We start from the raw sequence: 60,948 nt of genomic DNA on the forward strand, positions 1-60,948 counted from the left end.
ACACCTGGGAAAAACTGAATCCATTCTCTTTGGCTCTATTAGTAATCTCAGCAAGGCAAATGGCTTCTTGGTTAGAGTGGGTGACAATGTTATCACACGTAAAGATGAAATTACCTACCTAGGTTCCATCCTGGAGGCTAATCTTTCCGGTGATAAAATGGCCACCAACGTAATCAAAAAAGTCAACCATAGAACAAGATTCCTCTACAGGATCTCCTCACTGGTCAACAAAAACACCTTGAAGACCTTAACAGGAGCCCTTGTACAGGGTTTCTTTGACTATGCATGCACCTCCTGGTACCACAGCACCTCAAAGGCCCTTAAAACCAGGCTCCAGACTTCCCAAAACAAACTGGTCAGGCTCCTACTTGATCTAGCCCCCCGAACCCACCTCACCCCTGCCCACTTCGACAGGCTGGAATGGCTTAGGGTCGACGACAGAGTACAGCATCTTGCAATGGGTCTGGTCCACAAGATTCGATACACCACCAAGATACCCATGTACCTGTCTAGATACTTCCTTAATGTTAACGAAGTCCACACCCACAACACCAGAGGGAGTGCAACGAACCATGTACAACCCAGATTCGGCACAAACAAGGGACTAAATTCTTTTCGCTCCTATGCCACCAAAATGTGGAACGCCCTACCAACTGTCATAAAGACATGCGAATCCCTTGACTCCTTCAAAACCGCTCTCAAAGGGCACCTACGGATGGCTGCAATTCGAAACTGGCCCCCGTAAAATCTGAATCCCCCCCCCCGCCCCCCCTTTTTTCCCCTCACTGTATATATTTATTTTCCCTTTTTACCTCCTTTTTGATGAATTCCTGTTCTGTCTATAGAAGTGTCTATTTGTACGTCTCTAAATGTTTTGATGATTTGAACATGGTGGACCCTGTTGGAAACAAGTGTAATGCTTAATTGGGTCGTCCACTCACAGTTAACAGCCTTTGTATTGAGTTTGTGCTTGAAATGTACTGTAATTCTGCAAACTGTTAATAAATTCTTCAATAAATCAATCAATCAATCAAACAGAGCTACAGAGTCCATGTTAATGGACCGGGCCTCCACTTTGTCTCCAGACCGCACTAAAGCTACAGAGTCCATGTTAATGGACCGGGCCTCCACTTTGTCTCCAGACCGCACAGAGCTACAGAGTCCATGTTAATGGACCGGGCCTCCACTTTGTCTCCAGACCGCACTAAAGCTACAGAGTCCATGTTAATGGACCGGGCCTCCACTTTGTCTCCAGACTGCACAGAGCTACAGAGTCCATGTTAATGGACCGGGCCTCCACTTTGTCTCCAGACTGCACAGAGCTACAGAGTCCATGTTAATGGACCGGGCCTCCACTTTGTCTCCAGACTGCACAGAGCTACAGAGTCCATGTTAATGGACCGGGCCTCCACTTTGTCTCCAGACCGCAGAGAGCTACAGAGTCCATGTTAATGGACCGGGCCTCCAGACTGCACAGAGCTACAGAGTCCATGTTAATGGACCGGGCCTCCACTTTGTCTCCAGACTGCACAGAGCTACAGAGTCCATGTTAATGGACCGGGCCTCCACTTTGTCTCCAGACAGCACAGAGCTACAGAGTCCATGTTAATGGACCGGGCCTCCACTTTGTCTCCAGACCGCAGAGAGCTACAGAGTCCATGTTAATGGACCGGGCCTCCACTTTGTCTCCAGACCGCAGAGAGCTACAGAGTCCATGTTAATGGACCGGGCCTCCACTTTGTCTCCAGACCGCAGAGAGCTACAGAGTCCATGTTAATGGACCGGGCCTCCACTTTGTCTCCAGACCGCACAGAGCTACAGAGTCCATGTTAATGGACCGGGCCTCCACTTTGTCTCCAGACTGCACAGAAAGGCTGGAATGTCAACGGCTGAGTGGTCCCTGGGGGTCCGATTAGCCCATTTAGATCCCAGACCAGATTCTACAAAATGTCTTCTAACTAAAGTCACGAGACTCACGACAGTTTTCCTAAAAAAAAAAACCTGTGTTTCTAAGATGTCATCATGTCAGTGGTTCAGATGTCAGTGGTTCAGATGTCAGTGGTTCTCAAACCATTTCATGTCAAGGACAAAGTTTATGTATTTGTCCCGACGACCCAGCTACAAATATGTTGTTCCAGGACCAGGAGACCCTGTATGTTGTTCCAGGACCAGGACCAGGGGACCCTGTGTGTTGTTCCAGGACCAGGGGACCCTGTGTGTTGTTCCAGGACCAGGGGACCCTGTGTGTTGTTCTAGGACCAGGAGACCCTGTGTGTTGTTCCAGGACCAGGGGACCCTGTGTGTTGTTCCAGGACCAGGGGACCCTGTGTGTTGTTCCAGGACCAGGGGACCCTGTGTGTTGTTCCAGGACCAGGGGACCCTGTATGTTGTTCCAGGACCAGGGGAAACTGTGTGTTGTTCCAGGACCAGGAGACCCTGTGTGTTGTTCCAGGACCAGGGGACCCTGTGTGTTGTTCTAGGACCAGGAGACCCTGTGTGTTGTTCTAGGACCAGGAGACCCTGTGTGTTGTTCCAGGACCAGGAGACCCTGTGTGTTGTTCCAGGACCAGGACCAGGAGACCCTGTGTGTTGTTCCAGGACCAGGAGACCCTGTGTGTTGTTCCAGGACCAGGAGACCCTGTGTGTTGTTCCAGGACCAGGACCAGGAGACCCTGTGTGTTGTTCCAGGACCAGGACCAGGGGACCCTGTGTGTTGTTCCAGGACCAGGAGACCCTGTGTGTTGTTCTAGGACCAGGAGACCCTGTGTGTTGTTCCAGGACCAGGGGACCCTGTGTGTTGTTCCAGGACCAGGACCAGGGGACCCTGTGTGTTGTTCCAGGACCAGGAGACCCTGTGTGTTGTTCCAGGACCAGGACCAGGGGACCCTGTGTGTTGTTCCAGGACCAGGACCAGGGGACCCTGTGTGTTGTTCCAGGACCAGGAGACCCTGTGTGTTGTTCCAGGACCAGGAGACCCTGTGTGTTGTTCCAGGACCAGGACCAGGAGACCCTGTGTGTTGTTCCAGGACCAGGGGACCCTGTGTGTTGTTCCAGGACCAGGAGACCCTGTGTGTTGTTCCAGGACCAGGAGACCCTGTGTGTTGTTCCAGGACCAGGAGACCCTGTGTGTTGTTCCAGGACCAGGACCAGGAGACCCTGTGTGTTGTTCCAGGACCAGGGGACCCTGTGTGTTGTTCCAGGACCAGGAGACCCTGTGTGTTGTTCCAGGACCAGGAGACCCTGTGTGTTGTTCCAGGACCAGGAGACCCTGTGTGTTGTTCCAGGACCAGGAGACCCTGTGTGTTGTTCCAGGACCAGGAGACCCTGTGTGTTGTTCCAGGACCAGGAGACCCTGTGTGTTGTTCCAGGACCAGGAGACCCTGTGTGTTGTTCTAGGACCAGGAGACCATGTGTGTTGTTCCAGGACCAGGAGACCCTGTGTGTTGTTCTAGGACCAGGAGACCCTGTGTGTTGTTCCAGGACCAGGAGACCCTGTGTGTTGTTCCAGGACCAGGGGACCCTGTGTGTTGTTCTAGGACCAGGAGACCCTGTGTGTTGTTCCAGGACCAGGAGACCCTGTGTGTTGTTCCAGGACCAGGACCAGGGGACCCTGTGTGTTGTTCTAGGACCAGGGGACCCTGTGTGTTGTTCCAGGACCAGGAGACCCTGTGTGTTGTTCCAGGACCAGGAGACCCTGTGTGTTGTTCCAGGACCAGGACCAGGGGACCCTGTGTGTTGTTCTAGGACCAGGGGACCCTGTGTGTTGTTCCAGGACCAGGGGACCCTGTGTGTTGTTCTAGGACCAGGACCAGGAGACCCTGTGTGTTGTTCCAGGACCAGGAGACCCTGTGTGTTGTTCCAGGACCAGGAGACCCTGTGTGTTGTTCCAGGACCAGGGGACCCTGTGTGTTGTTCTAGGACCAGGGGACCCTGTGTGTTGTTCTAGGACCAGGAGACCCTGTGTGTTGTTCCAGGACCAGGACCAGGGGACCCTGTGTGTTGTTCCAGGACCAGGGGACCCTGTGTGTTGTTCCAGGACCAGGAGACCCTGTGTGTTGTTCTAGGACCAGGAGACCCTGTGTGTTGTTCCAGGACCAGGGGACCCTGTGTGTTGTTCCAGGACCAGGAGACCCTGTGTGTTGTTCCAGGACCAGGAGACCCTGTGTGTTGTTCCAGGACCAGGGGACCCTGTGTGTTGTTCCAGGACCAGGGGACCCTGTGTGTTGTTCTAGGACCAGGGGACCCTGTGTGTTGTTCCAGGACCAGGAGACCCTGTGTGTTGTTCCAGGACCAGGAGACCCTGTGTGTTGTTCTAGGACCAGGGGACCCTGTGTGTTGTTCTAGGACCAGGACCAGGGGACCCTGTGTGTTGTTCCAGGACCAGGAGACCCTGTGTGTTGTTCCAGGACCAGGAGACCCTGTGTGTTGTTCTAGGACCAGGAGACCCTGTGTGTTGTTCTAGGACCAGGGGACCAGGAGACCCTGTGTGTTGTTCCAGGACCAGGAGACCCTGTGTGTTGTTCCAGGACCAGGAGACCCTGTGTGTTGTTCTAGGACCAGGGGACCCTGTGTGTTGTTCTAGGACCAGGACCAGGAGACCCTGTGTGTTGTTCTAGGACCAGGACCAGGAGACCCTGTGTGTTGTTCCAGGACCAGGAGACCCTGTGTGTTGTTCCAGGACCAGGAGACCCTGTGTGTTGTTCTAGGACCAGGACCAGGAGACCCTGTGTGTTGTTCTAGGACCAGGAGACCCTGTGTGTTGTTCCAGGACCAGGGGACCCTGTGTGTTGTTCCAGGACCAGGACCAGGAGACCCTGTGTGTTGTTCTAGGACCAGGAGACCCTGTGTGTTGTTCTAGGACCAGGAGACCCTGTGTGTTGTTCCAGGACCAGGAGACCCTGTGTGTTGTTCCAGGACCAGGGGACCCTGTGTGTTGTTCCAGGACCAGGGGACCCTGTGTGTTGTTCCAGGACCAGGGGACCCTGTGTGTTGTTCCAGGACCAGGAGACCCTGTGTGTTGTTCTAGGACCAGGACCAGGGGACCCTGTGTGTTGTTCCAGGACCAGGAGACCCTGTGTGTTGTTCCAGGACCAGGAGACCCTGTGTGTTGTTCTAGGACCAGGAGACCCTGTGTGTTGTTCCAGGACCAGGGGACCCTGTGTGTTGTTCTAGGACCAGGACCAGGAGACCCTGTGTGTTGTTCCAGGACCAGGAGACCCTGTGTGTTGTTCCAGGACCAGGAGACCCTGTGTGTTGTTCCAGGACCAGGGGACCCTGTGTGTTGTTCCAGGACCAGGAGACCCTGTGTGTTGTTCTAGGACCAGGAGACCCTGTGTGTTGTTCTAGGACCAGGAGACCCTGTGTGTTGTTCCAGGACCAGGAGACCCTGTGTGTTGTTCTAGGACCAGGAGACCCTGTGTGTTGTTCCAGGACCAGGAGACCCTGTGTGTTGTTCTAGGACCAGGAGACCCTGTGTGTTGTTCTAGGACCAGGAGACCCTGTGTGTTGTTCCAGGACCAGGGGACCCTGTGTGTTGTTCCAGGACCAGGAGACCCTGTGTGTTGTTCCAGGACCAGGAGACCCTGTGTGTTATTCTAGGACCAGGAGACCCTGTGTGTTGTTCCAGGACCAGGAGACCCTGTGTGTTGTTCCAGGACCAGGACCAGGAGACCCTGTGTGTTGTTCCAGGAGGACCAGGGGACCCTGTGTGTTGTTCCAGGACCAGGAGACCCTGTGTGTTGTTCCAGGACCAGGAGACCCTGTGTGTTGTTCCAGGACCAGGAGACCCTGTGTGTTGTTCCAGGACCAGGGGACCCTGTGTGTTGTTCCAGGAGGACCAGGGGACCCTGTGTGTTGTTCCAGGACCAGGAGACCCTGTGTGTTGTTCCAGGACCAGGAGACCCTGTGTGTTGTTCCAGGACCAGGAGACCCTGTGTGTTGTTCCAGGACCAGGGGACCCTGTGTGTTGTTCCAGGACCAGGAGACCCTGTGTGTTGTTCCAGGACCAGGAGACCCTGTGTGTTGTTCCAGGACCAGGAGACCCTGTGTGTTGTTCCAGGACCAGGAGACCAGGAGACCCTGTGTGTTGTTCCAGGAGGACCAGGAGACCCTGTGTGTTGTTCCAGGACCAGGAGACCCTGTGTGTTGTTCCAGGACCAGGAGACCCTGTGTGTTGTTCCAGGACCAGGACCAGGGGACCCTGTGTGTTGTTCCAGGACCAGGAGACCCTGTGTGTTGTTCTAGGACCAGGAGACCCTGTGTGTTGTTCCAGGACCAGGACCAGGAGACCCTGTGTGTTGTTCCAGGACCAGGAGACCCTGTGTGTTGTTCCAGGACCAGGAGACCCTGTGTGTTGTTCCAGGACCAGGAGACCCTGTGTGTTGTTCCAGGACCAGGAGACCCTGTGTGTTGTTCTAGGACCAGGAGACCCTGTGTGTTGTTCCAGGACCAGGAGACCCTGTGTGTTGTTCTAGGACCAGGAGACCCTGTGTGTTGTTCCAGGACCAGGAGACCCTGTGTGTTGTTCTAGGACCAGGGGACCCTGTGTGTTGTTCCAGGACCAGGAGACCCTGTGTGTTGTTCCAGGACCAGGAGACCCTGTGTGTTGTTCTAGGACCAGGAGACCCTGTGTGTTGTTCCAGGACCAGGGGACCCTGTGTGTTGTTCTAGGACCAGGACCAGGAGACCCTGTGTGTTGTTCCAGGACCAGGAGACCCTGTGTGTTGTTCCAGGACCAGGAGACCCTGTGTGTTGTTCCAGGACCAGGGGACCCTGTGTGTTGTTCTAGGACCAGGACCAGGAGACCCTGTGTGTTGTTCCAGGACCAGGAGACCCTGTGTGTTGTTCCAGGACCAGGAGACCCTGTGTGTTGTTCCAGGACCAGGGGACCCTGTGTGTTGTTCCAGGACCAGGGGACCCTGTGTGTTGTTCCAGGACCAGGAGACCCTGTGTGTTGTTCCAGGACCAGGAGACCCTGTGTGTTGTTCTAGGACCAGGAGACCCTGTGTGTTGTTCTAGGACCAGGAGACCCTGTGTGTTGTTCCAGGACCAGGAGACCCTGTGTGTTGTTCTAGGACCAGGAGACCCTGTGTGTTGTTCCAGGACCAGGAGACCCTGTGTGTTGTTCCAGGACCAGGAGACCCTGTGTGTTGTTCTAGGACCAGGAGACCCTGTGTGTTATTCTAGGACCAGGAGACCCTGTGTGTTGTTCCAGGACCAGGAGACCCTGTGTGTTGTTCCAGGACCAGGACCAGGAGACCCTGTGTGTTGTTCCAGGAGGACCAGGGGACCCTGTGTGTTGTTCCAGGACCAGGAGACCCTGTGTGTTGTTCCAGGACCAGGAGACCCTGTGTGTTGTTCCAGGACCAGGAGACCCTGTGTGTTGTTCCAGGACCAGGGGACCCTGTGTGTTGTTCCAGGAGGACCAGGGGACCCTGTGTGTTGTTCCAGGACCAGGAGACCCTGTGTGTTGTTCCAGGACCAGGAGACCCTGTGTGTTGTTCCAGGACCAGGAGACCCTGTGTGTTGTTCCAGGACCAGGGGACCCTGTGTGTTGTTCCAGGACCAGGAGACCCTGTGTGTTGTTCCAGGACCAGGAGACCCTGTGTGTTGTTCCAGGACCAGGAGACCCTGTGTGTTGTTCCAGGACCAGGAGACCAGGAGACCCTGTGTGTTGTTCCAGGAGGACCAGGAGACCCTGTGTGTTGTTCCAGGACCAGGAGACCCTGTGTGTTGTTCCAGGACCAGGAGACCCTGTGTGTTGTTCCAGGACCAGGACCAGGGGACCCTGTGTGTTGTTCCAGGACCAGGAGACCCTGTGTGTTGTTCTAGGACCAGGAGACCCTGTGTGTTGTTCCAGGACCAGGACCAGGAGACCCTGTGTGTTGTTCCAGGACCAGGAGACCCTGTGTGTTGTTCCAGGACCAGGAGACCCTGTGTGTTGTTCCAGGACCAGGAGACCCTGTGTGTTGTTCCAGGACCAGGAGACCCTGTGTGTTGTTACAGGACCAGGACCAGGAGACCCTGTGTGTTGTTCCAGGACCAGGACCAGGGGACCCTGTGTGTTGTTCCAGGACCAGGGGACCCTGTGTGTTGTTCCAGGACCAGGAGACCCTGTGTGTTGTTCCAGGACCAGGAGACCCTGTGTGTTGTTCCAGGACCAGGGGACCCTGTGTGTTGTTCTAGGACCAGGAGACCCTGTGTGTTGTTCTAGGACCAGGAGACCCTGTGTGTTGTTCCAGGACCAGGACCAGGGGACCCTGTGTGTTGTTCCAGGACCAGGAGACCCTGTATGTTGTTCCAGGACCAGGACCAGGGGACCCTGTGTGTTGTTCCAGGACCAGGGGACCCTGTGTGTTGTTCCAGGACCAGGAGACCCTGTATGTTGTTCCAGGACCAGGACCAGGGGACCCTGTGTGTTGTTCCAGGACCAGGGGACCCTGTGTGTTGTTCCAGGACCAGGAGACCCTGTATGTTGTTCCAGGACCAGGACCAGGGGACCCTGTGTGTTGTTCCAGGACCAGGGGACCCTGTGTGTTGTTCCAGGACCAGGAGACCCTGTGTGTTGTTCCAGGACCAGGAGACCCTGTGTGTTGTTCCAGGACCAGGGGACCAGGGGACCCTGTGTGTTGTTCCAGGACCAGGAGACCCTGTGTGTTGTTCCAGGACCAGGGGACCAGGGGACCAGGGGACCCTGTGTGTTGTTCCAGGACCAGGGGACCAGGGGACCCTGTGTGTTGTTCCAGGACCAGGAGACCCTGTGTGTTGTTCCAGGACCAGGGGACCAGGGGACCAGGGGACCCTGTGTGTTGTTCTAGGACCAGGGGACCCTGTGCACCGGCAGCAAAGATTTGAATTAAAAGTAGGGATCTCGTGTTGTGTTTATAGCTATCTAGCTATATATCTGAGTCTGCACGCTGCACATCTGCACATCTGCATCTGCACGCTGCGCTGCGCTGCACATCTGCATCTTCACGCTGCGCTGCACATCTGCATCTGCACGCTGCGCTGCGCTGTGCTGCGCTGCACTGCACGCTGCACATCTGCATCTGCACGCTGCACATCTGCATCTGCACGCTGCACATCTGCATCTGCACGCTGCGCTGCGCTGCGCTGCGCTGCACGCTGAGTCTGACACAAGAGTTGTGACGACCACTGTGTGGCAGCGCTGCTGCTTAATTCACTCAGGACGGGAACCCTGTTGGTGTTTTAAAGCATTATTTTATACTTTAACTATTGAAAACTAGCAGACCTACAAGCTCGTAAGCGCGGCACCGAGTGCCGCGCTTACGAGCTTGTAGGTCTGCTAGTTTTGAAAGATCGTGAAAATGTGGTCGATATATTTGAATATTATATTCTTTCAGAGCGAACGTTTTTTAACTCAAATCTTTGCTTCTGGGAGGGGGGGGGGGGTCCCTGGAACTACATATTTTCAGATGGGGCTCGGCAACCAATTACACATATTTTTGGGGGTCCTTGACATGAAACAGTTTGAGAACCACTGACAGAAACATGTGTATTTCAGAAAACCGTCTGATTTAGAAGACATTTGTTTAAATGTCGACGTCAGGCCTCAACAGGTTAATTCACTCATCCTCTACAGTTTCACACAATGATAAACATCTCTTTCTGTGAAGGGATTACAGGTCCATTTACCCCCCCCCATTTCCCCCCCCCCCCCCCCCCCCCCTCAGGGTATTAGTAAAGGCCAAGTTTCAATGGAGCCCCTAGCCAGCCCCTTCGTCGACTAAAACTAAGACGAAAAATGTTCGTCGACTATACATTTTTGTCTCCACCAGGCCGAAGGCATGGGGAGAGAGTATGTTTTGCACTCCGTCCGTGTGTGTGTCCGTCCGTCCTTCCTTCCTTCCGTCCGTCTGTTACCAGCTAATCTCCTGCACCGTTGGCCCGATCCATGCCAAACTTTGCACACACACTCTCTGGATGCCAACGACGAACCTCTGCCCCAAATATTCCTCAACGGCCTGTTATAGCGCCACCATGAGGCCGATTTAGCCAAAACACATTTCTGTAGATTACTCGTACACATTTTATCCATACATCACACAATTCGGTATACACTATCTCCATAGTCATGTGATCAACACGGATCTGCACCATTTCCCATCTTCCTTCCTGATTGGCTAAGATTCGCTTCCAAAGCTCACATGATTGGTCCGTTTCGAACAAAATGCCACAAATCACAAACACAGTGTGCAATTTACGTGAAATTATACACGCACTTTTCCACTAGGCTGAGGACGACATGACACAATTTATTTTCCAAACCAGCCTCATGGTAGCGCTATAACAGGGCAATTCCTGTTTTTACCTATAACTGCATCGATCTGTGTACAACTTTGTATGCGCACTCCCTAGAGGCCATGGAAAAACATTTTCCCTGCATCCCTCCACATCTGCCGGTTATAGCGCCACCATGAGGCCGATTTCTGCAAAACACATTGTTTATATTAGTCGCACAGATTTCATCCAAATCGGTATACATGATCTCTGTAGTCATGTGATCAAGACGAGTCTGTTTGATTTCTCAGATTCTACACTGATTGGCTAAGATTGCCTTCCAAAGTCTTCAGGAGTGGCCCGTTTTGTACAAAATGCTGCACATGTCCTGCTCATCCAGAATTCTATCCTCAGAGATGCTATGAGTGATCTGGCTCTGCATTTCCTCAACAAAATGAAGAAAATTGTTGCAAAAAACAAACAAACATGTTTATATCACTCCTAAACATTTTGCCAAACATCACACACACTCCTATCCTCCTGGTGGAGACCTGTGCCCAGAAGGGCACTTTTTCTAGTTTCATGTGTTTTTTTCAAATGGAAATGAAAACTAAGCTACGATGACTGAAACTATAAGACTAAGTGTATTAAACTAAGATACGATGACTGAAACTATAAGACTAAGTGTATTAAACTAAGATACGATGACTGAAACTATAAGACTAAGTGTATTAAACTAAGCTACGATGACTGAAACTATAAGACTAAGTGTATTAAACTAAGATACGATGACTGAAACTATAAGACTAAGTGTATTAAACTAAGCTACGATGACTGAAACTATAAGACTAAGTGTATTAAACTAAGCTACGATGACTGAAACTATAAGACTAAGTGTATTAAACTAAGATACGATGACTGAAACTATAAGACTAAGTGTATTAAACTAAGATACGATGACTGAAACTATAAGACTAAGTGTATTAAACTAAGATACGATGACTGAAACTATAAGACTAAGTGTATTAAACTAAGCTACGATGACTGAAACTATAAGACTAAGTGTATTAAACTAAGCTACGATGACTGAAACTATAAGACTAAGTGTATTAAACTAAGATACGATGACTGAAACTATAAGACTAAGTGTATTAAACTAAGATACGATGACTGAAACTATAAGACTAAGTGTATTAAACTAAGCCACGATGACTGAAACTATAAGACTAAGTGTATTAAACTAAGCCACGATGACTGAAACTATAAGACTAAGTGTATTAAACTAAGCCACGATGACTGAAACTATAAGACTAAGTGTATTAAACTAAGCTACGATGACTGAAACTATAAGACTAAGTGTATTAAACTAAGCTACGATGACTGAAACTATAAGACTAAGTGTATTAAACTAAGATACGATGACTGAAACTATAAGACTAAGTGTATTAAACTAAGATACGATGACTGGAACTATAAGACTAAGTGTATTAAACTAAGATACGATGACTGAAACTAGACTAAGTGTATTAAACTAAGATACGATGACTGAAACTATAAGACTAAGTGTATTAAACTAAGATACGATGACTGAAACTATAAGACTAAGTGTATTAAACTAAGATACGATGACTGAAACTATAAGACTAAGTGTATTAAACTAAGCTACGATGACTGAAACTATAAGACTAAGTGTATTAAACTAAGATACGATGACTGAAACTATAAGACTAAGTGTATTAAACTAAGCCACGATGACTGAAACTATAAGACTAAGTGTATTAAACTAAGCTACGATGACTGAAACTATAAGACTAAGTGTATTAAACTAAGATACGATGACTGAAACTATAAGACTAAGTGTATTAAACTAAGCCACGATGACTGAAACTATAAGACTAAGTGTATTAAACTAAGCTACGATGACTGAAACTATAAGACTAAGTGTATTAAACTAAGCTACGATGACTGAAACTATAAGACTAAGTGTATTAAACTAAGCTACGATGACTGAAACTATAAGACTAAGTGTATTAAACTAAGATACGATGACTGAAACTAGACTAAGTGTATTAAACTAAGCTACGATGACTGAAACTATAAGACTAAGTGTATTAAACTAAGATACGGTGACTGAAACTATAAGACTAAGTGTATTAAACTAAGCTACGATGACTGAAACTATAAGACTAAGTGTATTAAACTAAGATACGGTGACTGAAACTATAAGACTAAGTGTATTAAACTAAGCCACGATGACTGAAACTATAAGACTAAGTGTATTAAACTAAGATACGATGACTGGAACTATAAGACTAAGTGTATTAAACTAAGCTACTATGACTGAAACTATAAGACTAAGTGTATTAAACTAAGCCACGATGACTGAAACTATAAGACTAAGTGTATTAAACTAAGATACGATGACTGAAACTATAAGACTAAGTGTATTAAACTAAGCTACGATGACTGAAACTATAAGACTAAGTGTATTAAACTAAGATACGATGACTGAAACTATAAGACTAAGTGTATTAAACTAAGCTACGATGACTGAAACTATAAGACTAAGTGTATTAAACTAAGCTACGATGACTGAAACTATAAGACTAAGTGTATTAAACTAAGATACGATGACTGAAACTATAAGACTAAGTGTATTAAACTAAGATACGATGACTGAAACTATAAGACTAAGTGTATTAAACTAAGCTACGATGACTGAAACTATAAGACTAAGTGTATTAAACTAAGATACGATGACTGAAACTATAAGACTAAGTGTATTAAACTAAGATACGATGACTGAAACTATAAGACTAAGTGTATTAAACTAAGCCACGATGACTGAAACTATAAGACTAAGTGTATTAAACTAAGCTACGATGACTGAAACTATAAGACTAAGTGTATTAAACTAAGCTACGATGACTGAAACTATAAGACTAAGTGTATTAAACTAAGCCACGATGACTGAAACTATAAGACTAAGTGTATTAAACTAAGATACGATGACTGAAACTATAAGACTAAGTGTATTAAACTAAGCTACGATGACTGAAACTATAAGACTAAGTGTATTAAACTAAGCTACGATGACTGAAACTATAAGACTAAGTGTATTAAACTAAGATACGATGACTGAAACTATAAGACTAAGTGTATTAAACTAAGCTACGATGACTGAAACTATAAGACTAAGTGTATTAAACTAAGCCACGATGACTGAAACTATAAGACTAAGTGTATTAAACTAAGCTACGATGACTGAAACTATAAGACTAAGTGTATTAAACTAAGCTACGATGACTGAAACTAGACTAAGTGTATTAAACTAAGCTACGATGACTGAAACTATAAGACTAAGTGTATTAAACTAAGCTACGATGACTGAAACTATAAGACTAAGTGTATTAAACTAAGCCACGATGACTGAAACTATAAGACTAAGTGTATTAAACTAAGCTACGATGACTGAAACTATAAGACTAAGTGTATTAAACTAAGATACGATGACTGAAACTATAAGACTAAGTGTATTAAACTAAGCCACGATGACTGAAACTATAAGACTAAGTGTATTAAACTAAGCTACGATGACTGAAACTATAAGACTAAGTGTATTAAACTAAGCTACGATGACTGAAACTATAAGACTAAGTGTATTAAACTAAGCTACGATGACTGAAACTATAAGACTAAGTGTATTAAACTAAGATACGATGACTGAAACTATAAGACTAAGTGTATTAAACTAAGCTACGATGACTGAAACTATAAGACTAAGTGTATTAAACTAAGCTACGATGACTGAAACTATAAGACTAAGTGTATTAAACTAAGATACGATGACTGAAACTATACGACTAAGTGTATTAAACTAAGATACGATGACTGAAACTATAAGACTAAGTGTATTAAACTAAGCCACGATGACTGAAACTATAAGACTAAGTGTATTAAACTAAGCTACGATGACTGAAACTATAAGACTAAGTGTATTAAACTAAGCTACGATGACTGAAACTATAAGACTAAGTGTATTAAACTAAGATACGATGACTGAAACTATAAGACTAAGTGTATTAAACTAAGCTACGATGACTGAAACTATAAGACTAAGTGTATTAAACTAAGCCACGATGACTGAAACTATAAGACTAAGTGTATTAAACTAAGATACGATGACTGAAACTATAAGACTAAGTGTATTAAACTAAGCCACGATGACTGAAACTATAAGACTAAGTGTATTAAACTAAGATACGATGACTGAAACTATAAGACTAAGTGTATTAAACTAAGCTACGATGACTGAAACTATAAGACTAAGTGTATTAAACTAAGCTACGATGACTGAAACTATAAGACTAAGTGTATTAAACTAAGCTACGATGACTGAAACTATAAGACTAAGTGTATTAAACTAAGATACGATGACTGAAACTATAAGACTAAGTGTATTAAACTAAGCTACGATGACTGAAACTATAAGACTAAGTGTATTAAACTAAGCTACGATGACTGAAACTATAAGACTAAGTGTATTAAACTAAGCCACGATGACTGAAACTATAAGACTAAGTGTATTAAACTAAGCTACGATGACTGAAACTATAAGACTAAGTGTATTAAACTAAGCCACGATGACTGAAACTATAAGACTAAGTGTATTAAACTAAGCTACGATGACTGAAACTATAAGACTAAGTGTATTAAACTAAGCCACGATGACTGAAACTATAAGACTAAGTGTATTAAACTAAGATACGATGACTGAAACTATAAGACTAAGTGTATTAAACTAAGATACGATGACTGAAACTATAAGACTAAGTGTATTAAACTAAGCTACGATGACTGAAACTATAAGACTAAGTGTATTAAACTAAGATACGATGACTGAAACTATAAGACTAAGTGTATTAAACTAAGATACGATGACTGAAACTATAAGACTAAGTGTATTAAACTAAGCTACGATGACTGAAACTATAAGACTAAGTGTATTAAACTAAGCTACGATGACTGAAACTATAAGACTAAGTGTATTAAACTAAGATACGATGACTGAAACTATAAGACTAAGTGTATTAAACTAAGCTACGATGACTGAAACTATAAGACTAAGTGTATTAAACTAAGCTACGATGACTGAAACTATAAGACTAAGTGTATTAAACTAAGCTACGATGACTGAAACTATAAGACTAAGTGTATTAAACTAAGATACGATGACTGAAACTATAAGACTAAGTGTATTAAACTAAGCCACGATGACTGAAACTATAAGACTAAGTGTATTAAACTAAGCTACGATGACTGAAACTATAAGACTAAGTGTATTAAACTAAGCTACGATGACTGAAACTATAAGACTAAGTGTATTAAACTAAGCTACGATGACTGAAACTAGACTAAGTGTATTAAACTAAGCTACGATGACTGAAACTATAAGACTAAGTGTATTAAACTAAGCTACGATGACTGAAACTATAAGACTAAGTGTATTAAACTAAGATACGATGACTGAAACTATAAGACTAAGTGTATTAAACTAAGCTACGATGACTGAAACTATAAGACTAAGTGTATTAAACTAAGATACGATGACTGAAACTATAAGACTAAGTGTATTAAACTAAGCTACGATGACTGAAACTATAAGACTAAGTGTATTAAACTAAGCCACGATGACTGAAACTATAAGACTAAGTGTATTAAACTAAGCTACGATGACTGGAACTATAAGACTAAGTGTATTAAACTAAGCTACGACGACTGAAACTATACGACTAAGTGTATTAAACTAAGCTACGATGACTGAAACTATAAGACTAAGTGTATTAAACTAAGCTACGATGACTGAAACTATAAGACTAAGTGTATTAAACTAAGATACGATGACTGAAACTATAAGACTAAGTGTATTAAACTAAGCCACGATGACTGAAACTATAAGACTAAGTGTATTAAACTAAGATACGATGACTGAAACTATAAGACTAAGTGTATTAAACTAAGATACGATGACTGAAACTATAAGACTAAGTGTATTAAACTAAGCTACGATGACTGAAACTATAAGACTAAGTGTATTAAACTAAGATACGATGACTGAAACTATAAGACTAAGTGTATTAAACTAAGCTACGATGACTGAAACTATAAGACTAAGTGTATTAAACTAAGCTACGATGACTGAAACTATAAGACTAAGTGTATTAAACTAAGCTACGATGACTGAAACTATAAGACTAAGTGTATTAAACTAAGCTACGATGACTGAAACTATAAGACTAAGTGTATTAAACTAAGCTACGATGACTGAAACTATAAGACTAAGTGTATTAAACTAAGCTACGATGACTGAAACTATAAGACTAAGTGTATTAAACTAAGCTACGATGACTGAAACTATAAGACTAAGTGTATTAAACTAAGCCACGATGACTGAAACTATAAGACTAAGTGTATTAAACTAAGATACGATGACTGAAACTATAAGACTAAGTGTATTAAACTAAGCTACGATGACTGAAACTATAAGACTAAGTGTATTAAACTAAGATACGATGACTGAAACTATAAGACTAAGTGTATTAAACTAAGCCACGATGACTGAAACTATAAGACTAAGTGTATTAAACTAAGCTACGATGACTGAAACTATAAGACTAAGTGTATTAAACTAAGCTACGATGACTGAAACTATAAGACTAAGTGTATTAAACTAAGCTACGATGACTGAAACTATAAGACTAAGTGTATTAAACTAAGATACGATGACTGAAACTATAAGACTAAGTGTATTAAACTAAGCTACGATGACTGAAACTATAAGACTAAGTGTATTAAACTAAGATACGATGACTGAAACTATAAGACTAAGTGTATTAAACTAAGCCACGATGACTGAAACTATAAGACTAAGTGTATTAAACTAAGCTACGATGACTGAAACTATAAGACTAAGTGTATTAAACTAAGATACGATGACTGAAACTATAAGACTAAGTGTATTAAACTAAGCTACGATGACTGGAACTATAAGACTAAGTGTATTAAACTAAGCTACGATGACTGAAACTATAAGACTAAGTGTATTAAACTAAGCTACGATGACTGAAACTATAAGACTAAGTGTATTAAACTAAGCTACGATGACTGAAACTATAAGACTAAGTGTATTAAACTAAGCTACGATGACTGAAACTATAAGACTAAGTGTATTAAACTAAGCTACGATGACTGAAACTATAAGACTAAGTGTATTAAACTAAGCCACGATGACTGAAACTATAAGACTAAGTGTATTAAACTAAGCCACGATGACTGAAACTATAAGACTAAGTGTATTAAACTAAGATACGATGACTGAAACTATAAGACTAAGTGTATTAAACTAAGCTACGATGACTGAAACTATAAGACTAAGTGTATTAAACTAAGATACGATGACTGAAACTATAAGACTAAGTGTATTAAACTAAGCTACGATGACTGAAACTATAAGACTAAGTGTATTAAACTAAGCTACGATGACTGAAACTATAAGACTAAGTGTATTAAACTAAGATACGATGACTGAAACTATAAGACTAAGTGTATTAAACTAAGCTACGATGACTGAAACTATAAGACTAAGTGTATTAAACTAAGCTACGATGACTGAAACTATAAGACTAAGTGTATTAAACTAAGCTACGATGACTGAAACTATAAGACTAAGTGTATTAAACTAAGCCACGATGACTGAAACTATAAGACTAAGTGTATTAAACTAAGCTACGATGACTGGAACTATAAGACTAAGTGTATTAAACTAAGATACGATGACTGAAACTATAAGACTAAGTGTATTAAACTAAGCCACGATGACTGAAACTATAAGACTAAGTGTATTAAACTAAGCTACGATGACTGAAACTATAAGACTAAGTGTATTAAACTAAGCTACGATGACTGAAACTATAAGACTAAGTGTATTAAACTAAGCCACGATGACTGAAACTATAAGACTAAGTGTATTAAACTAAGCTACGATGACTGAAACTAGACTAAGTGTATTAAACTAAGCTACGATGACTGAAACTATAAGACTAAGTGTATTAAACTAAGCTACGATGACTGAAACTATAAGACTAAGTGTATTAAACTAAGCCACGATGACTGAAACTATAAGACTAAGTGTATTAAACTAAGCTACGATGACTGAAACTAGACTAAGTGTATTAAACTAAGCTACGATGACTGAAACTATAAGACTAAGTGTATTAAACTAAGCTACGATGACTGAAACTATAAGACTAAGTGTATTAAACTAAGCCACGATGACTGAAACTATAAGACTAAGTGTATTAAACTAAGCTACGATGACTGAAACTAGACTAAGTGTATTAAACTAAGCTACGATGACTGAAACTATAAGACTAAGTGTATTAAACTAAGCTACGATGACTGAAACTATAAGACTAAGTGTATTAAACTAAGCCACGATGACTGAAACTATAAGACTAAGTGTATTAAACTAAGCTACGATGACTGAAACTATAAGACTAAGTGTATTAAACTAAGCTACGATGACTGAAACTATAAGACTAAGTGTATTAAACTAAGATACGATGACTGAAACTATAAGACTAAGTGTATTAAACTAAGATACGATGACTGAAACTATAAGACTAAGTGTATTAAACTAAGCTACGATGACTGAAACTATAAGACTAAGTGTATTAAACTAAGCTACGATGACTGAAACTATAAGACTAAGTGTATTAAACTAAGCTACGATGACTGGAACTATAAGACTAAGTGTATTAAACTAAGATACGATGACTGAAACTATAAGACTAAGTGTATTAAACTAAGCCACGATGACTGAAACTATAAGACTAAGTGTATTAAACTAAGCTACGATGACTGAAACTATAAGACTAAGTGTATTAAACTAAGCTACGATGACTGAAACTATAAGACTAAGTGTATTAAACTAAGCTACGATGACTGAAACTATAAGACTAAGTGTATTAAACTAAGCTACGATGACTGAAACTATAAGACTAAGTGTATTAAACTAAGCTACGATGACTGAAACTAGACTAAGTGTATTAAACTAAGCTACGATGACTGAAACTATAAGACTAAGTGTATTAAACTAAGCTACGATGACTGAAACTAGACTAAGTGTATTAAACTAAGCTACGATGACTGAAACTATAAGACTAAGTGTATTAAACTAAGCTACGATGACTGAAACTATAAGACTAAGTGTATTAAACTAAGCTACGATGACTGAAACTATAAGACTAAGTGTATTAAACTAAGCTACGATGACTGAAACTATAAGACTAAGTGTATTAAACTAAGATACGATGACTGAAACTATAAGACTAAGTGTATTAAACTAAGCTACGATGACTGAAACTATAAGACTAAGTGTATTAAACTAAGCTACGATGACTGAAACTATAAGACTAAGTGTATTAAACTAAGCTACGATGACTGAAACTATAAGACTAAGTGTATTAAACTAAGCTACGATGACTGAAACTATAAGACTAAGTGTATTAAACTAAGCTACGATGACTGAAACTATAAGACTAAGTGTATTAAACTAAGCTACGATGACTGGAACTATAAGACTAAGTGTATTAAACTAAGATACGATGACTGAAACTATAAGACTAAGTGTATTAAACTAAGCCACGATGACTGAAACTATAAGACTAAGTGTATTAAACTAAGCTACGATGACTGAAACTATAAGACTAAGTGTATTAAACTAAGCTACGATGACTGAAACTATAAGACTAAGTGTATTAAACTAAGCTACGATGACTGAAACTATAAGACTAAGTGTATTAAACTAAGCTACGATGACTGAAACTATAAGACTAAGTGTATTAAACTAAGCTACGATGACTGAAACTAGACTAAGTGTATTAAACTAAGCTACGATGACTGAAACTATAAGACTAAGTGTATTAAACTAAGCTACGATGACTGAAACTAGACTAAGTGTATTAAACTAAGCTACGATGACTGAAACTATAAGACTAAGTGTATTAAACTAAGCTACGATGACTGAAACTAGACTAAGTGTATTAAACTAAGCTACGATGACTGAAACTATAAGACTAAGTGTATTAAACTAAGCTACGATGACTGAAACTATAAGACTAAGTGTATTAAACTAAGATACGATGACTGGAACTATAAGACTAAGTGTATTAAACTAAGCTACGATGACTGAAACTATAAGACTAAGTGTATTAAACTAAGCCACGATGACTGAAACTATAAGACTAAGTGTATTAAACTAAGCTACGATGACTGAAACTATAAGACTAAGTGTATTAAACTAAGATACGATGACTGAAACTATAAGACTAAGTGTATTAAACTAAGCTACGATGACTGAAACTATAAGACTAAGTGTATTAAACTAAGCCACGATGACTGAAACTATAAGACTAAGTGTATTAAACTAAGATACGATGACTGAAACTATAAGACTAAGTGTATTAAACTAAGCTACGATGACTGAAACTATAAGACTAAGTGTATTAAACTAAGCTACGATGACTGAAACTATAAGACTAAGTGTATTAAACTAAGCCACGATGACTGAAACTATAAGACTAAGTGTATTAAACTAAGATACGATGACTGAAACTATAAGACTAAGTGTATTAAACTAAGCTATGATGACTGAAACTATAAGACTAAGTGTATTAAACTAAGCCACGATGACTGAAACTATAAGACTAAGTGTATTAAACTAAGCTACGATGACTGAAACTATAAGACTAAGTGTATTAAACTAAGCTACGATGACTGAAACTATAAGACTAAGTGTATTAAACTAAGATACGATGACTGAAACTATAAGACTAAGTGTATTAAACTAAGCCACGATGACTGAAACTATAAGACTAAGTGTATTAAACTAAGATACGATGACTGGAACTATAAGACTAAGTGTATTAAACTAAGCTACGATGACTGAAACTATAAGACTAAGTGTATTAAACTAAGATACGATGACTGAAACTATAAGACTAAGTGTATTAAACTAAGCTACGATGACTGAAACTATAAGACTAAGTGTATTAAACTAAGATACGATGACTGAAACTATAAGACTAAGTGTATTAAACTAAGATACGATGACTGAAACTATAAGACTAAGTGTATTAAACTAAGATACGATGACTGAAACTATAAGACTAAGTGTATTAAACTAAGCTACGATGACTGGAACTATAAGACTAAGTGTATTAAACTAAGCTACGATGACTGAAACTAGACTAAGTGTATTAAACTAAGCTACGATGACTGAAACTATAAGACTAAGTGTATTAAACTAAGATACGATGACTGAAACTATAAGACTAAGTGTATTAAACTAAGATACGATGACTGAAACTATAAGACTAAGTGTATTAAACTAAGATACGATGACTGAAACTATAAGACTAAGTGTATTAAACTAAGCCACGATGACTGGAACTATAAGACTAAGTGTATTAAACTAAGCTACGATGACTGAAACTATAAGACTAAGTGTATTAAACTAAGATACGATGACTGAAACTATAAGACTAAGTGTATTGACAATTTCGTCAACAGATTCAAAACTAGACTAAAATGTTAGGAAGGGACTAGTGGACAAGAGATCCAGTAGAAGTCATTTTACACTTGGTTGCATGCTGAAAATAGCAGATCTACAAGCTCACAACGCGACGCAGCGCGACGTGTTGTGAGCTTGTACATCAGCTATTTTCAGCAAGTGTAAAATCAGCCATTACGACGGCATCAAGGCCCGACAAAAAACATTTTAGTCTGCAGATTTAGCAGATTTAGTCGACTAAAATCTCATGACATTTAGTCGACTAAAACTAGACTATAACACTAAAACATTCCAGGTGACTAAAATGTGACTAAAACGGAAAGGAAAACTAAAATCTAAAATTTGCTGTCACAACACTGGTCACAGATGGACTAGATGATGACGTGAACTTTCATGATGAATTGAACAAGGTGGACCCTCTTGTAAACAAGTGTAATGCTTAATTGGGTCGTCCACTCACAGTTAACAGTCTTTGTATTGAGTTGAGCTTGAAATGTACTGTAATTCTGCAAATTGTTAAAACCCATTCTGGGCGGGAACCCCTTTTGGTGTTTTAAGCATTATGTTATACTTTAGCTATTGAAAAATAGCAGATCTACAAGCTCATAGATTGAGCTTGTAGATCTGCTATTTTTGAAAAATCTTGAAAATGTGGCACAAATGTTTGAATATATTCTTTCAGAGCGAACGTTTTTAACTCAAATCTTTGCTGGGAGGGGTCCCTGGAACTACATATGTTCAGATGGGGGTCGGCGGCCGATTACATATAATTGTGGGGGTCCTTGACATGGAAATGTTTGAGAACGACTGACATAGAAACATGAGGTTTTTCAGAAAACTGTCAGGATTTAGAAGACATGTGTAGAATCCAGTGGCGTGCAGACATTTAGAGGGGCAGGTGCTCAAGTGAAAAAAGGGCACCTTGTGCAGCGCGTGGAACCGGCCGGTTGCCTTAATAGTGTGAGATTTATAGATTTTGGGGCATAAATAATATATTAGAAGCTTTTTTTTTTATCAAGAATGTATACATACTGTACACTGTTTCAAAAGGGCACATTGCTGTCCAGAGGGCAAGGGCAGGTGGTGCTCTAGCACCCCCTAGTGTCTATCTGTGCACGCCACTGGTAGAATCGTTCCCAGGTCAAAATGGGTCAATACATTCATCAATCAATCGACTCACATAGTTGCTGTGGAGCTCTGGCATCATCATCATGGTCTCCTCAGTGTTCTCGTGGCTCTCCTCCTCCCCCGGACCACTGCAGCCTCCGGGGAAGCACTCGGACGGGGAGCGCTTCTGTCTGGCCGCCTGCCGCGGCCCAAGGAACTCCGCCGCCGTGGACCTTTCCAGCAGAGCTGTGAAAAGTGAACACCAGGTGTCAATGCATCAATTTGAACTTTTTGTCATGAGGCTGAGGCGGCTGTGGCTCAGGAGGTAGAGCAGGTCGTCCAATGATCCATGGGTCGGTGGTTCGAATCCCGGCTCCTCCTGGCTACATGTCGAAGTGTCCTTGGGCAAGACACTGAACCCCAAATTGCTCCCGATGTGCTGGTTGGTACCTTGCATGGCTTCCGCCGCCATCGGTGTATGAATGTGTGTGTGAATGGGTGAATGTAATGCACAATCTATGTAAAGCGCCTTGGATAAAGGCACTATATAAATGCACCATTTACCATTTAAATGCATCAATTTGACCTTTTTGTCGTGTAGCTGTAAAAAAGCCAGTTCACTAAAGTAAAAAATTAAAGTTGTCCCCCCGAGAGTCTCTTCATGGATGGATGGATGCAGTGTTGATTTCCTCGACTAAAACTATGACAAAAAATGTTTGTCGACTACCTTTTTTCACCGACGAAAACAAAATGGAAAATATAAGCTATGATGACTAAAACTAAGACTAAATATATTGATCATTTAGTCAACAAATAAAAACTAGACTAAAATGTTAGAATGACACAATGTTAGGAAGACAAGTAATTGTACACTTGCTTGCATGCTGAAAATAGCCGATCTACAAGCTCTACACGCGTTGTGTTGTGAGCTTGTAGATCGGCTATTTTCAGCATAGAGTAAAATCAATCATTACCACGGCATTGAGGCTCCGCCAAAATACATAAAGCTATAGAACTAGAATTCAAACTAGACTAACACTAAAACATTCCAGGTGATTAAAATAATGACTACAACTAAAACGTGCTGTCAAAATCACCTCCGTGGCAGATGTAGGTCATGATGAGCATCAGGGTGATGATCTGGGGAACGGCCATATCCTCCACTTCCAATCCTCACACACTGGCTAGCGTCTCTCAACAGCAGCAACAGTCAACAGTGTACTCTCACAGCAGCAACAGTCAACAGTGTACTGCAGACTAGACTTCTCTCCCCTAGCCTGGCTGGGCTGGGCTGGGCTGGGCTGGCATGGGACATACCTGAGAAATCTCCACGCCCACAGAGAGGAGACAGTGGGGGGGTGGGAGGATAATTCAAACATGACCAGAATTGACTGAAGGGCTGCCATCGTGCACTGTGTGGGTGTGTGGGTGGGTGGGTGTGTGTGTTGGGTGGGTGGGTGGGTGGCTGGGTGGGTGGGTGTGTGTGTTGGGTGGGTGGGTGGCTGGGTGGGTGGGTGGGTGTGTTGGGTGGGTGGGTGGGTGGCTGGGTGGGTGGGTGTGTGTGTTGGGTGGGTCATGGCTGGGGGCACTGACTGCAGCCTCCAGCTTTTCACCAACAGTGTTTTGAGTGGTGCAACCACTCCCTTATGGAGCTATGTGTGGTTATTATACTATTATACTACAATTATACTATTATATTATAATATTATAATTATACTACTAATACTATACTATTATACTACAATTATACAATTCAGTATAATTGACTGAAGGGCTGCCATCGTGCACTATGTGTGTGGGTGGGTGGGTGGCTCATGGCTGGGTGCGTCTGAGCACGAAAACAGCATGGTTGTTTTTCACCACCTGTGCGCAACCTAACACACACACACACAAACACACACGCACATGTTAACTGTATATATGGTGATTGTGGGTGTGCCAGTACAGTGATAGTACAGTAGGCTACAGTACAGTAGAGGGACCCCCGGACGCGGGGGGGCAGTTCGGACACCCGTCCACCAGTGACATCATCATTAGGCAGATTTGTTTTAAAATATATTTAGATTTGTATTATCGTGAGAACGATGGCTTCAACTTTTGCATTGCAACTTTTCAGGAAAAGAAAGCCTGCCGTTTCTATTAGCTTGGATTCACCATTGATGATGTCACTGGTGGACGGGTTTCTGAACTGCCCAATTTACAATTTACAATTTAGGCATTTAGCAGACGCTCTTAATCCAGAGCGACTTACATTAGGCAAGAACAAAAGCATGGGAATACATCACATATATAAAATGCATTTATCAAGAAACATGCGTAAGCTAAGAACGTAACTAGAACATATCTATATAATGACACTATACATATTAACTATACATATATACTATACTATGCTATACATATGTAGGCTACTATGATGTGCTATGACTACATACAATGCAATTATTGTGCTGTCTACATGACATGCTATAAGTCTGTTTCAAATGCTATCTAAGTCTAAAAAGTGCTGTCTAAGGGGGTAGGATAAGTGCTATGGGCCATGATGGAGTCTGAAAAGGTGGGTCTTCAGACTACGGCGGAAGATTGGGAGTGATGCCGCAGTTCTGACTGCAACGGGGAGTGCATTCCACAGTTTTGGGGCCAGAGCCCACAGCCTTCCTATGAGTAGAAAAAAAATGTGGTATTTTATCATGAACATTAGTTAGGACCAATTATAGGAAGAGAAGTTGAAAAGTGGTGAAGTGGTCCTTTAAGGCTGTCTGCTGTCGTGTACTTGCTCCTCACACACCAACGCTTTGACTCCGCCTCCAGAGTCTTTGACTCCGCCTCCAGAGTCTACCGCGCACCGACTCTGGAAAACACGGAATCAGTCACGGTGAATTGTGGGTACTAGACCTATACCCGTCGTAGGTGGTGGAAAAAGTACTCAATTGTTCTCTCTCTAGTCCTCTCCCACCCTAGTCCTCTCCCACCCTAGTCCAGCTGCTGTCCAGCCTCTCCCACCCTAGTCCTCTCCCACCCTAGTCCAGCTGCCGTCCAGCCTCTCCCACCCTAGTCCTCTCCCACCCTAGTCCTCTCCCACCCTAGTCCTCTCCCACCCTAGTCCAGCTGCTGTCCAGCCTCTCCCACCCTAGTCCTCTCCACCCTAGTCCTCTCCCACCCTAGTCCTCTCCCACCCTAGTCCTCTCCCACCCTAGTCCAGCTGCCGTCCAGCCTCTCCCACCCTAGGCCTCTCCCACCCTAGTCCTCTCCCACCCTAGTCCTCTCCCACCCTAGTCCAGCGGCTGTCCAGCCTCTCCCACCCTAGTCCTCTCCCACCCTAGTCCTCTCCACCCTAGTCCTCTCCACCCTAGTCCTCTCCCACCCTAGTCCTCTCCACCCTAGTCCTCTCCCACCCTAGTCCTCTCCACCCTAGTCCTCTCCCACCCTAGTCCTCTCCACCCTAGTCCTCTCCCACCCTAGTCCTCTCCCCTCTCCCACCCTAGTCCTCTCCACCCTAGTCCTCTCCCACCCTAGTCCTCTCCACCCTAGTCCTCTCCCACCCTAGTCCTCTCCCACCCTAGTCCTCTCCACCCTAGTCCTCTCCCACCCTAGTCCAGCTGCTGTCCAGCCTCTCCCACCCTAGGAAGAGGAAAACGTTACCTTTCTGAATGTTCATTCTCACATGCATGTGTACAGTAACATACAGCATGTGTACAGTAACATACAGCAATACTACTACTACTATTCCCCCCCTCTGCCACTCAGGTGGAAGAGCGCATCACTGCATGCCTGGCTGACATCTCACAGTGGATGTCCTCCAACCACCTCAAGCTGAACCCAGACAAGACTGAGCTTCTCTTCTTCCCAGCTAAGTCCTGCCCTATGCGGGAGCTAACTATTTCCGTAGACAACGCCCTGGTAACGTCTGTCCCAACAGCCAGGAACCTTGGTGTTGTCCTGGACAGTCAGCTCTCGTTCAAAACTCACATCACAGCTGTCACTCGATCCTGTAGGTTCACACTCTATAACATACGACGAATTAGACCGTTCCTCACCCAGGAATCAGCCCAGCTCCTAATCCAGACAACAGTCTTGTCAAAACTCGACTATTGTAACGCCCTCCTCACTGGCCTACCGGCATGTGCACTTAAGCCTCTCCAACTGATCCAAAATGCCGCAGCTCGCTTGGTCTTCAACCAGCCAAAATTCTCACATGTCTCCCCCCTGCTCCGCTCCCTCCACTGGCTCCCGGTCGCTGCCCGCACAGAATACAAAACCCTGATGCTGGCATTCAAAGCAACCAGAGGTATGGCTCCCCCATATCTTGCAAGTATGATTGAACCCTACAAACCCTCCCGCGCACTCAGATCAGCCAATGCAGGGAAGCTGGAAGTACCCTCACTAAAAACGCCGGGACAACGCTCCACACGTCCCAAACTCTTCTCCCTTCTGGCTCCAAAACTGTGGAATGCACTCCCCGTTGCAGTCAGAACTGCAGCATCACTCCCAATCTTCCGCCGTAGTCTGAAAACCCACCTTTTCAGACTCCACCATGGCCCATAGCACTTACCCTACCCCCTTAGACAGCACTTTTTAGACTTAGATAGCATTTGATACAGACTTATAGCATGTTATGTAGACAGCACAATAATTGCATTGTATGTAGTCATAGCACTTCATAGTATATATGTACAGCATAGTATAGTATATATGTATAGTTTATATGTACAGTGTCATTATATAGATATGTTCTAGCTACGTTCTTAGCTTACGCATGTTTCTTGATAAATGCTTTTTATATATGATGTATTCCCATGCTTTTGTTCTTGCTAAATGTAAGTCGCTCTGGATTAAGAGCGTCTGCTAAATGCCTAAATTGTAATTGTACTATAATACTACTACTACCACTACTATAATACTACTACTATAATACTACTATTACTACTATAATACTACTACTACTAATAATAATAATAGTCACATGCATGTGTACAGTAACATACAGCAAAAATACTACTACTACTAATATACTACTACTACTACTACTACTACAATACTACTACTACTACTACTAATAATAATAGTCACATGCATGTCTGCATACAGCTAGCATCACTGGAGGCGAAACATGACAGCTTCCTCAGTGAAATAAAATACAAACTAAATATGTTGGGTTCGTTAACAGCTTTAATTAAAAAAAAGAAAAGAAAAGTATGTTCAGTTCTTTAACAGTATTAATGAAAATAAAACAGAACTCCATCCATCCTAGAACCGTTACCATCCGGGGAAGAGGACTGGGAGCCTCGTCGAAGCGTAGCCGACACAAAACTGAACAAAACACTTTCCTCTCCCGGGCTAGAAGCTGCTAAATAAGAAAGAATAGAACATGTTCTGTGTTCCTAGGGCTTCGTATGAGCCTCACTGACAACATGTTCTGTGTTCCTAGGGCTTCGTATGAGCCTCACTGACAGCAGAAAGAATAGAACATGTTCTGTGTTCCTAGGGCTTCGTATGAGCCTCACTGACAACATGTTCTGTGTTCCTAGGGCTTCGTATGAGCCTCACTGACATGTTCTGTGTTCCTAGGGCTTCGTATGAGCCTCACTGACAACAGAAAGAATAGAACATGTTCTGTTCCTAGGGCTTTGTATGAGCCTCACTGACAACAGAATAGAACATGTTCTGTTCCTAGGGCTTCGTATGAGCCTCACTGACAACAGAAAGAATAGAACATGTTCTGTTCCTAGGGCTTCGTATGAGCCTCACTGACAACAGAAAGAATAGAACATGTTCTGTTCCTAGGGCTTTGTATGAGCCTCACTGACAACAGAATAGAACATGTTCTGTTCCTAGGGCTTCGTATGAGCCTCACTGACAACATGTTCTGTGTTCCTAGGGCTTCGTATGAGCCTCACTGACAACATGTTCTGTTCCTAGGGCTTCGTATGAGCCTCACTGACAACAGAATAGAACATGTTCTGTGTTCCTAGGGCTTCGTATGAGCCTCACTGACAACAGAAAGAATAGAACATGTTCTGTGTTCCTAGGGCTTCGTATGAGCCTCACTGACAACATGTTGTGTTCCTAGGGCTTCGTATGAGCCTCACTGACAACAGCGGCTAAGGCTCTGAGCTAACTGGAGCTACGCAACAACAACACAGTGATTCAAACAAAAAAGAATGTCGGAAACTAACGGAAAAACGTCCGGGAGGTCACAGAGAAACATACACGTTATAAAAAGAACAAAAAAAAAGAAAAATAGGTACAATTTAAAAACGGGGGGCGATGCACAACAGAGAAATATAAAACGATATCAACGTGCAAACACAGACGTACAACATTGTAGATCTAGTATTTTCTGTCACGTGGCGTGACCTTTGACCTGTACACATTAGGCCACGTAATGCTAGGTATGTTTTGGGACTTTTTTCCCCCCCTTTACAAAATCAATAGCCAAAAAAAACCAGTAAATTATATCTAAACATTATTTATTTTGTATTAATTCCAAACCATTCCTAGGCATGGAAGCACATTGTGCACAAAAAGAGAAAAAAATACAGGATTGATTACAGAAATTACTGGATTTATGTATACGAGAAATGAATAAAAAAAAAAGTTTGGTCATTTGTCTGAAAAATAAATTTGTGTTTAAAACCCATTTTGGGCTGGAACCCCTTTTGGTGTTAGCATTATGTTATGCTTTAGCTATTGAAAAATAGCAGATCTACAAGCACATAGCGCGGCACCGAGTGGCGCGCTATGAGCTTGTAGGTCTGCTATTTTTGAAAAATCAAAGAACGACTGGCATAGAAACACAGCTTTTTCAGAAAACTGTTTTAGGATTTTGAAGCCATTTTTTTAGAATCTGCCTCAGGTCAAAATGGGTTAAAGAAAAAACGTGAACAATCGTATCGTGAACATATGATAGAATCGTGATTTGAATCGTTATCGTGAGTTGACTCGTCACATGCTTTACTGCGACGAGTCTTCTGCTGCGTGTCTATTTATTTGTCAGGCCTCGATGCCGTCGTAATATGACTGATCTTACACTTGCTGAAAATGGCAGATCTGCTACATGCAACCAAGTGTAAAATGACTTATACTGGATCTCTTGTCCAAATTTTAGTCTAGTTTGTATTTGTTGACAAAATTGTCAATATATATTTAGTCTTAGTTTTAGTCATCGTAGCTTCGTTTTCATTTAGTTTCCATTTAGTTTGTCAGTGAAAAAAAAATCTAGTCGACACATTTTTTTTTTCGTCATAGTTTTAGTCGATGAAATCAATAGTGCTCTCTAGTGTATTAGTCGTTTCTAGGGCACTAGTGTACAGGTCGCTAGCCTCTAGGGCGCTGCCGTCCAGCGCACTAGTCTCGGAGCCTGCAGCAGCACCCTGAGTGTCCCCAGTGTCCTCCGTCATCACGTCCATGTCTCTGTCCGTCTCACGCTGCTCCGACGCCTGGTGGTGTCTCCCGTCCTCAGCGGTGTCCCCCGTCATGGTGACACAGTTCTCTGGAGAGAAAAACAAAATTAAAACCAGTGATGTAAAATTAACCCTTTGAACAGCCATGACTCAGGCCCCGTTTGGCCAAAAGCCGTGGCACTTGTTTCCACATGTGCCTTGACTCATGGGGAACACATCTGTCACTTTGACAAGTAAGCTCAGATTTTCCGCCATTTTGAGCAGTTTGAAAAATGCTTATACCTGATTACGGGGAGAACATGCCACACACAGTGTCTGTATTCTTTTTAATTAATTTTCAATAAAGTAATCAATCAATCAATCAATACCAGCGGTAGAGGCCTGTCCCTCCTCGTGGCTGGCCGCCACTCCGTTCCTCTTCCTCTCCCTCCGTGTCTTCCAGCAGGCCTTGGCGTAGTGGTTGTTCTTGTTGCACTTTGTGCACTTTGCCCCCGCCGCGGGGCACAGGGCGGCCTGGTGCCAGGGGCCCCCGCACATCTTGCAGAGGGCGGAGGGGCACATGGCGGGCTGGTGCCAGGGGCCCCCACAGGCCTTGCAGAGGGCGGCCGGACACATGGAGGGCTGGTGCCGGGGGCCCCCGCACGCCTTGCAGACGTTGGCCGGACACATGGAGGGCTGGTGGTGCCGGGGGCCCCCGCACGCCTTGCAGAGGGCGGCCGGACACATGGCGGGCTGGTGCCAGGGGCCCCCGCACGCCTTGCAGAGGTCCGTGGAAGGGTCGCCGTGGGACGGCTTCCTGCGGGGAGGGGACACCGCCACGTAGGCTGAGGCCGCGGCCGCCTCGGTCATGCTGGCCGCAGGGCTGGTGGTCAGCATCTCGGCCGCGCGGCAGATCTTCACGGCGCCTTCCAGAGTCAGCCCCGGCTCCCTGGAGAGGGAGGAGGACAGGGATGGGAGACGATATGTTTTAAACCAGAGCCATCTAATAGAAGAGTTACGACATAGAGGGGGAAGAAACCGAGCGCTCGAGCGCTGTTCATGCAGCCTGAACTGAGACAAGCTGGAGTTGGAAATACATTGTTTTCAACAAGGGCGGCGCGAATAAGAGCTATTTTAAGCGTGTGTAACATGACAAGTGTTTTAAAGTATTGTACAGTAACAACTGTACAACCGTGTGTACTGTGTAGGGCAGGCCATTCTTCCCTGTAGACAGGGACTCAAGTGACTTCTAAGTTCCACTTTTCCAAAGAAACACAACATTATTTTACATCCACAATGGCAAGTACAATAATTGCAACTGCAAACATATTTAATTTAAATATATAAAAAACTATTTTTGGAATCTGCCACTTGAGTTAAAGGTGACTTGATTGATTGACAAAAAGGGGCCTGTAAGCTCAAACTCACAATGCAATGTTTTGTTTTCAACAGTGTTGCTGTGCACAAAAACATCTGTAGCATTACAAATGTAATACAAAAACACCTAACTATTAGATTTATCTCCCTCTATTTCCCATTCCAAGTGCATTTGTCCTATATGTAATGCCAGCACCGCTATTCTAAAGCCCCCTCAGGTACATATTTAAACTATTTTCACTTTTTCAGCAATGGTGGGTAGTGTGAGTGGTGTTGAGCTGATCATTTTGAAAGTAGCTCTCGCGTCATAAAAGTGTGGGCACCTGTACTAGAGCATGTCTGAAATAAAGGGCAGAGCTGAAATAGACATGAAAATATGAAATAAATGCTTAAACATGTAGCGAGGTGTAATGTTAGAGTCCACAGAAGACATGTAAATATGAAATAAATGCTTAAACATGTAGCTAGGTGTAATGTTAGAGTCCACAGAAGACATGTAAATATGAAATAAATGCTTAAACATGTAGCTAGGTGTAATGTTAGAGTCCACAGAAGACATGTAAATATGAAATAAATGCTTAAACATGTAGCTAGGTGTAATGTTAGAGTCCACAGAAGACATGTAAATATGAAATAAATGCTTAAACATGTAGCTAGGTGTAATGTTAGAGTCCACAGAAGACATGTAAATATGAAATAAATGCTTAAACATGTAGCTAGGTGTAATGTTAGAGTCCACAGAAGACATGTAAATATGAAATAAATGCTTAAACATGTAGCTAGGTGTAATGTTAGAGTCCACAGAAGTGAACCTTTCAAGCCTGTTTTCTCAACTCGCCGTTTCTCTGCAAGACATTAATTACTCTATAAGCAAAATAAAACCTCATGACTGAAAACTGTTGTTCGGTCCAATAAGTCCCAATGTGTGATCCGTTAAAGCGAGTGTTTCCTCAACAATTAGCACGATAACGATATAAACTCATGCTCCACATTCCACAGACTGGGGTTTTTCTTTCATGAAATATAATCGAGATCATTGAGGTTTTTGGAAGAAGCTTCTGAACATTAATTCAACAGCTAGTTTGACCACTTACCCATACTCATGCATGGAATCTATTCTATTGCTAGCAGATCTACAAGCTCGTAGATCTAGAGCTTGTAGATCTAGAGCTTGTAGATCCGCTATTTTTCAATAGCTTAAAGCATAACATAATGCTTTAAAACACCTAAAGGGTTTTACGGGTTTTAAACCAGTCTCATCGTCTCTAACCTGAGCAGCCTCTCCCTTAGCTCGGCGTCTCGCACGCCGCACACGATCTGGTCTCGCACCAGGGAGTGCGTCAGGGCGCCGTAGTGGCACTTCTGCACCTTGGCCTTCAGGTCGCTGAGGAAGGTGTCGAAGGCCTCGCCGGGCAGCTGCAGCCGCGAGCGGAACGAGAACCTCTCCAGCGGCTCGCTCCGGTTCCTGGTGCAGAAGTGGACGTCCATCATGTGGAGCACCGTCTTCATCTTGTCCCCGTCTCCTGCAGGGATGGGATGGTAATTATTACTACTATCGTCTCCTGTAGGGATGGGATGGTAATTATTACACCATCCGTTCTCTCCCCTCCAGGTAGGATTGCATCCAGCTCACTGATGTACTATCAAAACCAATTGCTTTTAGCGGGAGCGTACCTATGTTCCCCAGGTACTATGTTCCCCAGGTTCTATGTTCCCCAGGTTCTATGTTCCCCACCATGCAAAAAAGGTTCTTTGTTCCCCACTTAGAATAAACCTAAACCTAAACCAGAAACGTAACCTAGTAATTTTAGTAATTCTAGTAAGACTAAAAGTATTTTAGCCACTTAGTCTTACTTTTAGTAGCAAATTCTGATTTAAGCTCAGTCTTTGAACAATCCATTGAACTTTAGGCCTGCCTAGGCTACTTCAACTATCTAGTCTTAGCCAACTAAAAATTAACACTGGCATAAAATAAACTAAAACATAATTGCTCAGACTCTTCAACAAAGATGGCAAAAACAAACATTCTTTGTTCTGTACTTACTACATACAATTGTAATTATTGTATAGTATAAAACACTGAAGTCCTTAAACCAGAAACCTAACCCTAAACCCTTGATTGATTGATTGATTGATTGAAATATTTAAGGTAAGTGGGGAACATAGAACCTGGGGAACATAGGGATGACCCCCTTTTAGCTTGTTGACCAGTATGGAGTGGTTCACGGTGTCAAAAGCCTTTTGGGAGGTCCAGCATGACCATGCCGCAGTATTTGCCAGCATCCACCTCTTGTTTGATGTGGTTTGATTGATTGATTTAAATATGTATTAATTTTGCAGAATTACAGTACATTTCAAGCACAAACTCAATACAAATACTGTTAACTGTGAGTGGACGACCCAATTAAGCCACCATGTTCAATTCATCAAAAGGTAACAAATAGAGAAGGCATGCGAGAGTGTGTGTTAGTGTGTGTTAGTGTGTGTAGTGTGTTACCTGGCCTCTCAAACAGCATGGAGTTATACGCCTCTATGGCCACTGGGCCCGCCGTGGTTAGCATCAACGCTACCTTCCTCCCTCCGGTCTCTGTGTCCAGACCCAACGCCCGGAGGTAGTCACCGAACTGCCGCTTCCACTGCAGCCAGTTGGCCTTGGGGTCCCCCGTGGAGCTCAGCCACTCCGGCGGCTTGTTGGCCTTGGAGTCCCCCGTGGAACTGAGCCACTCCGGCGGCTTGTTGGCCTTGGAGTCCCCGGGGGAGCTGAGCCACTCCGGCGGCTTGTTGGCCTTGGAGTCCCCGGAGGAGCTGAGCCACTCCCCGGGCGTCTCCGGAGCTGGACCCCCGGTGGTGGTGGTGGGGACGGAGGATGGAGGCGGGGAGGAGGCCATCATCATAGAATAATTATTATTATTATTGTTATAAATGTGTGTTTGTGTGTCGCACTGCTAGCTGTGTTTCATACGGAAGTAAATACACCGCCCTGTCCTGGTTGGCTGTGTCACACCATGTGCGGTCCGAGTCGTCCGACCATGCCCCTCTGACTGACTGTTGTATCAGTTCCGCACTGTTTCAGTTTTTTTTTTTTAAGTATTTATTAACAGTTTGCAGAATTACAGTACATTTCAAGTACAACTCAATACAACTCAAACAAATGAACGGAGCTGAACGTGAATCCCCCCCACCGCCCACACCTTTTTTCCCTCACTGTATGTTTCTTTTCCCTTTTTACCTCCTTTATGATGAATTCCTGTTCTGTTCTTTGTCTATATAGAAGTGTCTATTTGTACGTCTCTAAATGTTTTTGATGAATTGAACATTGTGGACCCTATTGGAAACAAGTGTAATGCTTAATTGGGTCGTCCACTCACAGTTAACAGCCTTTGTATTGAGTTTGTGCTTGAAATGTACTGTAATTCTGCAAACTGTTAATACATTTTTCAATCAATCAATCAATGTTAACTGTGAGTGGACGACCAAATAAAGCATTACACTTGTTTACAAGAGGGTCCACCTTGTTCAATTCATCAAAACATTTAGAGACGTACAGGCCTACAAATATGCAGTGAGTCGAAACTTTGCCCAACGGGATCCGAACTATAGTGAAAATAGCAGATCTAGCGGTGGCCGAACGGATTGCGGAGTGGTCTTGATACCGGAAGGTCGCCAGTTCGAATCAGCGGTCCGACACGTTAAAATTACCACCGCTGAAGTGCCCTTGAACAAGGCATTGAACCACTACGATGAAATGTTCTATGAGCAGGGCCTGGCTGGAAACAAGTTCTTGAGCTTAGCCCAGATACCCTGGGTAAATATAGTCATCATTTCATTTCATTTCAAGCTCACAACGTGCCGCTTTGCGTCACTAGTGAAAATAGCAGATGTGTTCTGAGCTATTTTCACTACAATTCTATTTTTCTAATTCATGGTATTTCTTAGAGTTATGTTTTATTTATTTATATAGCCTATATTTTTGAGTGGTGTAAACCACTCCTACAACTGGCTTTGTTAGTCTGTGCAGAAAAAATTAGCATGGTTGCTATGTTCACCCTGTTCACCCGGGTGTGATTTCATTACGTCAGACAGGATTTCATTACGTCAGACAGGCTATATTACACCACTCTGTGATTTTTATATAAATAAATGTATATTTGGGGGGGGGGGGGTTTGAAAATCTTTTATAAAATAATATTTTATAAAATTTTAGGAAACAAAAGTAGGAAATTAAACAGGTTGAGAATCACTGCTAGAGTCGTATAAATCTTCTCTCATGGGGGGTCCCTGGCATAGCTTTTCTAATGGGGGTCCGCGGGGCCAATTAGTGTCATTTTGGGGGTCCTTGACATGAAAAGGTTTGGGAACCACTGCTCTAAGGCTAAGACAGGCAACGGAATCTAAGAACTAAAGTCTCAGGCTTATGTGTTTTATTAGAGCGCCAAAGTGTGGCCACAATAATTATAACATCCTATTTCTGTCGATAAAAACAAACTATTTCCCACTGACTGTGGTGACGATAATAGGCTGTAAATAACATCACGCACTCTCTCACTCGTCGTCGTTGTTGCAAAAACAATAAATAGTTTCTCTGAAGGATGTCGTAATGATGTCACGTTATAATGTTTATATCCCTTTAGGGTAGCGGGTGACTTCTATCGGGCTAGTGGCGCAATGGATAACGCGTCTGACTACGGATCAGAAGATTCTAGGTTCGACTCCTGGCTAGCTCGTCTATTTTCGTCTTTTTTTGTTGTTTTATCGTCATTTACACCTATAATTCATTCCGTGCTGTGCGGACTTGTTGTGTGGCTACATGGCGAGCCGATCTACAAGCCCACAATGCATCGCGGATGCCACTCCCCGTGGGCTTGTTGCTCTGCTGTGTGTGTGCGGCGCGCTACACGGTCGTATGACGAAGCAAACGTCAGTTTGTAGTTCTGTCTCGTCGAGCGGATCGAGGCCAACGGTTCGAATCCCGAGAGGGGATTATATTATTTACACTGCACTGTATCCTATAGTCTCACATGTAGAGAATTAAAATAAAATATGTCTAAGGAAAGAGATCTCATAGGAGGGCTGTGGGCAGTTCAGAAACCAGTCTGTGTCTCATAGGAGGGCTGTGGGCAGTTCAGAAACCAGTCTGTGTCAGGGTTGTGGGTGGTTCAGAAACCAGTCTGTGTCTGGGCTGTGGGCGGTTCAGAAACCAGTCTGTGTCTCATAGGAGGGCTGTGGGCAGTTCAGAAACCAGTCTGTGTCTCATAGGAGGGCTGTGGGCAGTTCAGAAACCAGTCTGTGTCTCATAGGAGGGTTGTGGGCGGTTCAGAAACCAGTCTGTGTCGAGGGCTGTGGGCAGTTCAGAAACCAGTCTGTGTCTCATAGGAGGGCTGTGGGCGGTTCAGAAACCAGTCTGTGTCTCATAGGAGGGCTGTGGGCAGTTCAGAAACCAGTCTGTGTCTCATAGGAGGGCTGTGGGCAGTTCAGAAACCAGTCTGTGTCTCATAGGAGGGCTGTGGGCAGTTCAGAAACCAGTCTGTGTCTCATAGGAGGGCTGTGGGCAGTTCAGAAACCAGTCTGTCTCATAGGAGGGCTGTGGGCAGTTCAGAAACCAGTCTGTGTCTCATAGGAGGGTTGTGGGCGGTTCAGAAACCAGTCTGTGTCGAGGGCTGTTGGCAGTTCAGAAACCAGTCTGTGTCTCATAGGAGGGCTGTGGGCGGTTCAGAAACCAGTCTGTGTCTCATAGGAGGGCTGTGGGCAGTTCAGAAACCAGTCTGTGTCTCATAGGAGGGCTGTGGGCAGTTCAGAAACCAGTCTGTGTCTCATAGGAGGGCTGTGGGCAGTTCAGAAACCAGTATGTGTCTCATAGGAGGGCTGTGGGCAGTTCAGAAACCAGTATGTGTCTCATAGGAGGACTGTGGGCAGTTCAGAAACCCATGAAAAGAGAGGGAACCCGCACACTCATATGCTCCAAAAGATACATTTATTGATGACGTTTCGAGCCAAGGCTCTTCATCTGGTCAAACTCAAGTTGTCAGTGATCCACCCACTTAAATAGACACCCACGGGCAGTGGCGTGCACAGATAGACACTAGGGGGTGCTAGAGCACCCCCTGCCCTTTTGGCAATGTGCTCTTTTGAAAAAAAAAAAAAAAAAACTTTTTCTTTTAAAAAAATAGCAGACCTACAAGCTCGTAGCGCGCCACTCTTGTAGATCTGCTATTTTTCAATAGCTAAAGCATAACATAATGCTAACACCAAAAGGGGTTCCCGCCCAAAATGGATTAAGGCAACCGGCCGGTTCCACGCGCTGCACAAGGTGCCCTTTTTTAACTTGAGCACCTGCCCCTCTAAATGTCTGTGCACGCCACTGCCCACGGGTCACGTTACTCGTCAGTGGGTGGAACCAACACAACACGGTCATTAGATCAATTAATGAAATATCATTAAATACAGTGTTACACATTTCTCAAATCCACAACAGTGGAATAAGCAAAAAGGACATCATGATTATTATAGAATCTAAGAGTGATTCACATAATCAGGTATTATTAATTAGGCAACAACAGTTCAGAAACCCATCCACCAGTGACATCATCGTTAGGCAGATTTTTTTTTAAACAATTTTCTTTTTACAAACATTTTTTGATTTTTATTATCGTGAGAACGATGGCTTCCATTTTCGCATTGCAACTTATATAATTATAATTAAACTCCCTGTTGGTGAATTATCTCCCGACAACGACCACCTAGCCAGACATTATCCCTTACAATAATATAAGTCAAAAGAAGAAAAATAACATCAAGTATGACATTAAATCTTGTTCAGCAACGTAGGCTATTGCATCACCAGAGTGACGGCCCTCCCTGTGGGGACATGTTCCTTTCATTCCCTTTGCATCCACTTAACTAAAGTTAAAAATACTTAAATATGTAATAATCATAAAAATATTGAATATTTAATATTATAAATTTGTTTAATTATTGCAGGTGAGAACCAGGGGCTCCATTTTCGTCACCGCTAAACCACTTATCCCTAAACTTATTTTTTACTATTTTGCAAAACATTTTTGAATAGTTAAAATGGCCCAGTCTACAAGCTCACAACGTGTCAATGTAGATTGGCTGGTTGAACTATTCAAAAATGTTTTTCAAAATAGTAAAAAAGAAGGAAAAGAAGTTTAGGGATAAGGGGTTTAGGGATAAGGGGTTTAGGGATAAGGGGTTTAGGGATAAGGGGTTTAGGGATAAGGGGTTTAGGGATAAGATAAGGGGTTTAGCGGTGACGGAAATGGAGCCCCAGGTATATAAGCCCTTTATGAGCTTTCTTTCTCGCCTGCACTTATTTTCTCTTTTTGAAATGATTTTATTGTGCAAATAAATATAGGCCTAACTAAAATTAAAACAATAATGTAAAAGCTTTTTGAATTGTGGAGGTACGTCCTACTAGCAGTGTGCACACGATTGGTGCAGCGGACTTTTAACGACTTTTTTTTAAATACCTCAAAAGAAAGAAAGAAAGAAAGAATAAAAAATCACACCCGTGTGAAGTGAGGGGCGCTCTTATCATCATACATCAACACCGGCCAATCACAATTTGCGACCTCACTTTTCTGCTCTCACTTTTAGCTTCAATATGTACTTTGCTCAGCCAATCAAATCATCACTATGGGTGTGGTCAGCCAATCATAATTAAGCCAATGTTTGTGTTCACACAAACGCAGAAAGCTGGGCATGGGAGTGGGAGTGGCTAGCGGGGCGTGGGTGTGGCCTTCACAAACATTACTGCATCAAAAGTAGTCAACAAACTATACTATAAAAATCACACCCGTGTGAAATGAGGGCCGCTTTATGTTGGCATAAATTTACGCTATATTTGGTGGACATTTGACCTAATTTCTGCTTCCGTTGTCAAAGGCAAATATTGAGACACATAGGAACAAAAGCTGTATATAGGAGGGGCTAGCGCCCCTCAAATATCACACCTGTGTGAAGTGAGGGTGCCCTTAAAACGTAAATTTTTTTGTGTTTGTGTAGCTGGATATAGGCATAGAGTATATAAAAGGATAGAGACTGAACTGGCGCGAAGCTCCGCCCCCCCCAGCTATTCATGTCAGTGGAAGTTGCTCAGTGGCGTTTTGAAGCACCCGGAAGACTGCCGGAAGTACCGTCTCAGAACGTCTACTTCCGCATTTGACCACCAAATTTTGGTGGTCAAATGCGGAAGTGCAACCGAGCGCTCAATGTTAAAGCCCAGCTGCACGGGGTTTCCCGGTCATGAATCCACGGGTCCGCCTGTAGTCCCTCCTCCTACCACTAGGGCCCAGAGCTTCAACGTTGAATAGCTTCACTGGCCCCTTGGATATAGGAGGGCCCTCAAAACAGGAAATAAAGAAAGTGAGTTCCCCAGCTGTGTGTCTCGTCTCTTAGACCCCGCCGTGTCTTAAGGTGCGTTCAGACTTGAATTTATAAATGTTCGCCTCCGTTCATCCTGTTTGTGCTGTGCCAGGTCGCGCCGCGCCTGTTCGGGGCGCGCTCGCACAACGTTTCATCTTTGCATTGACTTTGTATGTAATCGCACCGCTCTAACCATCCAAGTCTGAACGCACCTTCAGACAGCACAGGGCGCTCTCCTGGTGGTGCAGCGTGCAGCGCTTCAAGACGGCCAGAGTTTTTAAGATATTTGAGCTCTCAGCAGGCGCAACGCCAAGCTGCTGGAGTTTACAAAACAATATTTAAAACATGCACCGCGCTCAAGGGGAAAAAAAGAAAAACATCTTGGTGTTGGCTGGTGCTCCAGAAGGGTGTCGCTTTCAGCTCCAATACCAGCCTATAGTGGCTACGCCAGCCGCCCTGGTCGGAAAGCCAACATCCTAATCAGCAGCCTATTAGGGATTAGGCTTTTTGTTCATCAGGCAGAGGCTCTTAACAATTACTGCTACAACCGAGCGATCTGGAATATATATATTATATAAATGCCGCTGATCAGGTTGTGGGAAGCTCTTCAGAGAAGAGCTCCTTTCTTTCTCTTTTCTCTCTATAGTTGAACCTTACAGAGAGTCGCCGTTGTCCCTGCTGTTTTTTCCCTTCTCCTTCTTCTTGTCCTTGTCGTTCATGGCCATGAGAACCATCAGCTTCCTGAAGATGGTGACGAAGTCGAGGAACAGGTCCACGCAGTGCCACACGTAGTCCCTGTCGCCGCGCGCAGCCTTCTCTATGATGAGCTGCGTGTCGAACAGCACGAAGCCGCAGAACACCAGCAGGCCGGCGACCGTGTGCGCGCGGAACAGCGCCACGGAGCCCAGGAACAGGTTGGCCACGGACGCGCTCAGCAGCAGGCACAGGCCGGACATGAGCGCGCCGCCCAGGTAGAGGTAGCTGCGGCGCTCCGCGTACAGCGCGCTGAGCGTGAAGCAGGCGAACACGGCCGCCGTGCCCAGGAACGCCGTGGGCACCACGGCCGGGTTTACCTGGACGACGTAGTCGAGCACGGGGCCCAGGCCCAGGCCCGTGCAGAAGGCGAAGGCCGACAGGATGGCCAGCCTCTTCCGCTCCGTCTTGTGGTTGTGCGGGGTGGCGGCCAGCCAGAGCAGCGTTCCCAGCGAGCCCAGCAGCGACGCCAGGCCTCCCTGGAAGAGGCGGGTGACCACGTGCACGTAGGCGCCGGCGGCCGCCACCAGCATGCACAGCGCCAGGCTGGAGTACACCTTCTTCAGGTGCTCCTGGGTGGAGCGCGGGATCTGGCTGAACTTGAAGAGGACGGAGAAGTCCATCTTGCGCTCAAACACGTTGTTATTGGCGCCCGAACCGGCGGGGGGGCACGACGGAGACGCCCTGGATCTGGACATGATGACGACGATGTGTTTTGAACTTCGGCTAAATGTCAACGCTGACTTTGACCTCTCGTTTCCAAATTAGATTAGCTCTTTCTTCCCGTTTACCCGTTCCGCTTGTAGACAATTAAGGAGTTAGCCCTATTCTTCCGTTGTCCGACTCCAGATAAAATACCTTGCAGAATATATAATACAAAACTGAGGAATTGTTGAAAGTGAAGTCCTTATTAAACACATTGTGTGATGATGTCACAATGACGCTCCTTTAAAATCTTCTTCTGATTGGATGGCAACAAGCCACAGATATACTGAAGATAAGGCGGAGATCCGAGGACTCGGAAAGTTGTAAAGATGGAGGAGGGGGTGGATATAAAACCCAGTGAAGTGAGGGGCGCTCGCCTCTTATCATCGATGAGGAGGGGGTGGATATAAAACCAGGAGGGGGTGAGGAGGGGGTGGATATAAAACCCAGTGAAGTGAGGGGCGCTCGCCTCTTATCATCGTACATCAGCATGACGCAACATGTCGATTTGCTCGTCTACATATAACGTAAACTCTCCATTCATTGTCAATGGTATTTAATGTTTGTGTTAAGACAAAAATCTACACTATAGAACACACTAGGACTAGGAATTAGGGATGCACGATTGTTACGACCCTTAGTGTCTAGGGGCAAAGACCCGCAACATGTTGGAAATGAGAAGCAGCAGCTTATGCAAAAATATAGTTTATTAACCAGAATGTGGATAAATTAATGAATATTTACATAAGCTGAACCAATGAGTTGACTTCAGACTAACAACAACAAATGACAAACTACAACTAAGCAAACATAATCCTTTCCGAAGGGATTCAAATCAAAGTCACTAGTTGGTTGGGGTAGGGGGAAAGAGGATTGCCTCCTTCCCCCGCGACAGTCAGGCTCAGACTGGCTTTTATAGTGAGGGCTGGGCCTGCCACCTCAGCGTTGCCATGGAGACGAGAGCAGCCACCAATCCTCTGAGGGTGATCAGTTCCTCACAGGTGAGAAGGAACCTGGCCACGCCTCCGTGACCAGAGCATCAATTACTATTGATGGCAATGAAGCCAACACCCCAGCCTCTTCCACAGAACACTGCAGCTCACCACCTGGACTGAAGACAGAACACACACACCAACACAATACCCTCCTACTACTAATATCACCTCATACTATCATTAACCAAAAGTATAACTCCAATAATAATAAATATGGCCAGGGGCCATCACAACGATATAATAGGAATAGACAGATTAATACAGATTATTTAATCCATTTAGGCTTGACGTTGAAATTAAAAAAACGTTCGTTCTGAAAGAATATATATTCAAAGATTTGTGCCGCATTTTTACGATTTTTCAAAAATAGCAGATCTACAAGTTCATAGATCTGCTATTTTTCAATAACTACGGGGCCCAGTTTCGAATTGCAGACGTCCGTAGGTGCCCTTTGAGAGCAGTTTTGAAGGAGTCTAGGGATTCGCATTTCTGACAAATCAACACAGGTGATTGGCTGGGGAACTAAGAGGACACAGGTGGAAACACTGACGAATCACAAGGTTAGGCAAGGCAGGTAGAGAACTACAGAGGCAAGACAGGAAGGCACAAAACAATACTACAAAATAAAGGTACACAAGTGAAAAGTAAAACTCTTAACTAAAAACAAAAGAATACATGAAAAATACAACAGGGATACAGACTGTGACAACTTCAAATTTGACACACGCGTTCCACACCCCCACAGGGAGTGCAATGCCCGGTGTCGAGTCCGTCGGATAGCCGGTTGTCCAGAACCAGCACAAAGGCCTCTGCCCGGCCGGGTTCTGGACAGGGCCCAAATTAGTCAATTTACCACACCTGCACACCCCTAGATCTCCAAATATGGAGCTGGAACTGTTCTGACAACATCTCAATAGACTCCATATTTGGGCATGCCTGACAATTTTACCCGATGTATTATATTCCATAAACAATATTTCTAATCAAAAGATATTAAAGTACACATGGTCCATGTGAGGAACTGTTCTGTAATATTTCACCATGAAACAACAAAAACAAAATCACACCTGTGTGAAGTGAGGGGCGCTCTTATCATCGTACATCATCATATCATTAAATAGACACTATGCCTCTTTGCTCAGACACTGTGACGTAAAATCCTCCATTCATTGTCAACAGGAATCTAATGTTTGTTTAAGACCAAGTTTGTGGACGGACACTAAAAGCTGCATAGAAGGGGCTAGTGCCCCCTATAGAGCGTCGCAGTCCCGCCTCCTACCCTGGACCAGGAAATGATTCTCCGTTCATTTTCCTCATAGACATTTCAGAAAGTATTTATTTAAAGACGTTTACGCCGCGGACAAAGCCAACTCGAGTCGTGACAAATCATGACAACAAACACAATTTTTTGGGCCGAACAAATAATTAGAAAGAAGAAAAAAAACGGCAGATAACAACACTTTTTTTGTTGTTTTTCTTCTTTGTAATTATTTGCTTGGTCCAAAATATTGTTTGTGTTGTCATGAGTTGTCACGACTCGAGTTGGCTTTGTCCGCGGCGTAACCGTCTTTAAATAAATACCTTAAGAAATGTCTATGGGAAAAATGCATTGGGTTTAATTTCCTGGTCCAGGGTAGGAGGCGGGACTGCGACGCTCTATAGGAGGGGCTCAAAAATACAATGTCATGTGGAGAAGAATCTGTGATAAATGTGATTATTATTATTGTAAAAGAGAACTATATATAATTATATAAAATCACACCTGTGTGAAGTGAGGGGCGTTCTTATCATCTTACAACATCAATTACAACATAATGTGCGTTTAAGCAACGGGTGCTAATGTTTGTTTTAGTCTCAAAACAAACATTACATTTATCTTTATCGTCTATGAGGCGTTTCCTTAAACAAGCATCGTTGAAAAACAAACATTAAAGCTTTATATATATCATTAAATGGCATTTAATGTTTGTGTTGCCACAAATTTACGTCATATTTGAGGAACATGTGACCTAATTATTCCTTTCCTTGTCAGTGGCAAATATGAGACGTGTGGAGACAAAATCTATTTATAGGAAAAAACTAAAATAAATCACACCCGTGTGAAGTGAGGGGCGCTCTTATCATCGTACATCATCCATTCATTGTCAATGAGTCCTTTGTGAAGGACAAAAATAGCCGATTTGCTCGTCCACATATGATGTAAATTCTCCATTCATTGTCGTTGGAATTTAATGTTTATGTAAGAAGAAAATCTACACTAATAGCTGAATATAGCACCCCTCAAATCTACACTAATAGCTGAATATAGCACCCCTCAAATCTACACTAATAGCTGAATATAGCACCCCTCAAATCTACACTAATAGCTGAATATAGCACCCCTCAAATCTACACTAATAGCTGAATATAGCACCCCTCAAATCTACACTAATAGCTGAATTTAGGGCTTCTCTCCTGTATGAATTCTCTGGTGATTTTTGAGAGTACATTTCAAACTGAACCTAGTCCCACACTGGTCACAGGCGTAGGGCTTCTCTCCTGTATGAATTCTCTGGTGATTTTTGAGTTGACTGCTCGCGGTGAACCTAGTCCCACACTGGTCACAGTGGTAGGGCTTCTCTCCTGTATGAATTCTCTGGTGAAATTTGAGATTACTGATCATGGTGAACCGTTTCCCACACTGGTCACAGTGGTAGGGCTTCTCTCCTGTATGAATTCTCTGGTGAACTTTGAGATTACTGATCATGGTGAACCGTTTCCCACACTGGTCACAGTGGTAGGGCTTCTCTCCTGTATGAATTCTCTGGTGAACTTTGAGATTACTGATCATGGTGAACCGTTTCCCACATTGGTCACAGGCGTAGGGCTTCTCTCCTGTATGAATTATCTGGTGACTTTTGAGATGACTGCTGTGGCTGAACCTAGTCCCACACAGGTCACAGTGGTAGGGCTTCTCTCCTGTATGAATACTCTGGTGAAGTTTGAGTAGCCTGCTCGTGGTGAACCTAGTCCCACACTGGTCACAGTGGTAGGGCTTCTCTCCTGTATGAATTCTCTGGTGAACTTTGAGATTATTGATCATGGTGAACCGTTTCCCACACTGGTCACAGTGGTAGGGCTTCTCTCCTGTATGAATTATCTGGTGAACGTTGAGATTACTGCTCGTGGTGAACCTAGTCCCACACTGGTCACAGTGGTAGGGCTTCTCTCCTGTATGACTTCGCTGGTGATCTTTGAGAGTACTGCTGCGGCTGAACCTAGTCCCACACAGGTCACAGTGGTAGGGCTTCTCTCCTGTATGAATTCTCTGGTGAAGTTTGAGAGCACTTTTCATGCTGAACGTAGTCCCACACTGGTCACAGTGGTAGTGCTTCTCTGCTGTATGAGTTCTCTGGTGTTGGTTGAGAGCACTGCTCTGGCTGAACCTGCTCCCACACTGGTCACAGGCGTAGGGCTTCTCTCCTGTATGAGTTCTCTGGTGTTGGTTGAGATGTCTCTTTCTGCTGTAGACATGTTTGAGTTGGGCAGGAAAGACATCTGGGAGGGAGAATGAGGAGAGAGAAACAGGCTAAATAAAATGTTTTAAAATAACATGCAAGCTGTGTTGTATTTAGGGATGGTTATTGGGTACTGAAATTCAGTTCCAAGTAGGAACCGAATTAACACATAGTTGGTATTAAAGGAGCGTCCGTCTTATACGGAGCTACTGAGGGGGTTGATCCGGTTTGTTGGACCTGGCTGACGCGCTGATATTACAATTGGACTGTTCTCTGTGTGTCAGTGCTCCAATGATGATACACAGGCAGCTCTTTATGTTTTTAACGATTTATTGCTTCACCCGTTCATCATACAGTACAGCATCTGCGTGATTTCAAATAACCCATAGTTAGAAACACAAACAGATAATTTGTAGCCGATTCGACCGTTACGATCTTATGGGCCCAGTATGTCCGTTTATCATGCATCTTATGGGCCCAGTCAAGGTTTCCCCCTGGTGGACGTGTCATTTCCAACTATTGTCGGCGCATGGAAACTAGGGGCTACTAATATATACTATTCTCTGCCTATCGGGACGTAACTCGGACGGCGCTGAGTCGGCTTCGCAACGCTCGGCACGGCGACTCGCTCGGCTAGCGCCTCGCTCGGCGGTGCCTCACGTGGCTCAAGGCCACCAGACACAGATCAGTGATTATCAAGCGAAATAATCACGGAGAACTACCGACTGAGCCGTTGGGTCGGCAGAGCATGCCCATACTAGCTCGAAACTTTCGTACTGATCCTAACTGATAACTGCGGTCTTGTCCATTGATACCAGTCGAAACGGGTGTAATTTGAGACAAATGAATATTTCAGACAAACATTTCGCTCTACATTGTTTAAACAGCGGTGACGTACCTGCGGTCAGAAACCATTGCCCTTCCGGGTCAAGCCTTCCTACCAACGCCTGTGAACCTGGTGCTAGACCACAGCGCCACCCCATGGTCACCCATTTGGCTGTTACAGTTGGTACCGGGTACCCATACAAATAATTCACTTTCGGTTCTGCCTATAGTTTCCTGACCTAAACGCACAGTCAAGCGCTATTTATAACAGCAAACTCTGGTAAAGCACCGTTGTAAGGAGATGTATAGCTGCGTGTCTCTCTGTAACACATTGTTGAATGGAGGAGTAGACAGCTGGAATAGTCAGAGCACACACTCTGCATTCCTCCTCCCCTCCCCTCCCCCTAGCATCTATGACAAAGGGCCATGAAAATATGACCTTTTTAAAAAAAGTGGTCATGTGGCTCAATTTGCCCCAGGTAAGGGGTAAGTTGATCCAAGTCGAGGGGCAAGTCGAACCACATGACATTTTAATGTTAAAAGCTTAAACTTGAACAGATAATAATATAATAACAGTTTTCCTTTTGCAAATAGTCTTATTTATTTGTTTATTTATTATTTAAACAATATTAAGACAATTAAATAAAGTTTGTTATTCAGAACCTTATATTTGCAATATTGTTAATACAATATTGCAAACTTCTCTTAAATGAGTATGTACATGCAAATTAAAGGTCATTCAGTATAATTTGAGTAGCAAAGACTTCATAAAAAAATATGAAGTGATTCCCATTTACCCCCGGACATTGGCTCATCTTACCCATAGCTACCATTTTAGAAAACAATGACTAGAATAAGCTACTTCAGACAATTTAATTGCTAAATGATTCACATGGTTCTATCCATTGGCAAATCATCAACGTGTATGATATTACATTTTAGACCTAGGTACATTTTGCTTTGTATAACTTTGTATACATTTTACTTTGACAGACAAAAAACTGTTTTTTGTGTAAAAGAATGTTTTCTACTTTCCCCATGTGCTTCCCAACTTCACAGCCAGGTGTAAATTATGGATGCTTAGTAGCTTACTAGATTTAAGGTCACATGGCAACACAGGTTTCTAGTTTTCTAGATAAAGGGGGTGGTTCAACTTAAACGCTGGCTCATCTTACCCCGTTCTCCCCTATCTGTAGGTGTACTGTTAAAAAATGTGTTTTGCAAAAATCGGCCTCCTGGTGGCGCTATAACAGGGCCATGTGAAAACTTCAGGGCAGAGCTTCAGCTCTGGCATCCAGGGTGTGTGCAGAGTTTGGCTGCGATCAAGCCAACGGTGCCGGAGATTAGCTGTTCACAGACGGACACACTGACGGACGGACGGACTACAGAGTGCTTTATGATGAATTCCTGTTCTGTTCTTTGTCTATATAGAAGTGTCTATTTGTACGTCTGTGACCGGTGTCAAAATCAGGTTTCTCTTTTTGTTTTTCTTTTTTGTTTTTGCATTAATACCCTGTATTATATATCTATCAGTGACTTATAGTATCCTTCCTTATTATATATATAAATGCTTAGCGCTGTCGATTGGATATATGAACTTATGTGTGAAGGACTGAGCATGACGTCAGCGTCATTACCTGACAGCTGTCAGTGGTGAGAAATGGAGGAGGAGCTGTCTAATCAGCACAGATTGTTGCCAGTACAAAAGAGGGCTTGTTGGGAGGAGGGTGTGTGTGTGTGTGCTGCTCTGTTGAGTGTGGAAGGGTGACAGGAGGACCGAGAGAGAGTGAGCGGAAATTCGTTGGCACACCAAGGTGCGAGCCGAGAGAGGAGAGGGACTCGCGTGTGACCAACCTGTTGACGGCGGAGGGAATCGAGTGAGCTGTTCCGGTGACCAGGAGTGGTGTTACAGAGTTCGGATTCCCAACAAACGCAGCGGGTAGGTGAAACTGCCCGTGGTGTGTGAGTACTGTTTCATCCCGCACTACTGTTGATTCTATCACCCTGGCGTATGTGAGCTGTACCTGTTTGTGGAACGGAGAAACTGGCCTTTGCCTTCTGTACTTTCAGGAGGTGTTGAAATGGACGTAGTATTCTGATGCTGGACTGACTGGAGGCTCTCTCTGATAACAAAAAGAACTGTCTGAACCCATTGCACTTTAGCACACTTTTTGTAATTGACTGGTTTTAAGGATTTTGTTTTGTATTTCGCTACTTCGTTTTAAGATTAAATAAATATTGTATTTTAGCAGGTGTCTTAGGAGCCCATGTATAGGATTAATAAACAGATGTTATATTTTGATTCAGTGTCCATTTTGTTATGGTTGCTCTCTCACCTGGTAAAAAGTGAACCTGTGTGTCCTTGAACAAACTGAAGCTAAGAGTAATAATGATAAAACGAGTTGCCGTTTCTCTATAAATGACGGCTGGCGTAGTCCCAGGATTATCTAGTGAGGTGTACAACTTTGATATCTCTAGCACCTTAAACTGTGCCACTCTAATAATTAAAGGTTGTATGTCTTATAAAATAATAACGATAAAGAATATTCTACTGCCCAAATTCTGTGTGGCTGATTCGGCCTTGGTCACACGTCTCTACATGTTTTGATGAACTGAACATGGTGGACCCTCTTGTAAACAAGTGTAATGCTTAATTGGGTCGTCCACTCACAACAGCCTTTGTATTGAGTTTGTGCTTAAAATGTACTGTAATTCAGCAAACTGTTAATAAATAATTCAACCAATCCATCAAAGCAAAACATACTCTCTCCATGCCTTCGGCCTGGTGGAGACAATTAACTACAGTTTGAGTTTAGCGCTAGGACTCCTAGGAGGGAGTATTACTCCGTTACTCCACCGAGTAGCGACAACATTTGTGTACATGTGCTTTCTGTTGAAGATGAAATCAAAGTGTACAGTGACGTTAAAACATGCACTTACTTATTCTGTGTAACTTTATCACAGGCTGCTTCAGCATGGCTGCCTGGTAGATCTGTTCCTCCGACATCTCTCTCTTAAAAAGCCCAAATAGTTGGTCTCCTTCTTCGGTCCACTCTGGTTCACGTTTGAGGTCCGATTTTACCGTCTGGGATGTGACTTTACTCGCTGACATGTTGGTCTTTTACCGTCTGGGATGTGACTTTACTCGCTGACATGTTGTGGTCTTTTACCGTCTGGGATGTGACTTTACTCGCTCACATGTTCTTTTACCGTCTGGGATGTGACTTTACTCGCTCACATGTTGTGGGTTTTTTTTTAAAGATACTTTTTTGCGGCTTACGCCTTTTTATTGGTTTTTGAAGGGGCTGACAGGAAACGGGAGAGAGATGGGGGGAAGACATGCAGTAAAGGCCGTGTCGGGCTCGGGAGTCAAACCCGCGGCACACTGCGACTGGATTACCAGTCGGGTGCCCAGACGGTTACGCCACCGCCTGGGCACATGTTGTGGTCTTTTACCGATATGTGGTTGTGGTCTTGCCGCAGCCCTATTCTGTAACAGAGCTAAGCTAATGGCCGCCGCTCTTTGTCTGTGTCTGACCATAGATACTCCGCCTTGAGCCATTTAGAGTTTATATATATCTATGTGTCTGACTGTCTGTCTAAAACAGTGCAATGCATGCTGGGAAGAAGTAACTACTTTCAACAGGTCACAGAGAGAGAGGGGAAAAGGCACCTCTGTGAGTCCGACGGCATTGCTGGTCCGCGGACCACTAGGGGGGGCCATACCATAGGGGGGCAAAATCAGTGAAAAAAGTAGGTATTTTTTAAATCACACCTGTGTGAAGTGAGCGGTGCTCTTATCATCATACATCATCATCATGGCCACGGGACGATATTTACAGTAGGAGGCGCTCAACGTTCAGTAGGGAGGGAATGCTCCGCAAAATGCTTGTGCACGCGTCATGCACGTGCCTCGTACACACGCCTCGTGCCAGGGCCGGCTGCAGGATGAAATGACTGAGGTGGCAATTGAGATCTTTGAGGGGGCAAAAAAACCCATATTGCATTGTTAAATCATTGTTAAATCAAGCAGGCAGTGTCAGTTCTATGACTCAGGTGGTCCTATGCAAGATTAGAATGTTAGTGCTGCCCCGCCAGGGGGGTCCGGGGGGGCTTCCTGCCCCGCCAGGGGGGTCCGGGGGGGGCTTCCCCGCCAGGGGGGTCCGAGGGGGCTTCCCCCCCAGGGGGGTCCGGGGGGGCTTCCCCCCCAGGGGGGTCCGGGGGGGCTGCCCCGCCAGGGGGGTCCGGGGGGGGCTTCCCCCCAGGGGCGTCCGAGGGGGCTTCCCCCCCAGGGGGGTCCGGGGGGGCTTCCTGCCCCGGGGGGCTTCCCCCCCCAGGGGGGTCCGAGGGGGCTTCCCCCCCAGGGGGGTCCGAGGGGGCTTCCCCCCCAGGGGGGTCCGAGGGGGCTTCCTGCCCCGCCAGGGGGGTCCGGGGGGCTTCCCCAGGGGGGTCCGGGGGGGCTGCCCCGCCAGGGGGGTCCGGGGGGGCTGCCCCGCCAGGGGGGTCCGAGGGGGCTTCCCCCCCAGGGGGGTCCTGGGGGGCTGCCCCGCCAGGGGGGTCCGGGGGGGCTGCCCCGCCAGGGGGGTCCGGGGGGGCTTCCCCCCATGGGCTCCAGATTTGTTTTTATACATTTGCGATAAATGCTTCAATCTGGTGCACTTTGAGATAAAAATTAAGAGGCTATAGATCTATAAAGAACTACACACATCATATTCGATTATTATCATCTTTACTGTGCTATTATTGCCATTTGCCAACATCACAGTAGGCTACAAAACAACATTGGATAGGGCAGGGGTGGGCAACTTTGATGATGGAGAGGGCCACTATTTCAAACTCACTCCAGAGGGCCACAATGCATATAGTCAAAAATAGCTGATCTACAAGCTCAAAACGTGTCGCAGTGCGATGCATTTTGAGCTTGTACATCTGCTTTTTTGCTATTTTTTTAAATTGGAATCCTGAATTATTTTCACCTATTTTTTAATTGGAATCCGGAAAAGTAATCTTTTTTTTATTAAATTTCAAATACATGTATATGTTATGTTAACTTTATGAACTGAAATGCAAATATTGGACATAAAAAAGAGTAGTACTAGTCATTAAGCTACTAATATAGACTGAAGTAATTAAAGCGGGCCATGTTTGCATGTTTGCAATTGGAACAGCTGAAATCAATAACATATCAGTATTCTGATATTAATCAGCAGACCACATTAAGTGAACTGCATGCGTCTGTGCTCAAAGAATACATTCTTCAGCGTGTCCACAATAGTCCACAGCCCACTTTGCCACTTGCTCTGATCCACTGCATCAATAGCACCCCTCCCCCCCAATGGCAGACAATCATATGTCAGACACATACATTCAGTTGATCCGAATTAACATGTGTTAAATTCCTGTGCCTCAGGAATGTCGTACTTCCTGTTCTTCCCAGATGGGAGATGGCCATGGCGCATGTTAGATGTTCCTTGCATGCCTGTACAATACATGTTTTTGTTTGTATAGCAGCATGTTTCGAGTTGTATAACCAGTGCTGCTAGTGAATATCACTGCCAAATTTCACTAGAAAACCAATCCAGCACAAAATGTAGTTTTGTATTTTATTATTGAAATTATTACAAAAAAAAGGAGGTCGGGATGAGGGGTCCCCTTTCACCCCTCGTGGCGCCAGGCCTGCGTCATGCACACACACTTTTGTGCATTTTCACGTGGAAAAGTGGCTTTTACTTTCCCTCGATCTCCACACGCATGAGCAAACTGACACAGGCAATTAACCAGGATACTAACCAGGGCCCAAATTAGCCAATTGACCACACAATTCTGCATAGACTCCATATTTGGGCATGCCTAGTGACAATTTTACCCGATGTATTATATTCCATAAACAATATTTCACATCGAAAGATATTAAAGTCCAGCAATATGTGAGGTACTCGTACAGCTGTTAATAACTTAACAAAAACAAAAAACAAATCACAGCCGTGTGAAGTGAGGGGCGCTCTTACCATCATAAATCATCTCATCAACAACTGTGTGATCGGTTCGCCAATTTGCTCGTCTACATATGACGTACATTTTCCCTTCATTGTCAACGGCATTTAAGGTTTGTGATGCCACAAATTTACATCATATTTGTAGGACAAAAATATCCGATTTGCTCGTCCAGACGTCCACATATGATTTTCCATTCATTGTCGTTGGGATTTTAATGTTTGTGTAAGAAGAAGATCTACACTAATAGCTGAATATAGAACCCCTCAAATCTACACTAATAGCTGAATATAGCACCCCTCAAATCTACACTAATAGCTGAATATAGCACCCCTCAAATCTACACTAATAGCTGAATATAGCACCCCTCAAATCTACACTAATAGCTGAATATAGCACCCCTCAAATCTACACTAATAGCTGAATATAGCACCCCTCAAATCTACACTAATAGCTGAATATAGCACCCCTCAAATCTACACTAATAGCTGAATTTAGCACCCCTCAAATCTACACTAATAGCTGAATTTAGCACCCCTCAAATCTACACTAATAGCTGAATATTGCACCCCTCAAATCTACACTAATAGCTGAATATAGCACCCCTCAAATCTACACTAATAGCTGAATATAGCACCCCTCAAATCTACACTAATAGCTGAATTTAGCACCCCTCAAATCTACACTAATAGCTGAATTTAGCACCCCTCAAATCTACACTAATAGCTGAATATAGCACCCCTCAAATCTACACTAATAGCTGAATTTAGCACCCCTCAAATCTACACTAATAGCTGAATTTAGCACCCCTCAAATCTACACTAAAAGCTGAATTTAGCACCCCTCAAATCTACACTAATAGCTGAATTTAGCACCCCTCAAATCTACACTAATAGCTGAATTTAGCACCCCTCAAATCTACACTAATAGCTGAATTTAGCACCCCTCAAATCTACACTAATAGCTGAATATAGCACCCCTCAAATCTACACTAATAGCTGAATTTAGCACCCCTCAAATCTACACTAATAGCTGAATATAGCACCCCTCAAATCTACACTAATAGCTGAATTTAGCACCCCTCAAATCTACACTAATAGCTGAATTTAGCACCCCTCAAATCTACACTAATAGCTGAATTTAGCACCCCTCAAATCTACACTAATAGCTGAATATAGCACCCCTCAAATCTACACTAATAGCTGAATTTAGCACCCCTCAAATCTACACTAATAGCTGAATTTAAAACCCCTCAAATCTACACTAATAGCTGAATATAGAACCCCTCAAATCTACACTAATAGCTGAATTTAGCACCCCTCAAATCTACACTAATAGCTGAATTTAGCACCCCTCAAATCTACACTAATAGCTGAATTTAGCACCCCTCAAATCTACACTAATAGCTGAATTTAGCACCCCTCAAATCTACACTAATAGCTGAATTTAGCACCCCTCAAATCTACACTAATAGCTGAATTTAGCACCCCTCAAATCTACACTAATAGCTGAATTTAGCACCCCTCAAATCTACACTAATAGCTGAATTTAGCACCCCTCAAATCTACACTAATAGCTGAATTTAGCACCCCTCAAATCTACACTAATAGCTGAATTTAGCACCCCTCAAATCTACACTAATAGCTGAATTTAGCACCCCTCAAATCTACACTAATAGCTGAATTTAGCACCCCTCAAATCTACACAGTGGCATAAAGAAACATGAAAATATTCCAGTAACAAATTATAAAAACCTCAAAATTGTACTCAAGTAGAGTCCTTGAGTAAATGTACTTAATTACTTTACAACCACTGCTTTTCCACAACTACACCTGACCTTAACAAGCAAAGTTACATCATCGTTTCCATGGTCACTTTAATCCACTGCTGTCGCTGGAAGTGATGATGTAATAAAGAAAAAAGGTCATCAAGTGAGATGTATTGAGGGGAGAATGTGTGTGTGTGTGTGTTTGTTTTCAGGTGTGTGTGTGTGTGTGTGTGTGTGTTGTATCGGTAAGTGTGCACCATTGCCCAAAGTACATCACAGGCTTCTCTCCTGTATGACTTCTCTGGTGATTTTTGAGAGTACATTTCGAACTGAACCTAGTCCCACACTGGTCACAGGCATAGGGCTTCCTCTCCTGTATGAATTCTCTGGTGATTTTTGAGAGTACGTTTCGTGCTGAACCTAGTCCCACACTGGTCACAGGCGTAGGGCGTCTTTCCAGTATGAGTTCTCTGGTGATCTTTGAGAGTACATTTCATGCGGAAGCTAGTCCCACACTGGTCACAGTGGTAGGGCTTCTCTCCTGTATGAATTCTCTGGTGAACTTTGAGAGTACTTTTCATGCTGAACCTAGTCTCACACTGGTCACACTGGTAGGGCTTCTCTCCTGTATGAATTCTTTGGTGACTTTTGAGATGACCGCTCAAGCTGAACTTAGTCCCACACTGGTCACAGTGGTAGGGCTTCTCACCAGTATGAATTCTTTGGTGAACTTTGAGGTTCTGTTCGATGCTGAACCTAGTCCCACACTGGTCACAGTGGTAGGGCTTCTCTCCTGTATGAATTCTTTGGTGAACTTTGAGGTTCTGTTCGATGCGGAACCTAGTCCCACACTGGTCACAGTGGTAGGGCTTCTCTCCTGTATGAATTCGCTGGTGATCTTTGAGAGTACTGCTGCGGCTGAACCTAGTCCCACACTGGTCACAGTGGTAGGGCTTCTCTCCTGTATGAATTCTCTGGTGAACTTTGAGAGCACTTTTCATGCTGAACCTAGTCTCACACTGGTCACACTGGTAGGGCTTCTCTCCTGTATGAATTCTTTGGTGACTTTTGAGATGACCGCTCAAGCTGAACTTAGTCCCACACTGGTCACAGTGGTAGGGCTTCTCACCAGTATGAATTCTCTGGTGACATTTGAGGTTCTGTTCGATGCTGAACCTAGTCCCACACTGGTCATAGGCGTAGGGCTTCTCTCCTGTATGAATTCTCTGGTGATCTTTGAGAGTACTGCTGCGGCTGAACCTAGTCCCACACTGATCACAGGCATAGGGCTTCAACCCTGTATGAGTTCTCTGGTGAACTTTGAGACTACCGCTCTGGCTGAACCTGCTCCCACACTGGTCACAGGCGTAGGGCTTCAACCCTGTATGAATTCTTTGATGAACTTTTAGAAGACTGCTGCAGCTGAACCTGCTCCCACACTGGTCACAGGCGTAGGGCTTCTCTCCTGTATGAGTTCCCTGGTGTTGGTTGAGATGTCTCTTTCTGCTGTAGACATGTTTGAGTTGGGCAGGACAGACATCTGGGATGGAGAATGAGGAGAGAGAAACATAGGCTAAATGAAATGTTTTAAAAAAACATGCAAGCTGTGTTGTATTTAGGGATGGTTATTGGGTACCGAAATTCAGTTCCAAGTAGGAACCGAATGAACACATAGTTGGTATTAAAGGAGCGTCCGTCTTATACGGAGCTACTGAGGGGGTTGATCCGGTTTGTTGGACCTGGCTGACGCGCTGATGTTACAATTGGACTGTTCTCTGTGTGTCAGTGCTCCAATGATGATACACAGGCAGCTCTTCATGTTTTTAACGATTTATTGCTTCACCCGTTCATCATACAGTACAGCATCTGCGTGATTTCAAATAACCCATAGTTAGAAACACAAACAGATCATTTGTAGCCGATTCGACCGTTACGATCTTATGGGCCCAGTATGTCCGTTTATCATGCATCTTATGGGCCCAGTATGGCCATACTGGCCTACTCACCATAGTAGCCTGGTCAAGGTTTCCCCCTGGTGGACGTGTCATTTCCAACTATTGTCGGCGCATGGAAACTAGGGGCTACTAATATATACTATTCTCTGCCTATCGGGACGTAACTCGGACGGCGCTGAGTCGGGTCTGGTGGCCTTCGCAACGCTCGGCTCGGCTAGCGCCTCGCTCGGCGGTGCCTCACGTGGTATTTACAACTGAATTGTAAATACACACGCTTTAATGGTCTGTGAGCGTTCTCTGCACAGATGATACGCGCAAAACCCCCGACATTTGAAGTAATTTATAAACAGTCAGTCTAGATTATGATAAATAAAACAGACCCTTGTTGATCACATGACTACAGACATCATGTGTACCGATTAGCGTGAAAGTTTGATAAAATCTGAAGGAGTAATACAAAAATGTGTTTTACACACGGCATCCTGGTGGTGCTATAAAGAGCAGATGTGGGAAAAAAGAAGGCAAAGATTTTTCCTTGGCCTCTAGGGAGTGTGCATACAAAGTTTTACACAGATCGGTGCAATTATAGGTAAAAGCATGAATAGGCCAGTTATAGTGCCACCATGAGGCTGATTTGAGAAGTTTCAAGTTGCATTGTTCCTCTGCCTAGCAGGAATGTGCGTGCACATTTCACGGAAATCACACAATGTGTTCATGATTTGCAGCATTTTGCTCAAAACGGAGCAGTCCTGCGAACTTCGGAAGCCAATCTTAGCCAATCAGGATGGAGCATGACAAATCTGAAAGACCAGTTTAGTGTAATGCTCTAGAGACTGTGTACCAATTTGCGTGATGCTAGGACAATAGGGGAGAACGGGTAAGATGAACCACTTTTTGCTTAAGTTGTCCTGGAAGCAAGGCAAAATGAGATGGCAGTAAAATCTAATGATCTACCCATATTTCAGGATGTCTTCCATCAATTGAAATGATGAGTAAGCATCTATGACGAAGGGCCATGAAAATGACCTTTTTTAAAAAAGTGGTCATGTGGCTCAATTTGCCCCAGGTAAGGGGTAAGTTGATCCAAGTCGAGGGGCAAGTCGAACCACATGATATTTTAATGTTAAAAGCTTAAACTTGAACAGATAATAATATAACAGTTTTCCTTTTGCAAATAGTCTTTGTTTATTTATTATTTAAACAATTAAATAAAGTTTGTTATTCAGAACCTTATATTTGCAATATTGTTAATACAATATTGCAAACTTCTCTTAAATGAGTATGTACATGCAAACTAAAGGTCATTCAGTATAATTTGAGTAGCAAAGACTTAATAAAAAAATATGAAGTGATTTTCATTTACCCCCGGACATTGGCGCATCTTACCCATAGCCACCATTTTAGAAAACAATGACTAGAATAAGCTACTTCAGACAATTTAATTGCTAAATGATTCACATGGTTCTATCCATTGGCAAATCAACGTGTATGATATTACATTTTAGACCTAGGTACATTTTGCTTTGTATAACAGTCATTTTACTTGGACCGACAAAAAACAGTTTTTTGTGTAAAATAATGTTTTCTACTTTCCCCATGTGCTTCCCAACTTAACAGCCAGGTGTAAATTATGGATGCTTACTAGATTTAAGGTCACATGGCAACACAGGTTTCTAGTTTTCTAGATAAAGGGGGTGGTTCAACTTAAACGCTGGCTCATCTTACCCCGTTCTCCCCTATCTGTAGGTGTACTGTTAAAAAATGTGTTTTGCAAAAATCGGCCTCCTGGTGGCGCTATAACAGGGCCATGTGAAAACTTCAGGGCAGAGCTTCAGCTCTAGCATCCAGGGAGTGTGTGTGCAGAGTTTGGCAGCGATCAAGCCAACGGTGCCGGAGATTAGCTGTTCACAGACGGACACACTGACGGACGGACGGAGTGCTTTATGATGAATTCCTGTTCTGTTCTTTGTCTATATAGAAGTGTCTATTTGTACGTCTCTAAATGTTTTGATGAACATGGTGGACCCTCTTGTAAACAAGTGTAATGCTTAATTGGGTCGTCCACTCACAGTTAACAGCCTTTGTATTGAGTTTGTGCTTAAAATGTACTGTAATTCAGCAAACTGTTAATAAATAATTCAATCAATCAATCAAAGCAAAACATACTCTCTCCATGCCTTCGGCCTGGTGGAGACAATTAACTACAGTTTGAGTTTAGCGCTAGGACTCCTAGGAGGAAGCATTACTCCGTTACTCCACCGAGTAGCGACAACATTTGTGTACATGTGCTTTCTGTTGAAGATGAAATCAAAGTGTACAGTGACGTTAAAACATGCACATACTTATTCTGTGTAACTTTATCACAGGCTGCTTCAGCATGGCTGCCTGGTAGATCTGTTCCTCCGACATCTCTCTCTTAAAAAGCCCAAATAGTTGGTCTCCTTCTTCGGTCCACTCTGGTTCACGTTTGAGGTCCGATTTTTCTCTTTCTTCGGTCCACTCTGGTTCACGTTTGAGGTCCGGTTTTTCTCCTTCTTCGGTCCACTCTGGTTCACGTTTGAGGTCCGATTTTACCGTCTGGGATGTGACTTTACTCGCTGACATGTTGTGGTCTTTTACCGTCTGGGATGTGACTTTACTCGCTGACATGGTTTTTTACCGATATGTGGTTGTGGTCTTGCCGCAGCCCTATTCTGTAACAGAGCTAAGCTAATGGCCGCCGCTCTTTGTTCGTGTCTGTCTAAAACAGTGCAATGCATGCTGGGAAGAAGTAACTACTTTCAACAGGTCACAGTTTTCTGTGCGCGTGCGTGTGTGTATGTATGTGCGTGCGTGCGTGCGCAGAGAGAGAGAAAAAGGCACCTCTGTGAGTCCGACGGCATGAAGTCCGCGGACCACTAGGGGGGGCCATACCATAGGGGGGCAAAATCATTGAAAAATGTGGGTATTATTATTATTTTTCAAACCACACCCGTGTGAAGTGAGCGGCGCTCTTATCATCATCACCATGGCCGTGGGACGATATTTACAGTAATCTGTTTTGATTAAAATTATTACTATTCCCCCTCCTGTCGGGGGGGGGGGGGGGTGCCTGGGGGGAGGGGGTGCTCCAGCCCCCCATTCCCTCAGCCATGATCATCATGACGTCAAATAGAATCTATGTGCCTGTTTGCTCAGAGACTATTATGTAAAAAATAATAACAATACAACCAGAAAGCCCATTGTGGGAGTGTGGGATTTATTACTATCACTCTATCTCTAAAGCCTGGTGAAATTCACCTGAACACCTGCCTGTAGAAACAACATGGATGAGGCAACAAAACTACCTTCAGTATTCAGAACGGGTACATTTCAAACGGGGAAAAAAACAGTTAACTGTGGACGACACCATAAAGCATTATACTTACAACAGGACGACACCATGAAGCATTATACTTACAACAGGACGACACCATGAAGCATTACACTTACAACAGGACGACACCATGAAGCATTATACTTACAACAGGACGACACCATGAAGCATTATACTTACAACAGGACGACACCATGAAGCATTACACTTACAACAGGACGACACCATGAAGCATTATACTTACAACAGGACGACACCATGAAGCATTACACTTACAACAGGACGACACCATGAAGCATTATACTTACAACAGGACGACACCATGAAGCATTATACTTACAACAGGACGACACCATGAAGCATTACACTTACAACAGGACGACACCATGAAGCATTATACTTACAACAGGACGACACCATGAAGCATTACACTTACAACAGGACGACACCATGAAGCATTATACTTACAACAGGACGACACCATGAAGCATTATACTTACAACAGGACGACACCATGAAGCATTATACTTACAACAGGACGACACCATGAAGCATTACACTTACAACAGGACGACACCATGAAGCATTATACTTACAACAGGACGACACCATGAAGCATTATACTTACAACAGGACGACACCATGAAGCATTATACTTACAACAGGACGACACCATGAAGCATTATACTTACAACAGGACGACACCATGAAGCATTATACTTACAACAGGACGACACCATGAAGCATTACACTTACAACAGGACGACACCATGAAGCATTATACTTACAACAGGACGACACCATGAAGCATTACACTTACAACAGGACGACACCATGAAGCATTATACTTACAACAGGACGACACCATGAAGCATTACACTTACAACAGGACGACACCATGAAGCATTATACTTACAACAGGACGACACCATGAAGCATTACACTTACAACAGGACGACACCATGAAGCATTACACTTA

At 43.8% G+C, this 60,948-nt stretch overlaps 3 protein-coding genes across 8 annotated transcripts; all 3 read right to left on the minus strand.

The window, feature by feature from the left end:
• Nucleotides 1–28,129: 28,129 nt before the first annotated feature.
• LOC306914223 (uncharacterized protein) lies at nucleotides 28,130–34,735 on the minus strand. 6 transcript variants are annotated; one of them, XR_013788671.1, is made up of 5 exons: nucleotides 34,235–34,735; nucleotides 33,008–33,260; nucleotides 30,750–31,309; nucleotides 29,063–30,470; nucleotides 28,130–28,964 (listed from the first exon to the last, which is right to left on the minus strand). XR_013788671.1 is itself a non-coding variant. In XM_079491213.1 (5 exons), exons 1-4 carry the CDS (start codon nucleotides 34,629–34,631, stop codon nucleotides 30,229–30,231), a joined length of 1,452 nt encoding a protein of 483 aa, XP_079347339.1. In that variant the 5' UTR covers nucleotides 34,632–34,735; the 3' UTR covers nucleotides 28,130–30,179; nucleotides 30,220–30,228. The 6 variants fall into 6 exon arrangements, 2 of the variants coding, with proteins under 2 accessions (XP_079347339.1, XP_079347338.1); XR_013788672.1 differs by having other exon boundaries at nucleotides 28,130–28,844; nucleotides 29,027–30,470; XR_013788673.1 differs by having other exon boundaries at nucleotides 28,130–28,721; nucleotides 28,828–30,470.
• A 6,040-nt stretch (nucleotides 34,736–40,775) lies between these two features.
• Nucleotides 40,776–41,573, minus strand: LOC306913780 (putative Bax inhibitor 1; the record flags this gene model as incomplete). Its single annotated transcript, XM_079490592.1, has 1 exon — nucleotides 40,776–41,573. One exon carries the CDS (start codon nucleotides 41,571–41,573, stop codon nucleotides 40,776–40,778), a length of 798 nt encoding a protein of 265 aa, XP_079346718.1.
• A 13,029-nt stretch (nucleotides 41,574–54,602) lies between these two features.
• LOC306914065 (uncharacterized protein) lies at nucleotides 54,603–59,337 on the minus strand. The gene is made up of 2 exons (XM_079490955.1): nucleotides 58,957–59,337; nucleotides 54,603–56,199 (listed from the first exon to the last, which is right to left on the minus strand). Exons 1-2 carry the CDS (start codon nucleotides 59,261–59,263, stop codon nucleotides 55,010–55,012), a joined length of 1,497 nt encoding a protein of 498 aa, XP_079347081.1. The 5' UTR covers nucleotides 59,264–59,337; the 3' UTR covers nucleotides 54,603–55,009.
• Nucleotides 59,338–60,948: the final 1,611 nt, after the last annotated feature.

Source organism: Electrona antarctica (genome assembly GCF_951216825.1).
Source record: "Electrona antarctica genome assembly, chromosome: 21".
NCBI classification, from domain to species: Eukaryota; Metazoa; Chordata; class Actinopteri; order Myctophiformes; family Myctophidae; genus Electrona; species Electrona antarctica.

Excerpts from the sequence above, each read along its gene's own strand:
- LOC306914065 (XM_079490955.1), bottom strand. The coding sequence starts at position 59,263 with ATGTCAGCGAGTAAAGTCACATCCCAGACGGTAAAAGACCACAACATG. Across the intron at positions 56,200-58,956 it reads GATAAAGTTACACAGAATAA|ATGTCTGTCCTGCCCAACTC; the intron begins GTATGTGCATGT and ends TCTCCATCCCAG.
- LOC306914223 (XM_079491213.1), bottom strand. The coding sequence starts at position 34,631 with ATGATGATGGCCTCCTCCCCGCCTCCATCCTCCGTCCCCACCACCACC. Across the intron at positions 33,261-34,234 it reads CATGCTGTTTGAGAGGCCAG|GAGACGGGGACAAGATGAAG; the intron begins GTAACACACTAC and ends CCATCCCTGCAG. Across the intron at positions 31,310-33,007 it reads CTAAGGGAGAGGCTGCTCAG|GGAGCCGGGGCTGACTCTGG; the intron begins GTTAGAGACGAT and ends CTCCCTCTCCAG.